A 72,089-nucleotide genomic window follows, 5' to 3' on the forward strand; every position below is an offset into this window, starting at 1 on the left:
AGTTAAGCATGACTTACATAGACAAAGTCTTTGAAAAAGAAGACTAAGCTGAAACATAATATGTGAATTTTATAACTGTTGCTTTCACACTATAGACTAAACTAGCGTTTGAAGATTATACATAAAGAGAAATGGGGACTGTTGCCTTCAGGAAAATCATTTGGAATGAAGCTAGCAGGGTTGGTTACTATAGGATATTAGAGAGATATGTGAAAATGTGTAATATGGAAAGAATGAGAAGAAACAAGAATTGCTGTAGAAACATGAATTGTGAAACAAAAAGAAGTAGAAATAAGGAAATCAGTTGATAGTTTCTTGATAATGGGTATCTAGATTGAAAGGTACTTCTCAATTAAGAAGTTGGACTGTCTGATAAAAAGATATACTCCTTCCCCCCATCCCTGAGCTAATGTCTTGGGTGCCTACCCCTTCCACTTTCTTCTAGTTTTTTCCTGGATTGATGCAAGATTGCCTGAAGTTGGAGACTGGGATATCCTGGTAGATGGGAAGGGAAGCAACTATTCTGAGGGGATTTGCTTGACTGGAATTAGAAAATGGATTACTCTGGTAGATGGAGAAGCAGCTGTCTTTAGGTACTTGCCACAACCAACTTGATTAGAATTGGAAAATGGATTACTCTGGGAGGTGGGGAGATATTTGTCCTTTGATGATTAGGCAGCCTGAATAGGATTCTATCCAAGCTCTAGATGCTAAAACTCTAATTCTCTCTGAAGACACTTCAGAAAGAAAAAAAAGAGAGAGAGAGAATCAGGTCATGAGCTTGCTGATATACCCTGACTTAATAGAAGTGTGAAAATGGATTTTAGCTTTTGGATTTTTTTGTTGCTGTTATTGATATTCATGGCTTTTTAATATTTCAACAAAGAATGATTCTTGGGCCATGGTAAAGGACCCCATATGCATTACCTTGGGATTCCTCTATCTCTTTTTCCCTTTCCCCTTCCCTTCTTCTTTCTTTACTCCCCCGGGGAAGGATACACCCCAGAGACAGAGTTGCTAATATGTGACCTTTGCCATACCACTAGAAAGAGCAGGCAGCAAACTGCCAGAATGGAGAAATTCAGAAGTCTTAGGGGTAAGGACGGGTCAAGTTTGTTGCATTCTCAATGGCGTATGCTGTAGTATATCTTTTGAGAACCACTGCATTATAATGATCAAACTCTAGCATTGTTGTTATATTTGGATACCCCTAGCTTTTGTCAGATTTACCTGGATGCTCACTCGTGACCTTCCTAGGTTTAGCTTGTTCCATTCCCATTGCCCAAACCCATGACTCAGTATCACCATCTTTTCCTTCCCCAACCAAGCAGACACATCTACATACTTTAAATATCTCTCAACCCATTGGCCTGGAAAGGCAGAGAGGATGAGAACAAAGGAAATGCAAAGGAACTATTCAGAGACACTGTGGAACTGTTAAAAGTGGATTTAAGCACTCAAAAGTAGTGGTTGTATAGCAAGGGTACACCATATTTTCTGGGCATTTTGTCTTTGGTCAATTTCCAATATATTCACATTACAGATTAGAGTTAATACAATAGCTTTTCAAACGTGACATTTTTTCACCACACGTCAATACTGAAAAACAATAAATATCCAAGTTCAAATCTACTGGAATCTATTTAGTGTGGTCAATATATATTAATTGAGCATAACTTAACAAGTAATTAGTTGGTAATTAATTACAAGGAATGAAAAAGAAATACAAGATGCCATATTTTTTCCCTGAGGTGAAAATGAGATGCCAAAATGGTTTTCCCAAAATATAGGTATAGCCATGTTGTCCCATAATTCAATAAATACGAATTATTCCCTATTACTCTTAGAATCAAATACAAAGTTCTGGAATGTAAAGTTATTCGCCAATTGATCTTAATATGTCTTTCAAAGTTTGCTTTTACCTTATTTCCTTTCACTTTATATGATTCAGCCAAAATGGCTTTTTTTTTTTGCCATTTTTCCATCCCCATTCTCCATCTCCATGTCTTTGTAAAGGAAATGAGGAAAGGAAGAACATAAGAGGAAAGGAAGAAGTAAGAAAAGAAGGAAGAGAGGAAGAAAGGAAGGGAAGAAAGGAAGGCAAGAAGCAAATAAACATCTAGCAAGTAAGCATTTACTATGTGCCAGACACTGTGCATATAAATTAAACTCTGGGAATAAAAATACAAGTAAAAAGAAAAAGAAAAAGTACTGTTTTTAGGGAGCTTACATTTTAATGGAGGAAATTATTATGAATTATTATTCATAATAATAAAAAATAAGTTTAAAAGCCTCTATGGTGAAATGAAGACAGCACAAGAAATAAGCTAAAAAGCATCTATGGTGAAATAAAGCTATTTGACACAGAGATGACATGTTTTTGAAATCCAGAAAGTCAGGAACAAGTTGAAAGGAGAACTGCAGCACTCTGTCCCCTACATCTGAAATATATTTCTTACCTCTTTTGTGGGGAATTCCTGGTTTTCTTCAGCTCAAGAATCATCTGCTACCTGAGGCCCATTTCCTGATAACCAAAGCTGCTAATCCTGCCCCTCCTTCACCGTGATTATTTTGTATTTATTGTGTATGTGTATGCCTTCCTTGAGGAGAGAAACTATCTTCCTTTTTCTCATTTGTATTCTTGGCACTAAGCACAGTACCTGGCCCATAGTAGGCGTTTAATAAATGTATATTGTATTGCATTAGACTGTGCTTTATGAGTATGCTATGCTGTATATTGTATTATACATTATATTATTTTGTGTGGTATTGGATATCACCACCCCTGATAGATTATAAGCTTCTTAGGAGAAGACTGCTTATTTTTTGTCTTTGTATTCTAGGTCAGAGCACAGTGCCTGATCTAAAAGTGGTTAATAAATGCTGATTGATTGATTGATAAAACAGCCGTTTAAAACCAAGGTCACATAGAGAACAAGGTGGGATTTCAGGCCAGGCCTTTTGCCCCACAAAACCATGTTTTCTCTGATTTTCTCTATTGCCTCCCAATGAGAAGCCTTAAAAGCAGGGAATAAGGAACAATGGGGAGAACAATTTAGCCTCTGAGGAGACTATAGTTTGTTTTTAAAATTTCATAAACTGAAATGACAGGGTCCTGAATTCTTTAGTAAACTGTGTCTACTATTGGAATTCAGAGTGTCTGCTTCTGCATTTTTAGTTTGCTTTTTTGTTTTTGTTTTTCATTTTTTTAACTTGCAGTGTAAGAAAAATATATCTAAAAACTTAAGAGTTAATTAGAAGCATTTTAATTCTACCTTTTATTACCATCAGACTACATTTTCCATCTGAGACATTTATTTTCACGGGAAGGCTTGGAGAGGGAGGGAAAAGATCAAAGCAAATTGAAAAATCTTTACCTGATGACATAAAGCAAAGTTTTCTGGGAAGGTTTTCAATCCCCACTAGCATCATTTCTATTCCTCGCTCCCCTTGCCAACATTTCTCTCCACACAGCTCACTGGGTGTGAAAAGTGTTCATGACGGCTGAGTTCTGCATGGTGAGATCCCCAGACCCTTTAACCCCACTGTGATTGGTCCCTCTGGGTTTAAACCAAAACCTACAGGTCTTTAGGTTCTATGTTTCTCTCCTATCTACTACCATTCTTTCTACAGGCTCAGGATACCTTATTTGTAACACCCATTATTTCTTCAGCATGGGTCGCCTGTCCTTTTGGAAAGCTCAGTTATTGGGGTTTCAGGCTACAAATCTCATCGGACTGAAACTTGGCAGACAGACTGTCAGCTTGGAGTGAAAACTGTCTTACTAAAATGGTTTTGGTTTTATTGATTGTATGGCCGGTTCTTCTCTTAGTGATCCCCCACTTCAATCCTATGGTTTCTGAAATTCTTTATCCTAAATTTGGAAACAAAAGGCCTAAAGTGGTTTCAGACTTCTCCTAACACAATTTATTTCAAGAGTCCCAGATTGCCCAAATCCATTTTGGAACCAATTTCTGTCTTTTTAAAACTAAGCTTCAACACACAACAATTTTGGTTAATTTTCCAGTAAGTCCTTCAGGCAAATTAAACCCCAAGTCAAGCATCAGAGGAGGCAAGTCAGTGATATAATATTTCCTACAAGTTGGCCATTTTTGTTTAATAATTGGCACCTATAGAGAGGTAAGATTTAAAACATTCTGAAATGTAACCCAGAGGAGAAAAAAAGACAAAAGGAATTCAGAGCTGGGAAGAAAGGAAAGAAGGAAGGAAGAAAGGAAGGAAGGAAGGAAGGAAGGAAGGAAGGAAGGAAGGAAGGAAGGAAGGAAGGAAGGAAGGAAGGAAGGAAGGAAGGAAGGAAGGAAGGAAGGAAGGAAGGAAGGAAGGAAAGAAGAGAGGGAAGGAAGGAAGGAAGGAAGGAAGGAAGGAAGGAAGGAAGGAAGGAAGGAAGGAAGAGAGGGAAGGAAGGAAGGAAGAGAGGGAAGGAAGGAAGGAAGGAGGGAAGGGAAGGAAGGAGGGAGGAAAAAATGTATTAGATGGGCCCAAGGATATATCCTAAGAATAATTCCTCTAGACAAAGTAAACTGAATAATGTGAACTTACTTAGTTCTAGGCTCATTGTTGTCCAACTGAACCACAATGATGATGAAATTCATAGCTATTATACATCTGAAATATAAACCTGGACTTAGCCTATAAAGGGTTTCCAAAGATGCTGGAAAGCTGAAATGAAATAAGACTGGAGATGATCTTTGAATAGAGATACAGTTTTTGTAAAGAGGTCTCTACAATCATAGGGTCTTTAGACAGTGAATAGGGCTAATATCAGAGTGGTGAGAAGTTCTCCAATTTAGTACAAGAGCAATTGTGTGTCAATGATATAGTGAAAGAGGCTCTTCTAGATCAGATGGATGACCGAATTTAGTTAGGTGGCTTAGTGGGCAAAGTGCTAGTTCTAGAGTCAAAAACACCCAAGTTCCAATGTGGTTCAGACATCTACCAGCTGAGTAACACTGATATCTGACCTCAACTTAAATGTCCTCATTGGTAAAATGGGAATAAAAATAGCACCTTCTTTCTAGGGTTGTTATGAAAGCAAATGAGATGATATTTGTAAATCATTTTGCAAACTATATAGATGCTGTTGATTTATCTTTTTTTCATTATCTTCATCAGCAGCAAAAACAACAGCATTATCTGTGAGAACTAGAAAGGACAAATAAGGAAATACAAAGTCATGAGGAGGAACATAGACCTCATCCTTCCTTAGCATCGTGAGTCCATATGGATCATAAAGATCCATAGAAAATACAAAGTAGTTGTAGACAGCTATAGATAATATGGCTATATAGCAACACCAAATTTCAAAGGAAAAAATGTAGTACTTAAGTTTTTTTTTAGACTTCCTTAGTACAGAAGGGAAAGAGATGGTTAAATAGCATTTTCTGCAGAAAAATTGGGGAGATGTAAGTTACCAAAATGTCAGTATGAGTTAGCAAGGTGATTGATGTGGGATAAAAAGCAAATGCAATTTTGAGTTGCATCATGAGAGATGTAGCTTCTAGGAACAGAACAACGATCATCTCTCTGAGGTGGGCAGGGCACACCTGAAGTTTTGTATAGAGTTCTGGAGTTCATATCTTAGGAAAGATATTGATAAGCAGAAGACCAAAGGAAGACAATCTGGAAGGTGGAGGACCTTGGGGGGGGGCAGCTGAAGGAGCCAGGGATGTGTAGCCTACGGGAGAGACTCTAGATAGCTGTTCCCAAGTAGTGAAGGGCTGCCATTTGATAGAGGATGTAGTTGGACTTGTTTTGTTTGGCTCCTGAGAACAAACTCAAGGGTAATAACTAAGTTTCAAAGAAGCAAGTTTCCTAACAAATCTCTGCTATCTTTCAGTGATTCAATCATGTCCAAGTCCTCATGATCTAGCAGGCCATGGCACTCTGATACTGTCCATATCATTTACTTGGAAAGGATTGCCATTTCTTTTTCTGGTGGATTAAGATGGTGGATTAACAATCAGAAGTTAAGTGATTTGCCCAGGGTTGTACATCTAGTAAGCATCTCATTCCTAACTCCAATCCTAACAATTTTTCATTGTTGTTGTTCAGTTATTTTCCTCTTCCTGACTCCACTGAGGGTTTTCTTGGCAAAAATACTAGAATGTTTACCTTTTCCAGCTCATTTTACAGATGGGGAAACAGAGACAAGCAGGATTAGATGGTCATTGAGTTATCTTCTAAATCCAGATTATAAGCCAAAGAGAAGTACCCAAATCTGAATCCATTATGTGTGGGCCCAGAGCTCTGATAACATGTTTGTAAAATATGACTTACATAAAATCCTTTATAGAGAAAATTTTAAAAAGACAAATGTGGCTAGAAAAGAAATATAAATAAATTCATGTTGATATTTTAGAATAGATTCTTTAAATTAAATATGACATAATAATAATGGTCATATTTCCTCAATCCTAGTTGAATAACCCCGAGTTTCATAAAACACTCTAAGTAGTATTACCAGGGTAATACATCTGAACATGTACAATAATATAGAGACTAAATTGATATATTTTTCAGGGTAAAGAAAAGAAAACGGGGTTTGGTAACTACTGTTGTTAATACCAGCAGAGAGCATACTAAGAGGAGCTTCTGGCTAACCATCATGACTTGCCCACTTTTCAGGACCTTAGTCAGGCAGGTAAGGGAAGCAATGACCTGTAATGTCAAAGGGCAGAGATATGCTTAGATACCTGATGTCACCTCACAAGGAGAGATAGAATTGTATTTGTGCATCTCTAGTGAAGGGCCTCAGTGCTCTGTCCTTGGCTCTGTACTGGTAAACATTTTAACCAATGGCTTTTATGAAGGCACAGATAGAATGCTTGCGAAATTTGCAGATAACATGAAGCTTGGAGGATTTGCTAATGTGTTGGACAAAAGAATCAGGATCCAAAAAGATTTTGACAGACTAGAATCATGGGCCAAACTAAATCAGATGAAGCTTGTTACCATAAATGTAAAGTTCTCTACCTGAGTTATTAAAAATCAGCTTTTCAAACATTATACAGAGAGGGTGTAGCTGGATAACAGTTAACCGTGAAAAAGATTTGGATTGCAAACTCAATATGAGTCAACTATGTGGTATGGAAGCCAATAAAGCTTCCTTCTCCTAGGTTGCATTAAAAAGAAGCAGAGAATGGAGAATGTCCTCAGTATTGCTCAGGCCAGGTTTAAAGAATGGCACAGAAAAATATGGTTTCAGGTCCCCCATTGTCAGAAAGACAAAAGGAAACTGGTCCATGTCCAGGGAAGGAGACTCATTATATGAATCACTCAATGTCCAGTGAGTCACAAAATAGGCAGTTATAGCTCACCTAAGGTTTTTGCCAATGTCACAGAGAATATTTGATACAAAGCCAGCACAGGAAAAGGATTGTCTCCGTGGCAAAGTTCTCTGAATGCTCCTATACACAGAGGAAATTGTACTAATGGTGTCAAACCTCAATAGATAGCAAAACCTACTCCATGAAATCCATAGTTATTCAAAAGAAATTGGTCTAACCATCCACCCTGGTAAACAAAAGTACATTTAAAAAAGGATACCACCCAACTGCCCACATTGAACCGGCAAGCTAGTAAGTTAATCCATCAGGATAAGCATTTTGGACAGATCCTACCAATTGACGATGAACTGGGCCCTGAACTGCATAGAGGGAGGAGATTGGGCTAGATTGCATTTAGGAAATTGTGTGTCATTTTCAATGATTTTCACCACCACCACCACTTTTTTTTAACACCAATATTCTCCTGGTAATGTTGCTTAGCTGTGATTCATGGAGAGACTATTATCTCAGAATGGAATTACCCAAAGAACAGTGGAAACAAGCACAGGGGGTATAAAGTAGCTATAGAATAACACCAAAGATGCTTTAGATGCTGACTATGTGCAAAGCTTTGTGCTTTTGTTCTGCACTTGTTCACTCTTGTCTGACTTTTCATGACCCATATGCTGTTTCTTGACAAAGATACAGGACTGTTCTGCCAGCTCCTTCTTTGTGAAGTAAGGCAGGGGGATGTCCAGGACCACAGAGGCCAGATCTGAACTCAGAGCTTCCTGACTCCAGGCTCACCTGGAGTCACCTTGCTGCCAAAAGCTAAACCCTGGTAATACATAAAGCAAAACAATGCCAGATCTGTAAGAGTTCACATTCTGACAGGGATAGAGATAGAATGACAGACAGACAGGGAAAGAGAGAGAGAGGGAAAGAGATAAAGAAAGAGAGAGGGAGAGAGAGAGAGAGAGAGAGAGAGAGAGAGAGAGAGAGAGAGAGAGAGAGAGAGAGAGAGAGAAGATAGAGAATGAATACATATGGGAGTTTTCAGCTACAGGTCAATTGGAAAAGCTCAGTGATCCTTTGGTTATAGAAGTAAAGGCCCTGCTTGAATGTCATTACATTGATAAAACCATATCTGCTTTTGATATTGAATTCTTTGGCAGTTCTGACAGCCTGGTAGGAAAAACTTCTTTTTTTGGTCTTCAATAGCTGTAGCTACTGAGGAAACTAGAGATGCAGCACCTGCATTAGTATTTGCCAATTCGCATCTCTACAAGAGTCCTGCTACAGAGGCTAAGCTGGAAATAGGACTGGTATTATTGGGAGCATTGACCTGTGCAGAGGATAGCATCAGGTCATTGGGATCTGGGCATCTATCAGGTTAGCTGGATGCTCTATGGAAGGTTTAGGAATGATATGGTCACAAATTCCATCACAAAATCCTACTCTGATATATCATGGTAAGTGATCTTGGGTTCACTTTCTGGACTATGCCAGGATTGCAAAACTCTGATCGTCCAAGATAGAAAAGCTCTGATTGTAGTGCTAACAACACTCTGCCTGTTTTCTGGGGGCTAGCCTAGGTAAATATGAAAAGATGGCTACAGGCAGATGAGTGATTGATGATATATTATTTGGCCATGTACATCTATGAAGTAAAGGAAAATACAAAATTCCCCATGGTCCTATGCCATATAATTTTCCTTCTGTAGTGTTGATAACAGTATATCAGGAAAGGAAGCATAGGATGCTAAGAGCCCAGTTTTAAACTGACTATAAACATTAATATTCTGGCCTAATGACCAACAAGTGGGCATATTACTAGGGAAACTGAATTGTTTTCACCTTGACATAATGAAGACTCAAGGCAATTACACCTTAATGGAAGGATGGATCACAAGTTCTTTTCAATAAAATCAATAAATGTATTGGCAAATTTGGCTTTACCATTTGTTCAAAGGCAACAAGAAACACTACTTTATGATTCATTAGTTAGCTTATATTGCAGTAGTCATGATAAATATTTATAGAATGACCATCATGAAAATAACTATAGTTTATATGCCAACATCTCTTATAGAGAATGAAGAGGCATAGAATTTCTACAATGAACTCAGTAATTCCTCCCCCACTACCAATTAAATCAATATATAATTTGGTTCTTGGTGACTTCAAAGAAAAGTTAAAGATAATCCCAAAAAATGTCAGAAGAGATGGCTCAGGAAACTTTCAATTATAATGTATGAAGGAGGTCAAAGATATGTAGATTACAAAGAAGCTTTATGACTATGCAACAATATGATGACAGAAGAAAGAAAGGAGGAGAAAGAAGAGGAGGAGGAGGGGAAGAGGAGGAGGAAGAGGAAGAGGGAAGGAGGAAGAGGAGGGAAGAAGAAAGAAAGAAAGAAAGAAAGAAAGAAAGAAAGAAAGAAAGAAAGAAAGAAAGAAAGAAAGAAAGAAAGAAAGAAAGAAAGAAAGAAAGAAAGAAAGAAAGAAAGAAAGAAAGAAAGAAAGAAAGAAAGAAAAGGAGGGGAGAAGGAAAAGAAAGAAAGAAAAACAGAAAGGGAGGGAAGGAAGGAAAAAAAGGAAGGAATGAAGGAAAGAAGGAAGGAACAAAGGAATAAAAGAAGTAAGGAAAGGAAAAAGAGGAGGAGGAGGGAGGAAAGGAAGGAGGGAAGAAGGGAGAAAGAAAGGAAGAAAGCAAGGAAGAGAAGGAGGAAAGGAAGAAAGGAAGAAGGAGAAGGAGAAAAAGAAGAAGAAGAAGGAAGGAGGAGAAGGAGAAGATGATGATAATGATGGACATCAATAAATTATCAAGCACTTATTTTAAAATGCCTACTATGCTCTAGGCACTTTTTTAGATATTGGAGGAACAAATGCAAAGAATGAAACAATCCCTACGCTCAAAAGTATAATATAGTGAGGATTTGGGGAGAAAAAAAAACAAACTGATTTTATTTTAATAGACAGGAAATGATTTATTACTGATATGAGTCATTATTGAGTAAGCTGGTGTAGCCAGAGCACTCATATTTTAAAGATCAACTTTAATACAAAATTATGAGAAAGAATAAAAATGAGCATATACAGCTAAAACAAATCCAACCTAATATGTTTTTTTAAAAGATATTGACACTGAAAATTCAGAAATAAATCAAGGAAAGGACATTGATCATCCATATCATTGCAAAAACCTATCCCTCTCAAAACCACCACAACAAATGCTGACTCTAAGCTACATATCAGAGTCCTACATCAATAGCATCTTTTATCTGTATCTCCATCTAGAATTAGGGAAGTGGAAAGGAAAGAGAGAGCAGGACCCCAGAGTCAGAGCTACCCTTCGAAGGGATCTCCCTTCCAAATTCTTTAACTATGTCTAGGACTGCAGGAAGTAGAATTGCTCAAGCCCCCCACTCTAAGAATAGAGGCAGGAAGTAAGGACTAGATGCAGCTAACTTCTTCTAGAATACTAAGAATTTCAAAATTTTGTCCAGGAAAAGGACAAAGGGGTGACAAGATCTAAGGCTTGGCCACTCCTTTTAAGATCTGAGCTCAGACACCTATGGGAGGGAACAATGTTTTAGGGTGTGTGATTCTTGCATCAGTATTCCCTTCTGAGATTTTGAGAAGATGGAGAGTTTTCAGAAGTTATTTTTCCAGGCACACCTAGACCTAGCTCTTTGTGACCCCATTTAGGGTTTCTTAGCAAAGTTATTAGAGTGGTGTGCTGTTTTCTCCTCCAGCTCATTTTATAGATGAGGACTTGAGGGAAATAGTATTATATGATTTTCCCAGGATCACACAGCTATTAAGTATTGATAATTGGATTTGAACTTCTGAAGATGAATTTTTCTGACTCCAGAACTGGAACTCTATTCACTGAACAACCTATCTGCCCTGAGAGATGGGCAATCACATCCAAAATTACTGGAGGGAGAAGGCCCTGATATAGACCCACATACAGAATGACAAAGTCAGTATGCCAAAAAGATCATGACAAGGTAGAGCCCTGGACTGAATTGCATAATATAAAATTCAATAGAAATCAATGTAAAGTCTGACATTTGGGCACAAAAAAAATTTTTTTCCCAAAGAGCAGAAGTAGAAGTGATTGATAGAAATTGGATAGAGACAAACAAGCTCAGAGTATTCAACATTTTTATGTTGGAAAAAGGCATGAACAATGTGCTTATAAAATGTGCAGATGATAAAAAACCTACGAAAAATCACTAACAGGTTGGATGACAGAATCAGATACCAAAATGTCATCAGGCTAGAATAATATGCTGAATATAAGAAAATAAAATTTAATAAGGATGAATTTAAAGTTCTACATTTGAGTTTTAAAAATCAACTTTACAAGAATAAAAAAGAAGATCCCTAAGAAAATAGGTTTTTTTTTTAAAAGATTAGAGATTTGGATAGGATGCAAACTCAATATGAACCAAAAATGTGATGTCAAAAACCGGATAAGATTTTAATTGGAGATTCTCATCTACTCCTTCTCGATTAACATAATTAACAAGATGTTTTAAACCCAGTGTCAACAAGCCTTTAAGCTACTTTGAGCTATTAGATAAAATAAAATACACAGGAAAGGTAATTAAGATGGGGATTGACTAGAAGAATTAAATACATTTCTGGGCCTATGTACATTAAAGGAGGGATTCCAGCAGTAAGTCATTCATATTTTGGGAGTGTTGGGGGAAGCTGGACCCTTGTTCCTATAGTCAGAAGGCAGAAAGATTTCAGAAAGGATTGGATATCTCTCCCTTGATCTTGACCAGGAGATATTCTTGTGAACTTTGAACAGAAAGAATATTTGCAGTTCCCATTAGTCTTGGTATCCGTGTACCTGGAACAGCAGTATCTGATGACAAAAACTACATCAAGAACTAACAGACTCACCAAGAACAAATTAGGATGGGCATCCTCAGGCTCTAGAAAGGCACTGATTTCTGGAACCCAGAAAAGGAGCTCTATTCTAAAGTAACTTTGTGAAGATGCCATGAATGGAGAAAAAGACTTCAAGTACTCAAAAGCTTATCAGGATTTACTCTTTAGCCATTTGTGCTTTCTAAAATTGAGCCAACTCTCCCCCAGAATCTTGCATGTGCAAGAGGTCTCCTCTTCCAGGGAAGATGTTGTAATAATTGTTCTTAAATATCCTTTTCTGAAAATGGCTAATCTTGTCTATCTAACCGATAAAATGGAAACCATAACAGATGAGTACTCTTCAAGCAAAAGTACTAGAAAAAAGTACTAGAAAATTTTTAATTCCTTCCTAATCCTAAGAGAATGAGGAATTACCTGCCCAGATCTTCCAGTGAAAACAGGGGTTGGGAGAAACAACACAGAAAGAGTACTACACTATTCCAGGCTGATTTAAGAAAGGCATAGTTTCTATAATAAGGAAGGTTGGTTAAAATCTTTGTTGCATTCTACTCTGCCTTGACCTTAATACAAAAGGAGTATACTGTGGAATTTTGGACATGATATTCTAGGGAAGACAGACAATCCAAAGTATATGTAGCAGAGAGTAATTAGAGTGATTAGAGGACTATAGACCATTCCATTAGCAGAGCAGTTGAAAGAATTGGGGATGGAGAAGAGAAAACTTGGGGAAGCAGGAATCATAAAATTGCCTATTTTTAAATATTTTGTAAGGTGTCATATAGAAAAGGAATTATATTCTGCTAAAGGGCAGAATTTAGGAATGATGGATGGACAGACAAATTTAAGGTTGACATAAGGAAAAATTTCCTAGCAATAAGAGCTGTCCAATTTAGAAGGACTCCTACTCTCCCCGAGTCTTCACATAATAAATATTATTGGTTAATGGTATCAATCAGTCAGCTAACATTTATTAAGAACATATTATGTCCAGGCACTGTGATAAACATTGTCCCTACCCTTAACGAGCTCATAATCCAAGGAGGAGAAACAATGTACTGACAACTATGTACAAACAAATATATACATATAAATTGTGTGTAGTCTCAAAAGGAAAGTACTGAGGAAAAATTATTCAGAAGACTTTAGCTAAAATTGAAGAAAGTCAGAGAAGCCAGGAGGCAAAGAAGAGCAGGGGGATCATTTGGGGCATGGGAGACAATCAGTGAAAATGCTCAGAATCTAAAGATGGAATCTCTTGTGTAAGGAACATCAAAGAGTTCTATGTCATTGGATCACAGAGTAAATAGAAGGATATAAAGTGTAAAAAGGTGAGCAAGGTAGGAGGGGGCCAAATTTTGAAAGTCAATTTTAAAATTTAAAGTGAAATAGAATCTTTCATTTTATCCTGGAGGTGAGAAGGAGGCACTAGAATTTACTGAATTGAGATTAGAATTTACTGGGTTGGAGTATAATCTAGTCAGATCTGCCCTTTAGGAAGATCAATATACCAGGTGAGTGGAGAAATAGATTGGGATGAGAGAGAAATTCCAGTTGAGGAGAGCAATTAGTAAGTTATTGCAACATCCAGTCATGAAGTTTGCAGTGCCAGAGGAGAAAAGGAGACATGTGAGAGAAATATTATTAAGGTGGTAACAACAGGACTTGACAACTGATCGGATAAGAGGATAAAAGAAGGTTGTCATAGATGACTTTTGAGATGACTTCCAACATTGAGGTGATCTGTGATTTCTAAAGTCCTATCCAGCTCTAACATAATTTGATTCTGTCCTGTATTTCTGCAGTACATCCCTATATCAACTGTCAACTTGGCAACCAATAAAGTTTCCCTAGTAGTTATTCTAGACTTTTTTTTTAATTACCTGTCTTGGAATTGGTTCCAGGACCCAGAGCCTCACAATCATCTGAATATTCTCAGTGGTGGTAACTATTTGTCCTTTGGAAGTGGTTTCATGGTTTCTGTGAGTTTGATCCCACTGTGGACATTAGGAAGCATTTGGTCTTTGACTGTCATCACACATTTGTAAGCACCTATACACATTATATTTCTGAGTATTTAAGACACATAATATAGGATATCTTTTTCCCCCTCATCCTAGAAGGTGAAAAGATGTACCTTCAAAAACTCCAGACAAAATTCCCTGTTTTTTTTCCATGAAAAGCTAAAAAAAAAGTTTTGCACATTATCCCCCTGTGCCATGGAAAATCAGATCCCACTCTGCAGCTAAAGCCCTTGTGATTACAGGCAATGGTAGGTTCCACGTAAATTCTCCCAGACAAATTAACAACAAAGATCTGACAGGTGGTAGCCTACTATTTACCTCATTTGGAAAAGTATGTGAAAATCCCAGAAGGCCTTCTGTTTTTTAATGTTCGGGTTATTTGTCTGTGATTTTAAATGGAAAATGATATATAGTGCAGAGTGCCTAGACTAACAGTTTCTCGAGGCAAAACACACCAAGTAAAAAATTCACTCACTAGCGATAGATAGATTTGCAAAAACTAATAAAATACATTTTTGGCCTCATGCAGGGGGATTCCAAAGAATTATTTACAACACTAGTATCTCTCAAAAATACAAAATGCTTAGCAATGTTAGTCCATGGGGAGCAAAAAAATCAGAATGTGGACTTTCAAAGGTTCTAATATTTCTAGTTGATATAAAATTACTACATCTTTGTATACATAATTATGCTGGAACCAATTGAGAACATAAGCTTTACTCTTAAAAGCCATATGACTTTACAACTAAGGAACCCTGAAGTCATTAAAATCCTTTGGCGCATGCTTACTGTGAAGTGACATCCATATGTTCAAGACATATGAGCAAATAGGTTGTCATCACCATTAGATTATTAAATATGCACACAAAGTTTAAATGAGACAGATAACAATCAAAGATACCTGCTAGATGCTGGATGTTGTACTAGGTGCTAAGGATATAAAGAATATAAACTAAAAAGATCTGACCTCAAAGCTTTAAATACATCCCTCTTCCATATATGTAAGTCAACAAAAATATGTGCAAATTAATATATTTTGTTATTAAGATCTAAGTTTTAAGATGGAAACACTATGAACATCCAGAAAAGTTACATGTAGAAGGTAGCATTTCAGCAAAGACTTGGAAAGGAGCTAAAGAGGAAGAGGAGAGGGTGGATAGAGTGTGTTCCAGGCTTGGGAGACAATCTGTGTAAAAGCAAAAATAGGAAATAGAACCATGAATGAGGAATAGCAGGGAGGCCAGTCTGGCTGGAACACTGATCATGTGCTGTGGTGTAAAAGCCTGAAAAGACAGCCTTGCACCATCTTGTAAAGAGTCCTCAATGCCATGTAAGGGAATTTGCATTCTGTCCCAGATGCAACAAAAAATTAAGTAGAGCACTTTTAGGTAAGTAACATGGCTGGATCTTAGTATTAGGGATGCCACTTTGGCAACTGTGTAGAGAACTGGAAGCTGAAAGCAGAGGAATAAAATCAGAAGCTATTGCAATAATCGAGGAGAAGGGAAGAGACCTTGTGAGTAGAGACAAAGGGGATGAACAAGAGAAAAGGGGTGGATTTAGAAATGATAAGATGATACAGAAGATTGAATATTTTTAATCTCTAATAGTAAAAATATATAAAGAAATCAGAGGTCAGTTTTTAAAACATAGCTGAACCTGTTAATTTTTTTTTCAGTTCTCTTCTTTGAGATCAAGATTCTTATTATAATTACATAATAGTCTCCTTTGTTGTTTATTGGTTCCCCCCAACCCATTCTTTCTATCTACATTGCTATAGTCATTGTGGATTTTATTTCTCTGATGTGCTTCCTGCAACTTTTTTTTTTACAGTACTCTATTCATTAGGGATATTTGCACAGGATTTTTAAAAAATAACTTTTTATTGATAGAACCCATGCCAAGGTAATTTTTTACAGCATTATCCCTTGCATTCACTTCTGTTCTGATTTTTCCCCTCCCTCCTTCCCCCACTCCCCCAGATGGCAAGCAGTCCTTTACATGTTGAATAGGTTACAGTATATCCTAGATACAATATATGTGTGCAGAACCGAACAGTTTTCTTGTTTTTGCACAGGATTTTATCCTGAGTCATCAGATGTAAGATCTCCCCCAATTGGAAGATGGCTACTCCATGATAGAAACTAAATTCTCTGGGAACATAATCAAGAGGCTGGTCATGTGGGAAGATAGCAGAAAACCCCTTACACTAATCTGAATAAAGAGACATGGAACTTTCTGGGAAAGCTCAAATATATTTTAGTGTTACTGACCTAAATTTGAACAGTTAGCCCAGTGACAATACAGGATCAGTCTGAGGTAAATCTGTCCTGTCTCTGACACTCTCAGAGCTAAGTAATCTTTCTGAGATTCAGTTTCCTCATCTGTAAAATGGGTATGATAATACTTGTATGATCTCACAGGATTGTAGGAAAGACTTTTTAAAAACCAAAAGATTTCTAATTCAGCCTCAGACACGCAACATTTCCTAGCTATGTGACCCTGGGTGAGTCACTTAAGCCTAATGGCCTCACACATAAAAATAAATTAATTAAAAATCAAAAACCAAAAAGCATTGTAGTGTAGTTCTTTCACTATTATCATTATAAAGCAAGCAAAGATTGTCTATATCAAATCTAGCTTTCCTTTGCCATGCATTATTTCCATCTTTGCACTATTCCTTCTAATATTATCCTCCTATACCCAACCCCAGATTCAGGTATCTTAAATCTTTTCATTTATTCCTCTCTAAAATCTTTTCTAAGAAAACTTTAAAATGTGGGCTACTGATAAAACTCAAAGGCACCTGGGTTACCTGTTGGTGGGAGGGAAGTGTGTGTTAGACAGATATTTTAAATTCTAAGATAAAGTCCCTGATAAGTAGATGTTTGGGGGCAAGGGATTCTTCCCAGTGAATTCTATTGCATGGATAGCTACCTAATCTGCTCATGTGTAAATGCTGGCCCTGACTTAACAAGCCACTGAATGATCAGTCAGGGAGAACAGGCTTCACTGAATGGGAAAGTAAGCTAAGGACCAATGTATTTAAAAAGTATATATATGTATGTGACAATCTTACTTCACATTTACAGGCAAAATGAGGTTTGAGAACAGAATCTGAGATTCAGAGCTTTAAGAATGAATGTTACCTGTATAAGATTTCCCCCACAACCTTTCAAATATGTCCTTGACTGCTAGTGAGAGGGAAACCTCAGGACAACATCATTCTAACCTTACATCTACCAACCATCCATACATGTATTAATAAAACAAACCACATCCCCTCCTCATACCCTGCTCCAACAAAAGTGTGTTCGGGCCTTGTTCAATGCACATGTGTCAAATCTATACAACCACACAACAGTGGAATCCTTTAGAGAGCCTATCATTTGCCATAATTGTAGATTGTGAGTGGACATTTGAAAGAGAAGCCTACAAGTCAGTTGTACTTTCTGGTAGTAATTATCTCCCACAAACATGACTCACTAAGGCAGCTTGAATGCAATAGTTTTGGTGTCCCAAAAGCAACAGTCTTATAAATAAATCTCGGAATCATGGATGAAGTGCCTGAAGTGTTCAATTCTATCTCTTTGATCTCAAAGGTAGCTTTTGGTTTAGAATTTTATTGAATAATAAAAAGTTCCCAGGAATGAGTACTGACACCAAACAAACTGGGCTGGGGCTTTGGTGAGACTTGGAAAACTTCTGGGGTCACTCTGCCCAGTCACACTTTGCTCCGCTCTCTGAAGGAATGAGAATATTATATTTTAAGCCAGAAGCATGAAGTTTCTGGGGCATGAGGATGCTGTTGTTTGTCCTAATGCAGCCCACTTGTTTTGTTTTTTTTAAAATAGTACTCATAGGGAAGACTTTTATGGAAATGGATCAGAATTAGGCTGTGGGGTGGGACCGCCCAGGAGTCTCAAGGGGTAACAGAACATATAACTAAATAAACGTGGGCTGTGTCAGTTAGGAATGCTGAGGAAAGAACAACCCACCCTAGAATGAGACATTTACTTTTTTTGGAATGCTCGCTTCAAGACATTGTGTACCTCAGCAGCCTCCCGCCTCCCAATCAGTGGAAATCAAGGTTCCTTGACTCAAAGCGATGCCTGCTTTAACAGTATTAGCAGAAATGTAAATACTGACATCATCCACCTACTATATTCATTCTTTTTTTTTAAGTCCTGAAGTTCTAGTTGTATTTCATAAAAAAATGGAAGAAAGAGAGAACAGTATGGAGTAGCGGCTCAAGGGCTGGCCAAAGACCCACGTCCTGTCACCTATGTCACCCATGCTGGCTGTGTGACAATGAGCAAGCCATTTAACCACTCAGTGGCCAAGGCAACTCTGGAGGATTACCAGGGTAAGAGGAGCTGCTGAAATGCTTCATTTCAAGGAGTTTCTGCATACTGGGAGTTCCACAAATGGATGAAATCATAGGTCTGAAGGGAAGAAAGAAATAATAGATATTAGTGTGTCTCCTGTCCACTCTCACCATGCACAAATACTTCAGAATCTGATATTACTTTTCCATGTGGTTCTCAGGACAAACTTTATGTCCAAAATTCTCTCATCTCTGTTTAAAATGGAAGTCACAAAAAGACTAGTTCTGTTTTCCTTCTGCTCATTTTTTTTTTTTATCAGCTACTAGTAACAAACAGGGAAGCCAGCTTTTGACTTAGCCTTGCAGAATGGTCAGGGTCCAAAGAGAATAAAACTAATGCTGCTCCTGCAAATTCATTTCCAGTTTTGTTTTTTGTTAGTTTTTTTTTCTGGATTAAGTATCTGTTTTGCTTCTGGTTATTTTCATATATTCAGCTGCTTCTGCATTCCCATCTATTGGAAAGATCAAGGGAAACACATAGGCTCCTCTGTAGCCAAGGGGAGATATGCCTGCCAAGAAAATGAACTTCTTCTGGAGGTCACTAAATGTGACTAAATACATACTAAATATAACAAATAAAAATGTTGATGAACACAAAGAAATAGCCAATGGCAACTGGCTATGGCAAATGGCATTCTGCAGTGCAATTCAATATAATAACCAAAGTGTATAAGTTAAATTTAGTCACGCTTTGTGACTAATAATCACTACTGGCAAAGCAAAATTTCACCAAATGCTGTATAGCTACTATATGCCTAATCAAGAACCAATCAAAGACTCAGAAAATCATTTCAACAAATGTCCTTCATAAATATTAGAACTGACATTAAAGAGCTTAGGATCATAGGGCCACAGTCATTCCATATGGCTCTTATTAACATTATTTACATAGGGAAAAATTAAGATCATAAGAAGCTAGCAGTAACCCAATTCCTTCCAAGTTTAAAAAAAAATACATATGGCTGATTACCCATTCTCAGGCCGACGACAGTGTCATAAGACAGGAGTAATTTACCTCTATAAGCCTTATTACAATTTAATCCTAGAGAGATCCCGGTGTTTCATAATTTAACAGCCTTATAGCATCACTGAAAGAATGGTGGCCATATATGTCAACAGTTTCCTTCCTTCTACCTCCCCACTAGTCCCTTCCCTCTAAACTTTTTTCTTATATATATATATATATAGTGTGTGTGTGTGTGTGTGTGTGTGTGTGTGTGTGTATGTGTCTGTGTCTCTGTATGGTATATACACAGTTATTTGCAAGCTGTCCCCTCCATTAGAATGTAAGCTACTTGAGGGCAGGTACAATTTTTAGTTGATTCATGATTGCACCAAATGATAGACTTTTGTCCAATTTAGTATTCCCCAAATGTTGAACATATAATTTCTAACTTAGGGTAACTGTAAAATATGCTACAATGAATGTTTTTTATCTTTTTTTTAACTATCATTAATTTCCTTAAGGATATAAATTTAGTCATAGAATCTTTGATTGATTCAAAGCTCTAAATTTTCTTCCAGAATGGTTGGTGACTTGTAATGAATTTTTATACTTATATATCACCATGGCTTCTCCAACATTTATCTGATTTTTATAATTTTTGTCACTTTGATGGCTTTAAGTAGACTCAAGATTATTTTAATTTGTAGATCTCTGGTTATGAGGGATTTTGATTATTTTTCATAAAGTTGTTGATAGTTTGCATTTCTTCTTTTGAAAGTTGTTCATAGATGGAGAGAACCATCTACATCCAGAAAGAGAACTGTGGGGACTGAATGTGGATCACAACATAATATTTTCACTTTTTTATTGTTTGCTTGCCTTTTGTTTTCTTTCTCATTTTCTTTCCTTTTTGATCTGATTTTTCTTATGCAGCATGATAACCATGGAAATATGTAAAGAAGAATTGTACATGTTTAACATTTATTGGATTACTTGCTATCTAAGGAAAGGGGTGGGGAGAAGGGAAGGAGAAAAAATTGCGGACACAAGGTTTTGCAAGGGTGAATGCTGAAAATTATCTATGCATTTATTTTGAAAATAAAAAGCTAAAAAAAGAAAAAAAGAAAGTTTCTTATAACTATGGCTCTTCAACCATAGTTGGTTTTAGTCAACTCAACTCAACATATTTGGCTTTAAATTTAAATTTGGTTTTAAATAAAATAAATTGATATTTTAATATGAACATTTCTTTCTCACATATTTCTTTAATGTTGAAGTTCTGGATTTCTGCCAGTATATATGGAGGAAATTAAACTTAGGCTATCTCTCAGGACATCCTGTTCATTCTATTAATCAGTTTATCCCCTGTTTCCAGTATTTCTAGGTGATTTTCTAATGTGATTTCTTGGTTCTTTTTTTAATTCTGTTTTATGGGAGAATAATTTTCAACCTGTCTCATCAAATTGTCTTCAAGTGTCATGGTAGAAAAAAAAGGGTATTAGATATGTTGTCTGTCTTTTGATTTTGATCTGATATTTTCTCTTTGAATCCTGAATCCTTATACATCTCAAATATTCTCTTTCTCAAAGAGTCCATTTCTTGATTAATATTTTCTATCTTATTTTTTAAGTTGCTGATTCTTATGTTGTTTGTGTATTTTTCTCTGAAAGATCTGATGTTCATTGTTATAGATCCTAGACTTCTTACAGTTCTTTTACTGAGTTTCCTATTTGGGATTTTCTTGTAATTTTTCTATACTCTCTTGGGATTATTTGTTGAAGTATCTATCTATCATTCTTTACTTCTGAAGAGTTGTCCTCATTTTTTAAAACATCATATTTGTCCCTTACATTGGGGCATCTTTGTTGATTATTCATTTCTTTAGTCTTTATATTAGTTTTTCTGTGAAATCTCTGTTGAGATTTCTTTAATTTCTTCTCTTTTTGGAAAACCTTGTGTTCCAAATTTTTTTCTCTTTCCCTTCTTCCACCCCCTTCCTTAAACATCAAGTAATCCAGTATATGTTAAACATGTGGCACACATTTCTCAAGACAAAATCCATTTTGTGAACAACTCTTAAGAATGCAAATAATTGGTCTTTGAAGTATCCATTAAGTTTAACAATTATTTATTTGGGTTATTTGTTTCCCTGAAGATTCCATTAGAATAGTATCTGTGTCTTATTTAGCTTTTAATTTTTTTTTTAATAAATCACAGGATCTCAGAATTGGAAGGGACCAATTCATACCTAGATAGTTATCCCTTCTGCTACAATCCGCACAATAGTTATTCAACTTCCACTTAAGGCTTTCAGAGATTAGGAGCTCTTATTTCCTAAGACACTCACTTCTTTGAAAAGAGAGCTCTAATGTAGGGTCATTTTTCTTCAAGTTGAATTCAAAGCTTGCCTGCTGTCTCTCCTCAACTTTACACTCTTCGATTCTGCTTCTGCTTCTGCCCTTTGGGCCCAAAAAGGATGAAGCTAGTTCTTCTCCTATATGAAACAAAGAGTCTTTACTCCAAACTGAGCATTCCCAGTTCCTACAAGTGATCCTACTGTCATAGTCTAGATACTGCTCATCACCTATCTGATACCTAAATGAAAGGTTCACAAAATTATGATCTATTATCAGCAAATGTTTGATTTCTTATACTTACTTTATATACCTATATACTCAAGGTCTCATAAAAATTCCTTGGATAAAAAAAGGTCACTAGTGGGAAAAGTTTAAGAAGGCCTGATCTATGTTTTCAATGTCTTTAAAATGTGAAGACCAGCAGATGCTACAAAAACAAGAGAAGGAATTTACAATCTAATGGGTGAAGATAGTACACAAAAGGAAATTGAAATGGAAGAGAAGAGAAGATCCCAGCAAAGAGCCATGATGGATAAGTCCAAAGGTGTCCATTTGGGTCATAAACAAAGAACTGACTCACCTGGGAACTTTCTTAAATTGAGGAGGTTTTTGTTCCTATCTCTACTGAGAAGGGCAAAGGGTGGGACTGATAAGGCGTGAGCACCAAGAATGACTCAATTTTGCAGGATGAAGCAAGATAGTAGGATTATCTTCTCCTTCATTATTTTTTTAAATAAGTTTTTATTGACAGAAGATATGCATAGGTAATTTTTTTTTGCAACATTATCCCTTGCACTCATTTCTGTTCCAACTTTTTCCCTTCCCTCCTTCCACCCCATCTCCTAGATGGCAGGCAGTCTTATACATGTTAAATATGTTATGGTATATCCTAGATACAATATATGTATGCAGAATCAAACAGTTCTCTTGTTGCACAAGAAGAATTGGATTCAGAAGGTAAAAATAACCTGGGAAGAAAAACAAAAATGCAAGTAGTCCACATTCATTTCCCAGTGTTCCTTCTCTGGGTGTAGCTGATTCTGTCCATCACTGATCAATTGAAACTGAGTTAGATCTTCTCTTTGTCGAAGAAATCCACTTCCATCAGAATACATCCTCATACAGTATTGCTGTTGAGGTATATAATGATCTCCTAGTTCTGTTCATTTCACTCAGCATCAGTTCATATAAGTCTTTCCAAACCTCTCTGTATTCATCCTGCTGGTCATTTCTTACAGAACAATAATATTCCATAATATTCATATATCACAATTTACCCAACCATTTTCCAATTGATGATTCTCATTTTCCAGTTTCTAGCCACTACAAACAGGGCTGCCACAAACATTTTGGCACATACCCTTTCCCTTCTTTAGTATCTCTTTGGGATGTAAGCCCAATAGTAACACTGCTGGATTAAAGGGTATGTACAGTTTGATAATTTTTTGGGCATAATTCCAGATTGCTCTCCAGAATAGTTGGGTTTGTTCACAACTCCACCAACAATGCATCAGTGTCCCGGTTTTCCCGCATCCCCTCCAACATTCATCATTAGTTTTTCCTGTCATCTTAGCCAATCTGACAGGTGTGTAGTGGTATCTCAGAGTTGTCTTAATTTAGTAGTTGAGTTTTAAAGAATGGGGTGGGAAATTTGTAGGGGGAAAAAAGAAGACTTTGTAGCTCTGGGAACACCATGTGCAAAGACCTATTTGTAGAGGCAGAAAATAATTCTATTTGATTTGCACGGAAGGAATACTAAAATATAAGACTGAAAATGGGTTAGAGGGCCAGCTAGATGATTCAGCTAGGTAGATAAAATACCAACTCTGAAGTCAAGACAACCTGAATTCAAATCAAGCCTCAAACATTTGACTCTTTTAGCTGTGTGACCCTAAGCAAGTCACTTAACCCCAACTGCCTTGCAAAAAAAAAAGAAAGAAAAGGAGGGAGGAAAAAGGGAAGAGACAGAAAAAGACAGAAAGAAAGAAAGAAGAAAGAAAGAAAGAAGAAAGAAAGAAGAAAGAAAGAAAGAAAGAAAGAAAAAGAAAGAAAGAAAGAAAAAGAAAGAAAGAAAGGAAGGAAGGAAGAAGGAAGGAAGGAAGGAAGGAAGGAAGGAAGGAAGGAAGGAAGGAAGGAAGGAAGAAAGGAAAGAGAGAGAAAGAAAGAAAGAAGGAAATAAGGAAGGAAGGAAAGAGAGAGAAAGAAAGAGAGAAAAAAGAAAGAAAGAAAGAAAGAAAGAAAGAAAGAAAGAAGAAAGAAGGAAAGAGAAAGAAAGAAAGAAAGGTAGGAAGGAAGGAAGGAGGAAGGAAGGAAGGAAGGAAAGAAAGAAAGAAAGAAAGAAAGAAAGAAAGAAAAAAAGAAAGAAAGAAAGAAAGAAAGAAAGAAAGAAGAAAGGAAGGAAAGAGAAAGAAAGAAAGAAAGAAAGAAAGAAAGAAAGAAAGAAAGAAAGAAGGAAAGAAAGAAAAAAAGAAGGAAGGAAGAAGGAAGGAAAGAGAAAGAAAGAAAGAAAGAAAGAAAGATAGGAAGGAAGGAAGGAGGAAGGAAGGAAGAAAAGAAGGAAAGAGAAAGAAAGAAAGAAAGAAAGAAAAGAAACAAAGAAAGAAAGAAAGAAAGAAAGAAAGAAAGAAAGAAAGAAAGAAAGAAAGAAAAAAAGAAAGAAAGAAAGAAAGAGGAAGGAAGGAAGGAAAGAAAGAAAGAAGGAAGGAAGGAAAGAAGGAAAGAGAGGGAGACAGAGGGAGAGAGGGAGGAAGGAAAGAAGGGAGGGAGGGAAGAAAAAAGAGAGGGAGGAAGGAAGGAAGGAAGGAAGGAAGAAAGGAAGGAAGGAAGGAAGGAAGGAAGGGATAATTCTAGATTAAGGATGAATAGGAGTCAACAGCAGGAAGACTAGTAAGGGGATCAAAATAATCCAGATGGCTATTAATGAGAGATCAAGTTAAAGTAGTGACTGTGGGAAAAGAGAAGATCTTAAGACCTTGTAGTTGGAAGAATTCTTAGAGGTCAGTGCTAGTTGAGGAAACTGAGTCCCATAGAGATGACATGACAGGTATTAAGTATCAGAGCTAGGATTCACACAGCCCTTTGGCTCTAAACCTAGTGCTCTTTTCTACTTTAACAAGTGATATATAAGAGATGCTGAGATAGAGGAATTGACAGAACTTTGGCAACTGACTGGGTAGGAGAAATAAAGGAGAGAGATTTTTCTTTTTTTTTTATTTTAAATTTTTATTTAATAATTACTTTATATTGACACTCGTTTCTGTTCCGATTTTTTTTTCCCTCCCTCCCTCCACCCCCTCCCCTAGATGGCGAGCAGTCCTTTATATGTTGGATATGTTGCAGTATATCCTAGATACAATATATGTTTGCAGAACCGAACAGTTCTCTTGTTGCATAGGGAGAATTGGATTCAGAAGGTATAAATAACCCGGGAAGAAAAACAAAAATGCAGATAGTTCACATTCGTTTCCCAGTATTCTTTCTTTGGGTGTAGCTGCTTTTGTCCGTCATTTATCAATTGAAACTCAGGTCTCTTTGTCAAAGAAATCCACTTCCATCAAAATATGTCCTCATACAATATCGTTGTCGAAGTGTATGATGATCTCCTGGTTCTGCTCATTTCACTTAGCATCAGTTCATGTAAGTCTCGCCAGTCCTCTCTGTATTCATCCTGCTGGTCATTTCTTACAGAACAATAATATTCCATAACATTCATATACCACAATTTACCCAGCCATTCTCCAATTGATGGGCATCCATTCATTTTCCAGTTTCTAGCCACTACAAACAGGGCTGCTACAAACATTTTGGCACATACAGGTCCCTTTCCCTTCTTTAGTATTTCTTTGGGATATAAGCCCAATAGAAACACTGCTGGATCAAAGGGTATGCACAATTTGATAATTTTTTGGGCATAATTCCAGATTGCTCTCCAGAATGGTTGGATTCGTTCACAACTCCACCAACAATGCATTAGTGTCCCAGTTTTCCCGCATCCCCTCCAACATTCATCATTATTTTTTCCTGTCATCTTAGCCAATCTGACAGGTGTGTAGTGGTAAGGAGAGAGATTTTTCATACAATCCTAAATTTTTGAATATAGGAGACAAGGTGAATGAATGATAATGCCGCAGATCAAGTTACATGACTGGATGCAGTACTTCACCAGGAAAGAGCTCAGGCTCTCAAGTCAAAAGATTTGGGTTCAAATTGTATCTCCATGACTTACTACCATGGACCTGGAGGTAGTCATTTAACATCTATAGTCCTTGTAATCCTCCTCTGGAAAGTTGAGGGATTCACCAAATGATATTCAAGGTTCCTTTCAGCTCCACATCTAGAAGCTGTTCTCCAGAATAGTGAAGTTACAAGGAGGAACAGGAGGAGGTAACAGTATAGGGTCATCAGTGTCATGTACCAATGGAGGGATCAGAAAGTTCAGCAGAATTCTTTTAGGAATGGGGGAGCATACTTTTTAAATTCATACATTTTCTTCTTTTTCTTTCTTTTCCTTTTTTTCTTGAAGTTTTTTATTTTCAAAACATATGCAAAGATAATTTTTCAACATCGGCCCTTGCAAGACTTTGTGCTCCAATTTCCCCCTTGCTCCCCCCCCCAGATGGCAAGTAATATAACACATGGTAAACATGGCAAAATATATGTAAATTGAATATAGGTATAAATATTTATACAATTATCTTGCTGCACAAGAAAAATCTGATCAAAAAGGAAGAAAAATGAGAAAGAAAATAAAATTCAAGCAAAGAACAAAAGTGAAAACGCTATGTTGTGATCCACACTAAGTCCCTACAGTTCACTCTCTGGGTGTAGATGGTTCTCTCCATCACAAAACCATTGGAACTGGCCTGAATCATTTCATTGTTTAAAAGAGCCACATCCATCAGAGTTGATCGTCATATAGTTTTGCTGTTTCTGGGTATAATGATCTCCTTGTTCTGCTTATTTCACTCAGCATCAGTTCATGTGGGGTTCTCCAGGCCTTTCTGAAATCATCCTTTCTTACAGAACAATAATATTCCATAACATTCATTTACCATAATTTATTCAGCCACTCTCCAATTGATGGGCATCCAATCAGTTTCCACTTTCTAACCACTACAAAAAGGATTGCCACATGTGAGTCCCTTTAAGATCTCTTTGGGATATAGGCCCAGTAGAAACACTGCTAGAAGGGGCAGCTAGGTAGTGCAGTGGATAAAGCACCAGCCCTCAAGTCAAGAGGACCTGAGTTCAAATTTGACCTCAGACACTTAATAGTTCCTAGATGTGTGACCTTGGGCAAGTCCCTTAACCCCAATTTCCTCAGCAAAAAACAAACTAAAATCACTGCTGAATCAAAAGATATGTATAGTTTGATAACTTTTTGAGGTAATTCCAAATTGCTCTTCAGAATGGCTGGATAATTCACAACTCCACCAACAACAAATCAGTGTCCAAGTTTTCCCACATCCCCTCCAACATTCGTCATTACCTTTTCCTGTTATCTTAGCCAATCTGAAATGTGTGTAGTGGTACCTCAGAGTTGTCTTAATTTGCATATCTTGGATCAGTAGTGATTTAGAGAATTTTTTTATATGACTAAAAATGGTTTCAATTTCTTCATCTGCAAATTGCCTGTTCATATCCTTTGACCATTTATCAATTGGAGAATGACTTGAAATTCATACATTTTAGATTAAGAGAGACATTGTGGAAAGGAGAGTGGTACTGAAATCAGGAAGAGGTAAATCGAACCCCAGCCTCTGACAGACTACCTGAGTGACCAGGGGCAAATGACTACAAATCTCAACACCTAGGCTGATGCTCGTGATCAGTTTCCACAGCAACAAGAATTTGTTACCCAAAGAAATCACAAGCAATATCTAACTTTCATTATGTTCTATCAACTAGGATCAACCTCAGAGAAAGTCATAAAAAAAGACGAAGTTCATCTTTAGTTCCTTCCCTACTCCCCTTTCTGCAATCTTCTCTTCAGTACTAGAATCCTCTCCTTATCCTCCTGCCCCACTACCATGTTATCCACCCAGCCATCTCCCCAATTTAAGCCAAACACTGCATAGTGTTGCATATTCTAAGCCTTTCTCCCCTTTTTCTTGTTTGAAAGCTTGTTCCCACACACACTTCCTTTTCCTTTCTTTGATTTCATTATATTACAGGCTTCATAGCAATATTGCTAAATTAAATAGTACACATAGTTTTTCTACCTTTGGGAGTATAGTTCTAAACTGCTTTCTGCTTTCCAAAGTTTAAGATCTCTGATGAGTGCAATGATCATTCACGAGTCTAGAACTCTATTAATGAAGAATGCCATCCATTTTCTACAGAGAGATGGAGAAGGGATTGACTAAACATTCAGAATGAAGCATACTCTTTGGACATGTTACAAAGGTGGGAGAGAGGAATTGGAATGCAGTAAAGTAAATACTTTTTTATTGAAGAAATAAACTTTAATTTAAAAAAGAAAACTTCCTTATCCTGTGACAGTACTTCAGGTTTTTGATAAATGACTAATTTATGAATTACTATTTCATAATATATAATAACTTGACAATATAGGTAATCAGCAAGAAAATGGAAACTGAATGGATGACTATCAGTTGGAGAATGGCTGAATAAAGTGTGGTATATGATGCTATGGAATACTATTGTTCTGTAAGAAACAACCAACAGGATGATTTCAGAAAGGCCTGGAGAGACTTACATGAATTGATGCTAAGTGAAATGAACAGAACCAGATCATTATACACGGCAACAAGCAAAATTATTCAATGATCAATTCTGATAGATGTGGCTCTTTTCAACAGGCCGGTTACAATGGTTTTGTGATGGAGAGAGCCATATGCACCCACAGAGAGAACTGTGGGAATTAAATGTGGATCACAACATAGCTTTTTCACTCTTTTTGTTGTTGTTTGCTTGCATTTTGTTTTCTTTCTCATTTTTTTTCCTTTTTGATCTGATTATTCTTGTGTAGAAAGATTATTGTATAAATATGTACACATATACTGGATTTAACATATTTTAACATGTTTTTGAAAAAAGAACATGTTCAGGTAATGGCTGAACATACTTTTTATATTTTGCAATGGTACTCCTAAAAACCCAAATGCCCTACTACAAAATATATAAATTAGTGCATTTTCAGGCACCATTGCTATAGGAATGAGATTTGAGAGCAAAGAGATCATTCAAGGATATTGCTAAAATCATCAATAAGATTGACCTTATTAGAAACTCTTTAAAAAATACCATGTATTCCATACAGTATGTATTTCTAAAAATAACTCAAGAAATGTTATTTTGTGAAATGTGACTTCTACAAACTACAAACAAGTAGATGTAAGTAAAAACATGATTGTCATGAATAAAGTATAAACTCTCAAAGATGGCGATTAGATAAAAATATCTTTCCTCCACCAAGAAAAATATTTTGACTACAAAATTTAAATGTGACAATGAAATAATATAATTGAATTATTATTAATTGTTGATTAACCATCTGAACTCTTGCCATGAAAATACTTTCCCCTTTATCAAGGAAAACCAAGCCTCTAAAAACATAACTATGACAATTAGTTGGAATTATGAATTTTTACAAGATAATTGATTTAAATAAAACTCAATGAAACATTTCTCACTGAAATAGAAGCTGATTTATAATGGAATCTGGTCAAAAGATTTGTGGATTTAACCAGTATACCTTTAAAGAATTTACCTGAAAGACAAGCTAGAATTAAACTTGCATTTTTAGTATTTTGCTAATGTTCTATATTCTCCATTGGACTAAAAGAACTAGGTCATAGGATTATAGGATTTAAAGCTGGAAGGGACCTTAGAGATTATGAAGTCCAACCCCCTTATTTTAAAGATGAAGAAAAATGAGGCCCAGAAAAATTAAGTGGCTTATCTAAGGTTACTACAAATGGAATGAAAAGTAGAGGCTCATGATCTAAAGAACAAGAAAGATAAGCTCTCAAGCACTCAGGCCTACCCTTAGACCCCACAAGGGACACAGTAACTGATCAAGGAAAGTGGAATTGGGATAAGACCTTCAGAACACAGGTACAAAACAAGACAGAAGGAAGAACATGGCACCGTCCTAGAAGCCAACCATGAAATGTAGGGCCTAAGGGAATCTCTATGTGGACACAGCACTGCAGTACTGAGATGGACAAGTAAGGTTCAAGAACTCACTGACCACAGAATAGAGTTCCTCTCATCTAAGTCCCTCCCTTGTTGCAGTTGTGGCTTACACCCACTCGGAGATGGAGAGGGGTTAGATCATTGTCCTTGGTTTATTGACCCATCATAAACTTAAGATTGTTACTGAGTTCCTCTACAGCTTTCTCTTCTCCAGAATAAATATATATTTCATATTTCATCATAGGAGGATAACATATATCCTTAATGTCTTTCTGTACAGATTCCTCAGAGACTAACCCTCATCCTATTGGTGCCATAGAGGATTCCCTAACAAGACCCAGGGTTAAACTTTCCTCTCAATTGAAAATTCTGGAAGCCCACTGTATATAGATATCTCAACTTGTATGCCTTTCTTATGTTCAGAAAAATGAAAAAATCACTTCAATCCATTTACATAGCTGGTATGTAAATTTAGAGTAGTTATCTGATCCCTAAAAAATGAAATTATTTAAAACTGTACTTCATTGTACTTAAAATAGTTGTTCTAACATGAATTTTAAGTAGAGTGCACTAAATGCATTCCAAAAATAATTTCCCCTTAAAAAACCTTAACACACTGTCCTTTATGGGAGAAATAAAATAAATAATCATCGAATGGCCGAAAAGTCAATAATAAGTTTAAAAAAGCCCTTTGAAGTATAATATGAGACAAAGGAGATTTTTTTAATCCTTTACTATCTACCTATTAGGGTTGCATTGTTTTCTAGATCATATTTTCCAGGGATGGATTTATCCAATTTTATGACTTTTGGTCATGAGGACTTGGAAAACAATTTAATAGTCATAAATCCTGGCCACCTCTTCCCCCACCCCAATCATTCCAATGGTCTCCCTCTACTTTCTTTTCATTCTACTTTAGGAAATATGCTAAAAGGTAACAGCTGGAAAGAATGGGAATAATGAAGATATGCTGGGAATAGAGAGCAAGGATCAGTCTAAAGAAGACATCCATCTTTTGCATCTTCCAAACTCTTGATGCTTGATTGGCTGAAAGGGACAGGCAGTCCTGGGAGAGATGGGGGAGAATCATACACACCACCTGTCTCTGACAAAATGGATTAAGAAAGATGATGGGTTATCTTTGGCTCCTACACTGTAGTCCGTAGATCTTCATGGAACCAGATGTGTTCCTGGATTTACTAGATTAATTCCAGGCCCAGGGAAAAAGACCATAGACTAAAGTTATAGAATTTTACAGCTGAAAAGGACCTTAATTCAATTTGACAAAAAGAAATGTTTGTTAAATATTCACCAACCCACACTTTCCAGATGATTAAATTAAGGCCAAAATTGATGAAAAGACTTTCCCAAAGTCACATGGCAAATTGACGACATAGCTAGGATTATAATCCAAGTTTGAAGCCTTTTAGGATAGTGCTCCCTCCATTATGCTATATTGTTCCATTGGTATCATGGGGAGGAAAAGGAGGAAAATCACATCTTTCAATTACTGCCTAGGAATGTTATCAAGTACACAGGCTGAACTCAGAATCAGGAAAACCAGCATTCAAATTCTGCCTCAGACATATATTAGCTGTGTGACCCTGAGCAAACCATTTAAAGTGTCTCAGTTTCCTTTTCTGGAAGAAAGAAATAATAATAGCTCCTACCTTACAGAACAGTAATGAGGATCAAATAAAAGTGTTTTGCAAATCTAAAAAGTGCTTTACTAATTACTATTATGAGTTATCATTATCATTTCTTTTCCATAGCTCTATTTGACCCAATTTTTAGGCAATTACCTCTTTTACTTCTCTCTTTTCTGCCAAGTATTTTATCCAGTTCAAATTTCCCATGAATATTCCAAATCCTGACAAGCATTTAAAAAAAAAACCTTAGAGTCTGAAAATATGGAGGATATAGAGATGATTGACTCATGTAAAATATATTTTTTATTATTAACATAAGCTTGTTAATTAAGTGAGAGTAGAGAAAGAACCTGGGAGTATTTCACAGGGACACTGCCTACAGGTAACAGAGTCAGCAGTCTTCACATTGCTGTTGAAGAGTATAAGAAAGGTAAAAACATAGCACTATTAAACTGACATCATTGCCCAGGGCTGAGCTGCATGAGGCTTACTGCTGGAGGGAGGCCGGTATGAAGGAATTATTGAAGATTCATTCATTCTAGTAACCATGATGTAGCATGTGGACACAGCCAGGACTCTCCTGTCACCTGGAGGGTGGGTTTTTCCTCATTAATTGCACATCAATAGTAACTTGTCAGATTCAAAGAATGATAACCAGCTCTAATGTTCTAGCCTCCATCCATTTAGGTTCTTTATAACATGTGGTCAGTAAAGGAAAATGTAGTAAAATAACCAGCTGACCTCTGGGAACTCAGACTCTGACACACACTGGCTGTATGATCAACTTAGCCTATTAATGTCCCAGGCAACTCTCTATGAGTCATAGGCAGCAGCTGGTATACATTGGTAGGAGTTTCCCTATCTGGTATTTCCCTATACCTAGGAAATCAGAGACACAACCAAAAAAAAAAATCTATCTCTTTCTCTCTTCTTCCCTTCTTCCTTCTCTCCCTCCTTCCCTCCTTCTTTCTCTCTCTCTTTCTCTTTCTTTCTCTCTCTTTCTCTCTCTCTCTAGCTCTCTCTCTCTTTCTCTTTCTTTCTCTCTCTCTCTCTCTCTTTCTCTTTCTTTCTCTCTCTCAAGTCCTTGTACAATAACTTTGCATCTTTCCCCAAAGATGTTTAAACATGGAGGTAATGCCAAAAAAAACTTAATTCAGGATAGAGGGGGTGGAGAGGTGAATTAAAAGAAATGGAGAATTGGGTAGAAACAGAAAACTTAAATCTCTTGATGTCAAATTCTATTGGTTTTTTAACATCACATTTCTTTCAAAGTTTTAAACATTAAAATGTTAGCTGAAGAGTCTTTCCTTAAAGAATTCATTATTCGATAAAAACTGCTGGGATAATTGGAAATTAGTATGGCAGAAATTAGGCATGGACCCACACTTAACACCATATACCAAGATAAGATCAAAATGGGTCTATGACCTAGGCATAAAGAACGAGATTATAAATAAATTAGAGGAACATAGAATAGTTTATCTCTCAGACTTGTGGAGGAGAAAGAAATTTGTGACCAAAGATGAACTAGAGACCATTACTGATCACAGAATAGAAAATTTCGATTACATCAAATTAAAAAGCCTTTGTACAAATAAAACTAATGCAAACAAGATTAGAAGGGAAACAACAAACTGGGAAAACATTTTCACAGTTAAAGGTTCTGATAAAGGCCTCATTTCCAAAATATATAGAGAACTGACTCAAATTTATAAGAAATCAAGCCATTCTCCAATTGATAAATGGTCAAAGGATATGAACAGACAATTCTCAGAGGATGAGATTGAAACTATTACCACTCATATGAAAGAGTGTTCCAAATCATTATTGATCAGAGAAATGCAAATTAAGACAACTCTGAGATACCACTACACACTGTCAGATTGGCTAAGATGACAGGAAAAAATAATGATGAATGTTGGAGGGGATGCGGGAAAACTGGGACACTAATGCATTGTTGGTGGAGTTGTGAACGAATCCAACCATTCTGGAGAGCAATCTGGAATTATGCCCAAAAAATTATCAAAATGTGCATATCCTTTGATCCAGCAGTGTTTCTATTGGGCTTATATCCCAAAGAAATACTAAAGAAGGGAAAGGGACCTGTATGTGCCAAAATGTTTGTAGCAGCCCTGTTTGTAGTGGCTAGAAACTGGAAAATGAATGGATGCCCATCAATTGGAGAATGGCTGGGTAAATTGTGGTATATGAATGTTATGGAATATTATTGTTCTGTAAGAAATGACCAGCAGGATGAATACAGAGAGGCTTGGAGAGACCTACATGAACTGATGCTAAGTGAAATGAGCAGAACCAGGAGATCATTATACACTTCGACATCGATATTGTATGAGGACATATTTTGATGGAAGTGGATTTCTTTGACAAAGAGACCTGAGTTTCAATTGATAAATGACGGACAAAAGCAGCTACACCCAAAGAAAGAACACTGGGAAACGAATGTGAACTATCTGCATTTTTGTTTTTCTTCCCGGATTATTTATACCTTCTGAATCCAATTCTCCCTGTGCAACAAGAGAACTGTTCGGTTCTGCAAACATATATTGTATCTAGGATATACTGCAACATATCCAAAATATAAAGGACTGCTTGCCATCTAGGGGAGGGGGTGGAGGGAGGGAGGGGAAAAAAAATCGGAACAGAAATGAGTGTAAATATAATGTAATTATTAAATAAAAAAATTAAAAAAAAAAAGAGTCTTTCCTTTTCATTACAGAGCTTTTAAGATATTAAAAAACATGTCTTTCTTCCCCAACAGTTTTTGTCCTTTGTATCTTTTTTTTTTTACCATTTGTCCTATACTTTTAGATGGTTTTGAATGGTGAGGTTAATAGTTCTTTTCTACTTTTAGCTAATTTATGTTATTATTTCTGGTTCAGAAGCTGCCAAGTGCAATGGAATTGTCCAAAAGTAAATCCAAGTTTGTCAAGAAAGAACATTTTCCCAGTTCCAAAATTAGAGGTGAAAGCTATTGTACCCAATGCTGCTAAGCTTTCCACATTGCCTGATGGCAGAGTATGGAGTTGGCCTGTCAAGCTGAAATCTGCAAATCCAGAAGTTTAGATTTGATTCAAGGAATCCTGGAAGGCATTCAAAACTCACAGTGCTTAACCATAATGTGGAAATATTTCAAGAGAACTTCAAGGGATTGAACTTTGTGTGACTGACTGGGGAAATGTACTTACTGCTTGTAAGACCACAAAGGTAACTTTCCCCAGGGGAAAATTTCATAAATAACATGGATGAGCAATGTCTACATTTTTTTGTGTGGGCACCATGCCCTGTTTGCTTTCAGCACATACTGTGTGTACCAATTCGTTTTTCTTTTCCTAGCTCTAGGAACCTTTAAAGTTTCTATGCATTGCCAAACAAAAAATGACATCTTAAATTAAATAAATTTTAGTCTATTATATTGTGCTATTATAGTATTATAGAAGAATAAAACTGGAAGAGGCCTTGATAAATCAACTGATTCAAGCCCCGGATGCCAAGCACACAGATGTCAAAAATATTGAGGACAGACAGCTTTCTATATTCCTCTTGAAGATGTTTTAATATCTAATGTCAACTACTGCCCCTTGAATAAGGGAAAAAAGAAAGCAAGCATAAAATAAAAATAAAAACTACCAGCAACTAAAATAAATTAAATTTTTAAAAATTAAAAAATATCTGGGAAAATGAGTAGTGAAAAGTCAGAACAATCTGTTTTCTAGATTTTCATTTGCTTTCTTTTTTCATTACATAAAAGGTAAAAGTAAAGATGGCTTATTATAAATAAGCTTGATATGGCTTATTATAAATAAGCTTGATACTTTTCAGTTTCTGAACAGTTCATGAGGGCACAATTAGAAATGAAATTGCTTGCTGTATTTGAATAATCAGAATTAAGTAACCTCTTTGTAAATCTTTTTTTTTTTTTTGCTTTTTAAACCTATATATCATTGAAGGTATTAATACTAAACAAATCCCCAATAACAATGAGGAATGTATCTTTCAAGACTTTAGTAGCAGAAAGATGAAGCTCCAAATTGTGGTTTATATTCAAAATCATATGTTCGAAAAGATGGAAAATTAAAGACTTACACTTTGAGTAGGCAACTTTATTAGAGCAGCTGCCAAGGAGAAGCTACATGTGGAACCTAAAATGAGCTATTCCAGTGTACTTAAGAAGGATTACAAATTGGTTTTTTTTTTAATTTCCTGAATTCAAGAAAAAGGTCAGCTAATGTCTGAAAAGCATAGGAAGGGATATCAGGGAGAAGCAAAAAGGGAAATCTAGTCAGGGAATTGAAGGGAAGTAGAGAAGTATTTTTAAACAGAGTGAAAGTATTATAAGAGCTTATCAGTAAGGAAAAATAAAAGTGACAGGATTGCAGGTAGGAATTGAAAGGTTCATTTCTTGAGTTAGTAATATGCAAGTTTTAACTGAAGCATCTTACATTGTGTGATAAGTAGGCACAAAACCTGTTGTTCCATGAGGCAAATATAGGTATTGCTAACTTATCTGAAAAATTATGGTGTGAATTATTTTTACATAAAGGTCTCATTTCTAAGCTACATCAGTAAATGATTTAAATTTACAAGAATAAGAGTCATTCCCCAATTTATCAATGGTTCAAAGGATATGAATAGAAAGTTCTCAAGGAAAGAAATCCAAACAACTAATAGTAATATTTTTTAAAAAGTTCAAAACAAAAAAAAAAGTTCAAAACCTTAGAGAGAATTCTTTAAGAAAAATTCTCTAAGAAATTCTCAGCAACGCTGAGCATCCATCTCACACCTATTGAATTGTCAAAGTGACAAAAAATGAAAAATGACAAATAGTGGAGAAGCTGCAGTAAAACAGGTACAATATTACATTGTTGGTAAGGTAGGTAGTGAAGTAGTCCAGCTGATTTAAATTAATCAATTTAAAACCTATACCCTGCAAAGTCACTAAACTGTGCAAACCCTGAGACCCTAAGAGAGATTGTAAATTAATTCAGAAATAGTCTAAGTTTTCAAATGGGTCTTAGCTTTTTTAAAAGATATTCTCAGCTACTCTGAGTGACAGAGACAAATGAAAATGCCAGATAAGAAGTTCATTTAGCAGGTTCAACCTATAAAGTCACAAAATTCTTATCAGAAATTCTAACAAATTTCTCCTGATCACTCACTATGTGAAACATTAATAAACATAAAAATGGACACAAAATTTCTAAAAATGAATGTGAATGCAGAAATATAAGGTATATAGAAAATTCACAGCTCATTTTTGTAGAGAACTTTTAATTTTTTTTATAAAACACCTATCTGACAGCTCCATGATAGGTAGTAAAAATAGCATCACTATCATTTTTACATATAGCAATAATATTTTAATATAGTATTTTAAAGTTTACAGCTTGTTTTACATATATTATCTCATTTGATCTTCACAATAATCCTGTGAAGATGTTTTATTATCCTCATTTTACATAAATTTAAATGCTATATAACTACTAGTTATTATTCCAGATTAAGAATTTTAATTTGGGGGGACATTAAGTGACTTATTAAAACTGGACTACTAACCCACATCCCCAGATTTCCTAACATTCTTTTCATCATACACATTGCTCTTCACAGATCAGATCTAAAATCAGACTTGTGCTATTTGAAGCTATTTTAATTACAAATTTTATGTTACAGATTTCGTGATATGCTTTTATCTGATATAACCACTCTTCTTGGAGATTGACTATCATATATCCCAGTTGCTATCTATTTTCTAAATGACTATATTTGATCTACTAATATAAATCAGTATACTGAAATAATTGTGCTGCTTTTATCATTAATTTCTCCTGTTCTTTTGCCATATTCATATTGCTGTTTAAGTATTTACTTTTCTAAGCCTGTCTCTTCTTCATTAATCTTGTTTTAGCATTTTTGAATGGTAAAATAACCTGTATGCTAGCATTGTCCCAGATGCTAAGAATACAAAGATAAAAAGGTATTCCTACCCTCAAGGAAATTATATTCTACTATATAACAAATATTTGAATTTGCAAAGTGCTTTACATACATTTTCTCCATGATCCAAGATCTCCTTCCAAGATCATTTGAGGTAAGTATTTTATAGATATTATTATACTTTTTTTTAACTAATAAAGGAACTGAGAGCAATGGAGACTAAGCATTTGCCTAAAGTATGTAGCTAGTAAGTATGATAGGGGAAACTGAATGTCTTTAATACCATGAATTCTTTGAAAGAAAGAAACTATTTTTAATACATGCTACCCTGAGATTTCATTAGATCTATCATCTCACCTCTATCAGTGTAGATCCCAATTCATTCAGCCTTCTTCAATCACTTTTAATATTATGTAGATCCTAATGCAACAATTTGGTTATCTATATATTATCTAATACTTGTGACATAACCAGCCCACCTGGTTTTCCATTTCTACATGTGTGAGATTTTTACATCACATCTTAAACTTTTCTTAGGCATAAATCTAGTTATTTCACTCTTTAGCTAATTCCTTCTATTGCTACCAAATGAAATTTACTTTGTCCACTATTTGTCCACTACTGTTTCTATAATCCGGCACCATTCAAGAGTTCCAGGGTTAGTTCACAATTGATCTCCCTCTACATTTGTTTCAGTCACATTAGTCTACTTTTCTGGGCACTGGATGTACTACATACTCTCCTACCTTTGTAGCATGGCTCTCACTATTCCATTTGCCTAGGATTGCCTTTTTCCCGACTTTACCTATTAAACTTCTATTTGGTTATCACAGGAAACCCATATTGTGCCTACTTCATTTTAAGCCTTCTTGGTTAATAATGACTTCCCTCCCCAGGCCTTCTATAACACTTTTGCTTTGTTATATGTCGAAGTTATTTGTATTTGTGTGTTATCTTAGACTATAAAGTAAGGAAGGACAGAGATTGTCTTAACTAAACATTTTAACCTTTACTTTAAACATAGTAGATGCTTAACAAATGTGTTGAAATATTGTATGAACTTAACATATGCATAGGAAATATACTGTTTGAGAGTGTTTTTTTTCATCCAAGATTGCCTCCCCCTTTCCTCCCCACCCCCCACCCCCGTTTTTGGTAATCAACAAATATAGTTGATGCTTACATTCTCTACACTCTAAGTCAATCTGTATTTTTATAGATTCTGTTATGGAATATCTTCTACAAGAGGCTACTCATTACCTCCTCTGGTTTTTATGAAAGATACTTTTAGTTTGCACATAGATCATTTTTATAAGAAAATTTAATAAGCATACTTCCAATAAGACATATGAATGTATTTATCTTTAGATCTTTTAAGACAACAAGAAATGTGTCAAGTTAAAAAACAATAAAAAAGGGGAATGGGAAGGGAAAGAAACTTTAAATAAAAATCAGAAGATAACATGTTATCCTAAATTAGGAAAGAAGAGGGAGAGAGACTTAATATAATGAATAGGTAGAATGGGATAAAAGAAAAAAAAAAGTAGAACTCTTCAAGGAGAGAAATAGTATTACCAAAACAATGAAACTCCCAGAAATGAGAATGTCATAATAAGAACCCCCTTAGTGGATAAGAAATTTAATTTAAAAATTAAAGAAAAAATTTGAGGAAGGAAATTAGAATTCATAAAGTAGAATTCTGAAAGATAAGCCGCTCAATGGCTTAGAAAAAGAGGGACTTTTTTCACCCAAGTCAACAAACATTAAGCATCTACCATGTGCAATACACTGGGCTAAGTGCAGGGATTAAAATATATATATAGAGTGGAATTATACAGAGATACACAATAGAAAACTATTACATATATTTAGGTTATCTTTATTATATATGTACATATATATCATACACTGAGAAATTTTAAGCTATTTTCTGAATCAAATAATGTTTTAATCAATTTTATCACAATTATTCTTTGTCAATTTTTGTTGTCATTCTCTTATGCTTGATCTCATGAGATGTCATTTTCACTACTGTCCATTCTATCTGAAAGTTACTACTTGTTAAAGGTTCAAATAAAAGACTCAGATAATATACTTACTTATATAATTAAAATTCAGCTGCACAACAGTTCCATCAAAAGATTCTTAATTTTTTCCCTCAGGAAGAATATAATACCATGAATTCAATGGATACTGAAAAAAAGAAAATAATAAGAGATTGAACACAAAATTGTAGAGAAGCAGCATTTTTTTTACTACTTTTTTTTAAGTTCTAGAAAAATTGGGAAAATACTAGAAGTCTCTGCAAATTAAAGTTGTGGACTTTGAAAATGGAGATAAGCTAGATAATCTGAGAATTGTAGGTATTCAAGGGAGGGAAATGAGATGTAAACAATGCAAATATTACATTTTAGGAAATCATATAAGAAATCTTTCCATAAATATTAGAAAAAGAAAACAATATGCAGTTTGAGAGAATCTATAAGGCACTGTCAGAAATGAATTCCACATTCAAATCATCAAGAAATCTAATCATCAAGCACTTTAACACTAAATAAAGAATTTTTCAAAAAGACATAAGGAAGCAACTTATACTTCAAGGAATATCATTTAAAATTGTAAAGGACTATTAATCAAGATTAAACTATTAAAATCCCAGATATGAGAAGCCAAAAGCAAAATAAACCAGCATATATGTTAAAAAGATATTTCACAAGCCTGGATATACTTCTACATAAACTGAGAAAGAAAAGTAAAGAAAAAAAAACAGTTAAAATGCAATGAAGGAATTTGGATCTGGACTGGGGAAGAAATGAGGATGGATACATGTCTGCACAAGAGCAAGGTTGTAGAAGCTGAAATCATATTATTTTAAGCAAACAAGTTAAAGCCACTTAGTGCTAATTTTTTTAAAAAGTAGTTTAACATGGCTGGATGATAGACAATAACAAATGATAATAAGAGTTTTCAAAAGCAGAGATTCAAACTTTGAAAAGCCAATCTGAAATTGTCAAAGTTATTCAAAATCATAAATATCTACGAAATTAAAGGAACTCAGAGGAAAACTTCCCACCCTTCACAGGATCATAGGAATATAGGATTTAGACCAGGAAGAAATCATAGGCATCATCTAGCCCCCTCTGTTCTAATTTACATATGAAAGAATGTGTCTGGCATATATAGAAACTGAGAGTCCAATGAAGTCCAAGAGTTCTCCAGTAAATGGAAAAGTTGGCTGAGGATTCTTAGCCCACCCATACCACAGGCTTGTGAATCATGTTCGGGAATGTCAATTTTAAAACTTTATGAAAAAAAATACATTGGAGAAGCAAACAATTAAAGGCAGAAAGACCAATTAGAAGGTGGTTGTTCAAGCAAGAAATGATGAATATATGAGCTACACTGAGGGCTTTGTGAGTGAAGAAAAGGGGACATAGGGAAGAGATGTTGTGGAGACAGAAGGAATGCCAATTGGTATGGGGTGGTGGGCACGGGGAGGAGAGAGGGAAAGAAAGGGAGGAGTTGAAGATGACTGAATTTGTGCCCCTAGTGACTTTGAGGATGAAAGTAGTCATTATATAAATAGAAAGGTTTAGAAAAGGAGTGCTTTGGAGGAAAGTTAGTAATTATTAAATTATTAAAATGAGGTTTCCCAGTAGCAACAAGAAAATCTGCTATAAAATAAAGTCAGTAAATGGTTTCTGAATGAGTGGATGAAAATGCAACATGGAAAGTCAAACGGCATGTGAGACAAGAGAAGACTAGAAATCCTGACAGACCTGTAGCTTTGGCCAAAAGATGCCAATAAATATGGGAACCAAGTCAGAGACCAGTTTTGCTTGGCCTAGACACATGACACTTAGATCTCATATGCAAACCTGAAATTAAGAAAAATAAGAAAAATGCAAATATGGTTTGGAAAAACCCAAATCAAATTTAAGACCAAGGACTAGCAATTTACCAAATAATTTACAGGCATTTAGTAGGGTGGCAGTCAGATTCACAGAAACTTAGAACTAGTTCTGGAGACTCAGTTATAGGGAGGACTAGGAGTCAAGACATGGCAAGAGCTAGGTATACAGTAGTACTGAGAAGTAAGAGGCAGAGACTCGGTTTTTGGGCAGATGTGTGATGTAGCATTCTATTACTAATGCTGGACACCCCTAATCCACTAACTCTCCAATCCATTAAATGGAAAAAAAAAGTTTCAAACTTCAGCCACCCATTTGCATTTTTTAAAAGTGTAGAGCAAAAATCCCTTTGAGTGAGGGGGTGAGGGAGGATGATTTATCTCCATTCTGCCTACCCCACCATTCACACTGTCTTACAGCAAAAGCACAAGGACATAGGATACAGCTCTACACATAGTCTGAACATGGTATTTGAGGACTGCTTCTAGGACTCCAACTTCCTATGTACAAAGTTAAGAGGAAAGCCAACCCTAGATCAGGATTGAGCTCTCAAGGAAAGATTGCTCATCCCTCCTCATGCCCTTTTTATAGCGTACAGCAACTGGGGAGAGTTCTCCCCCTATCAACCTCTTTCCATCAACAATGGTATTTTATAGCAAAAATACATGGATGTAAGAGACAGGTGATTGCAGGTGATTGCATACTGCTTGAGAATGGAATCCAAGCATGTTGTTTCTTGAACTCCAACCTCCTGTGTTGAGAAAAAGAAAGCAAAGGGAGCAAAGAAAAAGAACTTGGTTCCTAGAGTGGAGAATCCTACTAATGAGCATCAGATATCAGAGATGAGACACTGAAGGAACAGAACTGGGAAAACATCTCCAGATCTCTTGGCATTGCATGGGTACCACTATAACATGTGGGACACATAGCAATTCGGTCTCCTGCTTTCTTGCTATGCTATTGGTCCACATTCTTATTTAGTCTTAGATTTCTCTGATATTCTTTGCACTGATTTTGTTATATATTTCTTAATTAGAAATATATTCTAAATCTCATTATTACTCCCATTATAATACTCATGTCCATTATTTATTTCTCCATCATCACTTGAGTAGCCTAAAACTATAATTCTTTAGAAGCTGTAGTATTCTCTAATTCTAAACTCTATAGCATCAGCACATGAATTTTGATATTAAAAGATAAGCCTTTGCTTCAGGGAGAAAATTAATGTTAAAAAGACTTAATCTACATAAAATACTTGTTGGTTTCTTTAACAGTCTTCTTATTTGATATCCCTTAGCAACTGGCTTCTTTTAGAACCTAGTTCAGTTTCAAGGTTTAAAGTAACAGCATCCCTGAAAACGGAATTGTAATTAATTGGGTTTACTATATTTCCCACGTTGTGAATTATTCCTAGCATTCTTCAATTCCCTCATCCCTCTGAAATGGACAAAAAGTTGCTATGAAATGATCCAATATTTTAAATTATTTGTTTACTTCCCTTTAGGAAAGGTTTTCTAGGATTAACACTAGTTTATATCCTTAAAGTAGGGAGTTTACAGCTTTTTTGATTTCCTTCTGAATTAAATCTATTCCAAAAAAGAATAATCTCTGACCATTGGAGGTCATCAGTTTTTCAGAAGACAGTTCTTAATAGAGTTCAGAACAAGATAAATACCATCTGAAAAGATGTTGCTTTACAAAGGAAACCTAAAATGAAAAGTCTCTCTTTGATGAAGATCAATTTTGCAGATAATAAAATCTAAACCAAGATCTTTGTAAAATTTTTGCTTGTAGGATCATTACTTATAAAAATCATGTAATTTTCTATATTTCTTAACTAACAAATTTAGTAGGATGACATTGCCTTCCAGGGAACAGGAACTTCTCAACGAAATTGAATAATCAATATTGGGATTATAAACCAAAATCCAATGTTGTTCATCAGCAGATTAGCTTTATCAATTGCTTTATAAAAATATCTTCCCCCTGGGGAAAACTTTACTGATCTAATCTTTACTACTTCATGAGCAAAGAAAGGTTGATTTTATTGTTCTCCTTTGCTATTAACAGAGAAGAGGTGAAATTTGTTTTCTGTTTAGTACAGTTCAAAACAGAAATGAAAACATACTAAGTTCAAATAACCTACATATTTTGAAAAATTGTGACCTCTAAATAACATCTAATCTTGCATTTCCATAGCAGTCATAGCAAAGTACTTCCATTTTTGAATACTATGAGGATTTTTTTTCCCCTGTGGCAACAGATGACCATTTAGTTGTTGTTATTGTTGTTCAATTATATTCAACTCTGTGACCCCATTTGAAGTTTTCTTGGCAAAAATATTGGAGTAGTTTGACATTTCCTTCTCCAACTCATTTTACAAATGAGGAAACTGAAGCAAACTGAGGGTTAAGTGACTTATCCGAATTCACATAGTTAATAAGTGTCTAAGACTAGATTTGAACTGAAGAAGAGAAGTCTTCCTGACTTCAAGACCAACACTCTATCTACTGTACCACCTAGCTGCCCCAATGACCATTTGTCAATTTTGGACTCATCTTGGTTCATCCTCCTTACTTCATTTCTCATATCCAGTCAATCACCAAACTTATCAATGCTTTTTCCTTAATTTTTTTTTTCATTTCTGCTCACTTTGGACCTAAGGCTCCTCATCTGATAAAATAAGGAGTTGACATGAATGACTTTTAAGGTCTCTGCTAGTTCTAAATCTATGATCCTGTGATCTGATGAAAAGTCAACTCCTTGAAGATAAAGACTTTTCATTTTTGCTATATCCTCAACATTTAGCACAATGGCTAACACACAACAGGCACTTATCAAATTCTTATTGATTGATTGTCCTTTACTAACTTTTTGTTACTTCAGTTCTTTATCACCTTATAACTATACAGCTATACAGCTATATGGCTTGGCCTCTATGACTTTAAGCTCTCCTTCCTCGATTCATCAAATAAATTGCAACTGGATTCATCTTTTTAGAACACTATCATCTCCCATTCAAATCTCAAATGGAATCTTTTTTCCTACTACATGAAATCTACATATCTCTGCCTGGCTTTCAAACGCCTTCATGATATAGTCCTATCCCATCTATCCTTCTAACCTTATGTCTGAGGCTTTCCAGGAAACCAGAAACATGTTGCTACTCTTAAGCTTTCCCTCATGTTGTGCCTGTTACTACTAGAATGTATTCTTTGGTTTCCCCCACCTCTCCACATCCTATACAACCTTCAAGATCTGGTTAAAGCTGAAGCCTTTTCTGATGACTCCAGTTTTCATTGACCATCCTTTCCTCTAGGTCTCTTTTAGCTCTTATAGCCTGTATCACACAACTACTCCGTAGAGCCTTCCATGAGTCCAGAAAAATAGAAGGAAACATCCTTCTTTGTTTGGAACAATTCCTTAGTCCTGAGACTTAAGAATTTGAATTAATACTTTGGTTCATCATTAGTGCTATGATTCAGCTCCACAAAAGCTTAAAAGGCTTATTTGCTTATTTGAAAAAACATGTTAAACAACTGATTTACAAATGATCAGTCTATATGTTTGTTGAGACTGCCTTTTGATATTTTAAGAGAATGTTCACAGTATTTCTGAATTAGAAGGGACTCCAGAGACCTATTAGAGCAACTAGAACCAGAATAAATGTACATCCAACAACAGAGTAATTAGCCCACCTTCTTTTTGAGAACCCAAAGTCACCCCTTTCCTCCCAAAACAGCCTATATCATTTTTGATAAAATGCTTCTCTTTACACTGAACTTAAGTTTACTTTTTGACAACTTCCACCTGATACTGTTAGTTTTTGCTTCTGAGAACAAGCAGAACAAGATATCAAGAATGGTCTTTCAATTACATGAAACTGCTATCATGTTTCCACTAGGTTTTCTTTTTTTCTAGGATAAATGACTTCAGATCTTTCAACTTCATGGTGTATGGGATAAACATAAGGCTTTTCACCCTATTGCTTATTTCCTCTCTGGAAGCTTTTCAGTTAATCAATACCTTTGCTAAAATGTGTGCCCACATTTGAATCCATTACTCCATAGACAGACTAGTGGGGACAGAGTACAGCAGAAACAATACAGTTACATTAATATTCTTGGCTACCACATCATTATTCTGACTCATGCTGAGTTCACACTCCATGAAAATCTCAGATCTTTTTAGACAAATGCCTAAGCATAAATCCCCCATTTTTCATTTATAGAGTTGATTTTTAAAACTCAATTGTATGAATTTTCACCTGTCTTTACTGAATTTCCTTTTATTAGCTTTTGTTCAATGTTCTAGTTGGTTGAGAACTTTTTGAATGTTGAATCTGTCATCCAAAGTGCTAGTTATCTCCTCTAGTTTTGTGTCCACTGAAAATTTGATAAGCATCCCATCTATGCTTTCAAACAACTCATTAATAAAGATTGTTGTGCAGTCCAGGGTCAAGGATAGACTCCTGGGACACTCCACTGGAGCACTCTTTTCATTAACTTCTTTTCTTTGGATTTGCTCATTTAGCTTATTCTGAGTCCCTTGAACTATAATACTGTCTTGCTCACATTTCATAATTTTTTCTCCATTTGCAAAAACAGCATGAAAGACTTTATCAAAAATTTGCTAAAAATCAGTCTTGGGATACCAAGGAATTCATAAAGGAGGGGAAAGGACCCACATATGCAAAAATGTTTGTAGCAGCTCCATTTGTGGGGCAAAGAATTATAAAATAAGTAGATATCTATCAATTGGGAATGGCTGAAAAAGTTATGCATATGAAAGCAATGGAATATTATTGTTGTATAAAAATGATGAACAAGCTGATTTTAGAAAGGTCTGTAAAGATTTACACAAACTGATGCTGAGTGAAACAAGCAGAATCAGGAATACATTATACACAGTAACAGCAAAATTACGCAATGATCGACTATGAAAGACTTTGTTCTTCTCAGTGATTCAATGATCTAAAGCAATCCCAATAAACTTTATGATAGAAAATGCTGTCTGCATCTAGAAAGAGTAATCTGGAGACTGAATGCAAATCAACACATGCTATGTTCACTTCCCCCCCCCCCCTTTTTTTCTCTCTCGGGATTTTTCTCTTTTGTTCTGCTTTTTTCTTTTCCAACACAATTCACAAAGAAATGTGTATTTAAAAGTTAAAATATATGTATAACCAAAGAAGATTAAACAATTTTTTTTAAAAAGGGAGGATGGACAGTAATCTTTGAGGCTTCTATGAAAAAGATTGTTGTTGTTTTTTAACAACTCAGAAAAAATTGTTAATCATTTAAAAAACCCAAACCTTAAAAAATATTGCTAAAATTAAAATAAAAGCTTAATGCATTTACTTGATCCAGAAGTTCATCAAACCCATCAAAAAAATGAAGAAAAGAGAAGGAGAGAGAGAGAGAGAGAGAGAGAGAGAGAGAGAGAGAGAGAGAAAGAGAGAGAGAAAGGCAGGAAGGAAGACAGGAGGGAAGGAAGGCAGAAGGGAAGGTAGAAGGGAAGGAAGAAAGGAAGGAAGGAACGAACGAACGAATGAACGAAGGAACGAAGGAAGGAAGGAAAGAAAATCAGGTCAAGTTTGTAAATAAATATTTCCTAAAAAACCCAAGATGACTATCTAGTCCATTCTTTGCAATTATAATTTTATCTGGTAATGTACAGGCTACTAGGGATAGTGGACCTACAGCATTTTCATACTGATTTAACTATGGCTAACAGGGTAATACTAAACATGATGATGGTGAGGCTTTAAGCTTGAAAGAATGAGAGCCACTGAATCAACAATCCATATTCATTTAGCTGGATTTCCCACCCTGACATTTTCATGCCAACAATAATAATTTTCTCAACCAAGGAAAGAATTGATTCTAATGCATGGATGAGCTAAATAAAGATAAGCCAGGCTGCAAATTCACTAGCTATAAAGACAAGTCCTGAGACAATCTGTCTTGTTCCTTTCCATATGAGATTACCTTGAGATCATAGTAATAAAGGTAATACGTACTATTTTGTGATGTATTAATATTCTGTCATTAAAATAAGAAATATCAGAAAGAGGAATACCTTAAATTAATCAAAATATTTCCATTAAATAAAATGAATGAATCAGGAGTGAGAGGTTTTTAGAATAAATATGACCCAATTTTATCCAAATAAATTTTTTTACTTAAATTGTAATATTATTTTAAATAGCTAAATTAACTATATCATACTATTACATTTTGCCCTCAGATATACTGGTTATAAGATTATTAAGGACCTTTCACTCAACTATTAATGTTCTTTAATTACTATCATTAAGAGGATAATGGAAATATTTTCTAAAGTTGAATGCCTTGAGGATGATCATAGTATTTGGTGCAGAAATTTTAGTAACAAAAAGCCAATTCATGTTCATATTTCACATGATATCTTTCTTATATAACATTTCTATCTGCCGTATAGGAGATTTGTCATTTCTTATTTAGTATATTATGCACTAATTCTCAGTGAACTATACAAAGTGCCCTTTCTTATTATGATGCTATAACTAACTGGTGACAATTCAAAAACTAGATCACTTTTCTGACATAAAGAAGATATTGGATTTGATTAAGCACCTTTCAGAAGATCATGTTTGTTCACATGCTTTCTAAACTTCAGCATTCTGTCCATTATAAGAGTCAATAGTATAAATTACTAGGGTTTTACTGTATTTATTGGTTGGCATGTACCTTTCATAACAATTGAAGCACTTAGCAACAAAAATAAATCAAATGAAAGATAAGATACACCAATGACATCTAATAAGTAAATGCATTAGGACTATAATAATAAATAGTAGAATGAGACAGCCAATAAAACAAAGATCCACAAAACAAATAATTAAGAAAACGATTATGTTTGCAAAGAATGAAGTTTCAGGAATTTGATATTGAGCTAGTTTGATGATAATTATACAAAAAGAGGCCAAAGGTACAAAAGTATTCTATTAGAAGGTTAAAAAATAATAAAAAATGTTAAGGAGAAATATAAAATGGTAACAAATTTATATAGCATTATGAAATTTACAAAGCATTTCCCCTCATACCACTCTTATGTGGTGGGTGGCAGAAGCATTGTTACCTAGAATCTGTAAATGAAGAAATTAAGACAATGAGAAGGTAAATAATTTCCTTTAGAACATACAAGGAGGTAGCAAAATCAGTCCTCCAGCTCAGAGCTGCTAAATCCATGTAAGTTCTGCATGAAAAAAAAGTTGAACCTTGTAGGAGGCAATATGTCAATATATTTGTGTACATAGTAACCACAAGATTATGTGATGATCAACTATGATAGATCTAGCTCTTCTTCACAATGTGATAATCCAAGATAATTCCAATAGACTTGGGATCCATCTGCATCCAGAGAGAACTATGGAGACTGGATGTAGAAGGAAGCATAGTATTTTCACCTTTCATTTTTTACTTGCTTGCTTTTTCTTTCTCATAGTTTTATCTCTTTTGTTCTGATTTTTTTTTGCACAACATGACAAATATGAAAATATATTTAGAAGAATTTTACATATTTACTCTATATCAGATTGCTTGCTGTCTTGGGAAGGGTAGAAGTGGGGGAAGGAAGTAGAAAAAAATTGGAACACAAAATTTTATAGAAATGAATGTTGAAAATTATATATGTATTTGGAAATATAAAATACTATTGAGAACTTTTTTAATTTTACTATTTGTGTGTAAAGATCTATAGAAAAACGAGGTGTTACCAACAAAGTTAAAAATAAATTGTAATATTTATATGTCTATATAAGTATTAAGGTAGCAGGACAAAACGTAATTCTGTGTGTGCTTTCAGAAGTTCTCTGGATAGTTAAGAGAGCAAATTATATAAATGAGATATCTGCAATGACTTGGATATAACTGTTCTAAAGTCTGTTTTACACTTATTCTATATTTTCTAGAGTACAGAATGAAGATCCATCAATTAGCAGCATTTATTAAGTGCTTACTATATGGCAAGCACTGTTAGGTGCTGGAGGAATCAAAGAACAAGAGATAGAAGGAACCAGATTTTGAATCAATGCAAGAAAGGATTTTTCAAACAATAGAGCCAACTAAGAATAAATGGATTATTTTGTGAAATACTATTATTAAGGACATTGTTAATCAATAATAAATAATACATATTTATTAATTTCCTACTATATGCTATGTACTCTAATGAGTACTGAAGATAACAAAGATGAAAGAAGGTTCCCTGCCCTCAAGGAGTGCATAGTCTAATGGAAGAAACAACATGGAAACAACTATTAAAAAAAAATTATACCTGAGATGGAGTAAGAAATAATCAATAGGAGGAAAGCACTAGAAGAAAGAGAGATTAGAAAAATCCTATATCCTTCCTATAGAAGGAGTGTTTTGGGCCAGAACTTGAAACAATGTACTAAGTGGAATTGAGGAGACACTGGTTAAATCTAGTTTAGCATTGATTTAATTGTACAACAAATAATGGTTTCCTAGTGATATAATGATTTATACTCAGTGTAGAGTATATAACCAAGTAGCTCTCAGGGCCCAAAAAAACAAGCTCACTAGAAGCTCTCGGAGGCTGAGACAGATTCATTCCATCATCCACCTTTGTGGTGGCTGAAGGCTGAAACACAAACTTTTGGATTCAGAGACATTCTGAGAGAAGGCAAAGGACTGGAAGCAGGAGCTTAAGCTCTCAGAACCAAGGGGAGAAATTCAATTTGATCTTTGACCTTCCTGGAGGCTGGCCTGGACTCCTGCACTTCCCCCACTAAGTCCAAGGCCAGACTGAAAGGCTCTCCAGAAAGCTGCCCAGCCCCAGGAAAGAGATAATAAAGGATCTGGACTGTAAGAAAGCCAACCCGGCCTCAGGAGACAAGACTTGGAAAGAGACAATAAAGGATTTGGACTTTAATCCCTGGCTACTCCTGTGGTGTTTACTGAACTGAAATGAAGGCTGCCTCCAGAGACCCCAAGAAAACCTCAACAGAGAACATTACATTTTAGAGAGAACATTACAAAGGAGGGACTTAAATGGGACTTGAAGGAAGCCAGGAGGAGGAAATGAGAAAGGAGAACACTCCAGGCATAGAGATAGCCAGAGGCTAAATGACCATCTATCAAAGAAACTGAAAAAAAGGATTCTTTTATGGGTTGGGACATTGAACTCCAAAGTTACTTCCAACTTAATGATTCTAATTCAAGTACTCTTATATTAATGATGTTCAGATGTAGGGTTTTTCTAATTATGTATATATACATATATATAATTTCAAAGTCTATTTAAAGACGTATAGTTTATATGTCCTGAACAATTGTTTCCTTCAATTATTGAGCCAAAGGACACTATTAATTCAAAACAAGAGAAATTATATTGTAAGAAAAATAGCAATAGAGTGTTTAATGTAAACATGGGACATATTGTTCTACAGATACACACACATCCTATCAGGGAACAGCGAATATATGTTGGAAATACTCATAAGGAACATGTGACCAGATCTTACATATGGAGAGATAGTTGCCCCTGATGCTTAGGGCTCCTAGAATCTTGAGATGCCAAAATGTTCGCTCAAAGGGCCTATTCCTACTGGTCTTTGGTCAACCCCCAAAGTATTACTTACAAGCACTATTGCTTTGTCAACTCCCAAAGTCTTAACATAAGAGCATCTTTCCTTTCTAGAAGAGTCTTTACTTCCAGAAGTCAAACTCTCTTGTAATTTGGAACAGCCAGCTATTCAAGTAGAACCCAGAGACATTTAGTCTGTCTTAAAACCTCATCCTCCTGCTCACTGGGGGCAAGGTCTCAGTCCCAAGTCTCTATTTGAGTTAGAAATTGTTTAACTACTTCAATTTCTGATTTCTAACTTGCACTCCTTTTTAATCACTTTAGTGACTGCCCTTTTGATAAATCATCAAGATATATATATATATGATGCTTAATCTAAGTCATGAGTAATATATGTGATTTTCTAGGAATTAATTTTAAAATTCAATGTTACAGATTTGCTGGGCTTATTCTGTCCTTGACCTCTTAATGTATTTTCTGCATCAATTAGCTTGAAGTCAATGAATCTTTTTTTTTTATTATAGTTTTTATTGACAGAACACATACATGGGTAAATTTTTCAACATTGACACTTGCAATCACTTCTGTTCTAACTTTTCCCTTTCTTCCCTCCACCCCCTCTCATAGATGGCAGGCAGTCTCATACATGTTAAACATGTTGAAGTCTATCATAAATATAATATATGTGTACATATTTATACAGTTTCCTTGTTGCACAAGAAAAATTGGATTTAGAAAGATAAAAATAACGTGGGAAGAAAAACAAAAATGCAAGCAGTCCACACTCATTTCCCAGTGTTCTTTCTCTGGGTGTAGCTGATTCTGTCCATCATTGATCAATTGGAACTGAATTAGATCTTCTCTTTGTCGAAGATATCCACTTCCATCAGAATACATCTTCATATAGTATTGTTGGTGAAGTGTATAATGATCTATGGGTTCTAAGTTCACTTCACTTAGCATCAGTTTGTGTAAGTCTTTCCAAGTCTCTCTGAAATCATCCTGCTAGTCATTTCTTATAGAATAATAATATTCTATAACATTCATATAACATAATTTACTCAACCATTCTCCAATTGATGGGCATTCACTTAGTTTCCAGTTTCTTGCCACTACAAAAAGGTCTGCCACAAACATTTTTGCACATGTGGGTCCCTTTCCCTCCTCTAAGATCTCTTTGGGATATAAGCCCAGTAGTAACATTGCTGGATCAAAGAGTATGCACTGTTTGATAATTTTTTGAGTATAGTTCCAAATTGCTCTCCAGAATGGCTGGAGCCATTCACAACTCCACCAGCAATGCATCAGTGTCCCAGTTTTCCCGCATCATCTCCAACATTTGTCATTATCTTTTCCTGTTCTTAAACAATCTGACAGGTATGTAGTTGTATCTCAGAGTTGTCTTAATTTGCATTTCTCTGATCAATAATAATTTGGAGCACCTTTTCACATGAGTGGAAATTGCTTCAATTTCTTCATCTGAAAATTGTCTGTTCACATCCTTTGACCATTTATCAACAGGAGAATGGCTTGATTTCTTATAAATTAGAGTCAATTCTCTATATATTTTGGAAATGAGACCTTTATCAGAACCTTATTGCTTCCCTTCTATTCTTGTCTGCATTAGTTTTGTTTGTATAAAAGCTTTTTAACTTGATATAATCGAAACTTTCTATTTCATGATCAATAATGATCTCTAGTTCTTCTTTGGTCACAAATTCTGAAGTCAATGAATCTTTATCAAATGCCTATCATGTGCAAAGACTGGGCTAAGTACTACAGATGTACAGACTAGAACAATAGTCCTTGCTTTCAAAGAATTTACATTTGGGGACAGTTAAAACAAAATACACAAGAGAGAAAACATTAAAAACAAAGTATTTTTGGTAGGAGTGATATCAAAAAGTATTTCATAAAACAAGTCTTGAAGGAATCTAGGAACCCTAAAGAGGCTGAGCAAATAGGGGATACACTCTGCATGAGGGAAACCCTTCGGAAAGACAAGACAGAAAGTTGAATTCAGAGACTAGCTAGTGGGCCAGGTTGGCTGGAACAGAGAGTTTGTGAAAAGGGTGAAATCTGAAATATCTGAAAAGATAATTGGGAACCAGATTGTGGAAGGTTTTGAATTCCAGAATGAGGAGTTTGTACTTTAGTCTCTATTGCTTCCTCTAGTCTTCTATGCTGTTTGGTGAATCCTAACTTGGATGGACATAACAGTGCTTTTTTGTGTGAAGAGGATCAATAAAGACTAGCACCTACTTCACAGAATTGTTGCAAATATGAAATGAGGTAACATGGAAAGCATTTTGCAAACTTTAAATAGCATTTGCAAATGCCATTAGTGTTTTCTGACCTGCCCTAGAGCCAATTCACACAAAACTGTTTCTCCAAAATACAGTGGGTGAAACTTTATATTTAGAACATAGTCATTTAGGTAATGAAACTCAAGGTCCACAGAGCTGCTATACTGGCCTGTAGAACCTGGATAGTCTACCAGCGCCATGTCAGGAAAATGAATTGTTTCCATTTGAATTGTGTTAGGAAGATTCTGAAGATCCCATAGTGGATAGGAGAGCAGATACTGAGGTCCTTTTTCGAACTAAACTGCCAAGCATTCCAACTCTACTGCAGAGAACACAACATCACTGGACTGGCCACATTGTTCAAATGCTACATGAACATTTGCCAAAAACATTATTTTATGGAGAACTCACACAGACCAAGTGTTCACAAGGTGGGCAGAAAAAGTGATACAAGAACATTCTGAAGGCTTCTCTTAAGAACTTTCAAAATGATTGTCTGACTTGGGAGGCGCTGGCACAGGACTACCTAGCATGGCATGCCCTCATCCAAGAAGGTGCTGTGCTCTGTGAGCAAAGCAGAATTGAAGTGGCCCAAAGGCAAGGCTAGGCAAGATGTGCAAAACCCCCCAAATGTTCATGTGGATAATTTGTGTCCGACCTGTGGCCGAGCATTCTGAGCTCATGATGGTCTGATCACTACAGTCTGATACACTGTAATTTGACACTAACAAAGCAATGTCATTTTGGCTCTCTTCAAGAATGAAAGACAGCTGAAAAACTCAGGTAAACTTAATTAGAAGAATTACTTGGTTTCTTTCTTCCTCTTACTCAGAAACAAGTCATATAGTTTTCACTAGACCAATTTCTCAATGGACAAATCTTTGTACAAGTAAATACTCATGTTTTAGATCAGTTTCTTTTTGTTCCTCCAAAGCACATACTCACATGGCTCCTTCTGACTTCTCACAGACTTGCTAGCATCTTTGTTTAGCTTTTATCCAACAAAATATCATACTCAAGAGCCCTACATTGATTGAGATTTTAAAAAAATCAATTGTGCAAATATAAGGAAGGGGAGACCTGGCTTGGCATTCTTCCATGTGAAAAGGAGTAAGGATTTGAAAATTCAGTTTTCTTTGGTTGAAGTACAACTGCTAGAAAAATTAATGCAACAAGTAGACTGTCTAGGTCAGAATTTCATGTACTTTATGATATTGTGTTCTATTCTGGACATCACATTTTAGGAGGTGCCAGTGGTGCTAATGGCAGAGATGGTGACATCAGAAGCAGAAGCAAGGATTTAGGGGAAATTCTGTTTGGTATCTCTTACTTTGAGGTCATCCCAACTGGAGATGCAAGTTCAAAAGTAAGAAGCAAACAGAGACACAGAGACACAGAGAGACACAAGGAGAGACAGACATATAGACAGATACAGGGAGAGACAGATATGCAGAGAGAGACAGAGACACAGAGAGACACAGGGAGAGACAGACACAGAGACAGAGACACAGAGAGACACAGAGAGAGATTGAGACAGAGAGAGAGAGAGAGACAGAGAAGGTAAAGCTGAGGACAGAACCTTTGGAGACACAAATTTTATGAAATAAGGAAGAGGAAGAAGAATCAGCAAAGACAGAAAAAAATGCTTCAGCCACATAAGGAGTAAAGCATTGTGTCTCTAAAGCCAAGGTAGTAGAGGATACCCAGAAGGGTTGGGGGTAGGAAGTAGGAAAGTAGTTTCAACAGTTTCAAAAGTTTCAGAGAGAGCTGATGAGAATTGAGAAACAGAATAAAATTATGTCAGTGACCTTGAAGAGAATAGTTTCAGTAGAATAGTGAAAATAAATGCCTGATTGAAATTAGTGATGAGATGGAAGCAGCTCAAGCATCATCTTCTACATGAATATCCCCCAACTTAATGCCCTCCCAAACTAGTGTGTGTGTATGTATGTATATATATATATATACACAAATGTATATGTATATATACATATTTGCATTTACTCACTTTATTTTATATACTTAGATATGTATTTGCAAGTAGGGATTGTTTAATTCTTTGTACCTCTCTCCAGCACCCAATATATTGCTGGGATAACTATTTATTAAAAATAAATACTTATTGATTAAATTATTTATTGGATGCAGACTATTTAAAAAGTTCTCAAGAAATTTGGCAATTCACCTCAGGGGGAGGGGGGAGAGGAAGGAGGGGAAAAATTGGAACAAAAGGTTTTGTAATTTTCAATGCAGAAAAATTAACCATACATATATCTTGTAAATAAAAAGCTATAATTAAAAAAAGATGGAAAAAAAGAAATTTGGCAATTAGGGGAAAGCAAGCTAGGACAGTAACTGAAGAGAATAGCTAAATCAACGAAAGGACGGTCTGTTTTTGTTTTTGTTTTTTCCCAGGATTGTGTGAACATATTTATTTTTTATTAAAGTTTTTTTTATTTTCAAAACATTTGCACTGATAAATTTTCAACATTAACCCTTGAAAAACTTTGTGTTCCAATGTTCCCTTCCCTCATTCTCTCCCCAGATGGCTAGTAATCCAATATATGTTAAACATGGTAAATCGAATATATGCATATATATTTATACAATTATCTTGCTGAAGAAGAAAAATAAAATCAAAAAGGAAAAAAGAGAAAGAAAATAAAATGCAAGCAAACAATGACAAAAAGAGTGAAAATGCTATGTTGTGATCCACACTCAGTCCCCCCAGACTTCCCTCTGGGTGTAGATGGCTCTCTTCATCACAAGATCATTGGAAGTGGCCTGAATCATTGTGTGAATATATTTAAAGGCAGATGGGAAAGGATCACTTAAGAAAAGACTGAAATGCATTCAAGAGAGGGATTGATTGCTGGGTAAAAAACATTATTTGAGGTGTGAGGAACTGGGTTCATAGACTCAAGTAGAGGGCAAAGATTAAGACATCACATTCCTGAGAAAGCAAAATGAAGGAGAGAATAAAGAGAGTTAAAAATCATCTGGTATTAGAGGATGGTTTCAATATTCTCAGAGAAGAGGTTACCAGCTCCCTTAAGGAAAGAGAACTTGAAATTGTCACATTGTTACCTATATGACAATGGAACCAATGAGAAATGGATAGAATTTTTAATAGAGTGAAGACCCATTTGGGGTTCTATAGACCATTTATTTATTTATTTGTTTGTTTGTTTGTTTATTTATTTATTTTTAATAAAATGATGATTAATTTATTTTTTTCTTTTTTTAAAAAATAGCATTTTATTTTTTCCAATTATTTGTAAAGACAAATTCTGACATTCATTGAAAAAATTTGAATTCCTAATTTTTCTCCTTTCCCTCAAAATGATAAGCCATTTGATATATATATATATATATATATATAGTTAGCATAGCTTTCAATAAAGCAAATACTTTGAACCAACTAATCTCTAAGATCTCTTGCATCCCTAACATTCTGTGACTCTATGAATTCAATTTAATCTTCTCCCATATGCTTTTTCTTTTCTCAATCCTATATTTTCTTTTAGGAGCTGCTAAGTGGCACAGTGGATAAAATGCCTACCATGGAGTCAAGGGAAGACCAGAATAGACCATAAATTTATAGTAAGAGAAATTAGAATTTCTCTGTGGATTTAGGCAGCAAAGAAATTATGTTATACTGAAGACTTAAAATAAAGATCCAAAAATGTTTTGAGTAAGAGTATAATTTTTAAAGTGAATACATATCCTTCCTATAGAAACACAACATGCATTTTGATGAATAAGTTCTGATGTTTCTTTTAATGTAATTACTTTATATAGTCTTATCTTACATATACTTTTGAGCATGGGCATTAACAGTCATGGTCATTTTCTACAGAAGTATGGTCTTCAGCTATCAAGATATCCTGCCAAACACAGGCTGTTTTCCTTATTCTAGGCTCCTAGAGATTTTATCATGACACTTTGTATGAATTATAGCCTACCAGGTTTGAATAGTTTTGGGTAAACAAGATGTCATATAGAGGTATCAGATACATTTATAAATAGGTGGTACAAAGCCAAAACTTAACTAGCTCCTTTTCTAATGTTCAATGAATGCTAATAGCAATTTTAGGTTATAATGTGGTAAATATAAATACTATTTTTATATAGTTTTTTAAATAAATGCATGTCTGATAGTCTGTGATTAATATATTATGCTTGTATGATAGCTTTCCTACTCGGATTTCTGCATAGTGCACATTAAGTCTGCTTTAAGTTTGTCAATCTATAATTTTATACTATTTTTATGTGTTTTTGTCATTACTTCAAAGATATAGCTATAAGCATATAGTAACAGAATATTAGCTGCTCTTTAAATATTTCTTAGGAAATTGAGATTACCCTAGATAGGTCTCCTGGTACATTGTTAAGTATGGTTTCATGAAATAAATTAAATAGAACTGGAACAATTAGAGCAACCTGGCTTCACTCCATTAGTAATTGAAAATGAATCAAATAAGATGCCATCAACATTAATTGAAACATAATTAAAGTTGGTAGTAAAGTTATTTTAGACACTCCAATTTAAATGCCAGTCTGTGGAATATGAATGATTATTAAATTTTGTAGTTAGGTTGATAAAATATAAGAGTTGTGATGCCATTTCCTGCAGTCCTCTTAGTATTTGACATAAACTATTAAAATATAATGCAAACTATAGCTTCTTATCATTTGAATTATCTCAGCGATAACTATAGCAAGATATTGATGTTAATTGGAAAATAGTTTTAAGATCCTTGGGAAAGAAGAACTTTATTTTGATGGAATGTATTAAGATACAATGGGTCAGAGCCCAAGTTTTCACTTTTCTTTTTGTAAATGACAAAAAGGGCTTATGTAATTTGAATAACCGTACTATCCTAAGTCTACAGAATTTATGTTTCTCACGTGAAATATTTCATGATAATATTTCAATACGATTAAGTTTTTAGGTCTGATATAGTTTCAATTAAAGGAGACAAAACTTTTATGGCCTATTGGGGCCTAGAGTCAGGAAGCACTGAGTTTAAATCCAGTCTTAAACTTACCAGCTGTGTGATTCTGAGCAAGTTATTTTACTTTTGTTTGCCTCAGTTTCCTCATTTGCAAAGTGAGGATAATAATAACACCTGTTTACCAGAGTTGTGACATAATAATTGTTAAGCACTTAGCAAATGCCTGGTACATAAGTAAACATTATATAAATGTTAAATTTTATCATTATTATTTTTACTATTATTTGGAGATATGATTGCTTTGAGGCTGTTATAATTTATAAATTATATAGTATAACCTTGCCCTGAAAAAAAAAGCTAAATGGGAACCACTGACAGGTCTTAAGTTTTTAAAAGTGACTAAGAAAAGAAGGCAGATCACTTAAGTACAATAGATGTAAAAAGAAATTTGAGAAATAAGACTTTGTTAAACAATATAATAAAAATGTCAAATGGTTAATCCAAGCATCTGGGGAATCCCCTTACCTGGAGACCTTTAAAAACATACTGAATTACCTAGGATAATTTAAAAGAGTTCTTCTCTATCTCAATCAAACATCCCGTATGAGTACATAAAGGGAATCTAGATGAGTGTGGAAGATTTCAGTCATACTATTCAGAGTTCTATCCCATCTTTCCATATGCATATATTATTAGCCTTGGTTAGAAATTCTATAGTATATCATAGCAAAAAGACTCATCCTCTAGAGAAAACTTTCTAGCAACAAGAGAAAAATCCTTAGGTTTCAAGGGTAGTCATGTTTCTTTGACACTGATTTATACAACAATGTATGACAGGCTGTTCTTTCTCTAGCTTAGCTAATGACCAAGTTAGAAAGATAGACCTGAGGCAAAGCCTGTAGCACTTAGTACTCCAGACAATCATTAACATAAATTATAAGCAAAGACTGTCCCAGAGAAGAGTATTTCTATTTATGTAATAATATGAATATTAAAAATAGAATATTTTTAGGTCTTAGCTTATAAACTAGGAATTTTTTCTAGTTACTTGTAGCATATCTTAGTTTTGAAATTTAAAAAAATCCTTATCAATTCATTACAACACTAAAAGATATACTTTCACTTTTTAATTCTTTAAATTTTTAGTTCAACTGAATGGAGTTGTTGAACACCTACAATGTGTAAGTTATTATCACATACAAGTGATAAGTGGTATAGACTGAAAGATAAATAAAATTAGATGCTTACCCTTAAGAGACTCAATAAGCTTGGCAGGAGATTCTTGCCTCTTTGAAAATTCTTTCAGTTTCATTTATCCTCCCAGGGTTGCCCAGAAAGATGAAATAAGATAGATTAACATTATATAGAACATGTTCCCTGCCTTCATAAAACCTCTATTTAGTACAGACATAAATAACTGTAAAATAATGTAATATATAAGTGCATAGGACAAGTACTATAAAAAGCCATAGGATGATGTCAGAGAATATGTCATGGAAGAGGTGGTATTTAGCTTGGCTTTCAAGAATGGGTGACAGAAAGGAGAAAAGAAGGGCATTCTAGAGAACAGCTTGAGTAAAGGGATATTGGTACTAAGGAGTTTGAATTTTACTTAATCATAAGTGGGGAATGATTAAAGGATTTTTATTTAGGAAGATTAATTTGGTGATGGAATGGAGGAGAAAGGAAGAGCTCTATTACTCTATATCTATAATAGTATGTTGACAGTGCCAGTGGAGAGGAAAGAATGGATATACAAGATATTGTAAAGGAAGAATCAACAGTATATATATATATATATATATATATATATATATATATATATATCAATTGGATATAGATAGGAAAAAGCTTAATAGGAGATTGGGAGAAACAATTTTAAGCCGGGGGGGGATAGGCAACCCTATTTTGGACATGTTGAGCTTGAGGAGACAAGGGGTCATCTAGAGGTTAATATGCACCTATACGCCAATGGAGATGCAGCTCTGAAGATTGGAAAAAATGTGGAGTTGGAGATTTCAAGGGAGTGAAAGATAGTTTAAGCTATGGACTCAGTAAGATTGCAATAGAAAGAGGGGTAGTATAGAAATTTGGGAATCAGGAAGAAGAGACTAGTATTTTAGTATGTAGATCCAACTGACAGAATCAAAGATTTGGAAGAAATCTAACAAAATCATCTAGTACAACTCATATTTGAAAAGAAATCCCCTCAACAAAATCCCTGATAAGTAGGCATTCAGTCTCCATGTGAAGATAGCTAATGAGGTCTTTCCATGGTCATCTGTTTCATCTGTGAACAGATTAAATTCTTATGACTTTCTTTCCTTAAAACTACCTTTTTTTACATTAAAGAAATCTTCCTTTTAAAACATAGTCATTTTCTGCCTGACCTTTCCAACACAGAACCCTTTCAACAAATAAGTACAGTTAAAAACAAACACATTAGCCATATATGACAATGTAGATCTCCTTCTACCATTTCTCTACTTAGAGAAAGAAGATAAATTTCATATTAGACCTTTGGAGTCAAGTTTGAAAACTGTATTGATCTGAATTTCTACTATCTTTTAGTGTTTTCCTTTATGTTCTCATAGAGTGTGTATGGATTGAATTATATGTATTAATATAGACATATAATATATAGAATATTTATATTTGTTAATATAAATATAGCAAAACATCTATGAAGACATCTTTTTATTCTACTTATTCTGTTCTGTAGCAGTCTTCCCACATTTTTTTCTGAATTTGTCATATGTGTCATTTCTTATGTCATAATAATATTCACATACCAATTTATTCAGCTATGTTCTACTATATGGCCTTCCATTTTACTACTACAAAAAAATGTTAACTATGGAATCATTGTTTTTGGCTTCTTCAAGTTATATCCATTCCATCTTCTACATGGCAGTTCTTCAAATTCTTGAAGATAGTTTTCACGTACCTTTTCCAGCTCGTTCAAGTTTTCTCTTTTTCTAGGTTTTTTTTTTTTCTTTTTTTCTAGAAACCTCTAGTTCCTTCAACCAATCTTCATATGGCAGGTCTTCCAGCTGTCTCAACATTCTTATTGCCCTCTTCTGGTCATTTTCCAGGCCTGTTTTTCCTGAAGAGTAATAACTAAACACTCTTCTGGATTATTTGCCTTACCTATCTCATAATATTCTTTTGAGGTCAAAATAAAAGATGTGTAAGCACTCAGAAAAATAAGAAGTACTATGCAAATATAAGGCAATTTTTATTAGACACTTTCTAGTTTGTACAACCATATAAACTTTTAGAGCTGAAAGCTAAAAGTTGAGAAATTCAGCTCAAACTTTTGTCAGTGTTCCTAATTGGAATATTATTTCAATTCTACACTAGCATGGTAACGACAGTTTACTGGAAATTGTAGAAATGATTGGTACACATGAGTAAGAAGTTATGGTCACAGGTCTATCCTATCAATTTCTCAACTCCTTGTGTAAGATCTCTATCCTTGAACATACAAATCACTGCTTATTGCACTATCATTAGTGAAATGGAAAGATGTAAATATGTTATGACTGAAACTGTACATATGTTCAATTACTTTATTTGAAAACTGTATTAGCAAAACAAAGTAAGGTAAGTTAAAGGAACAGGTGCTAGGGTTCTATTTAATGAAAGCCAACACAGCTTTTGTTTTTATAGCAATGCACAAAAACTCTAAAATGTTCTATATAAAAAACAACTTACTATATGCCATGCCATATTATTAATGAAATGGTAAATATTGAGTAGCTATGACTAATCATTTATTGAAATACCTATTCTATGAGTAGTTAATATGCTTACCTCTTCTTAAACAATCTTAAATAACACAAGTGCATTTTTCTAGAAAATTGTTATAACACGAATATACTATGGTTTTTTTTTGGCCACTAGTTATTTAACTCAAAAATGTTGAGGTCATGTAAGTTGTTTTATCCTGCTTCTAGGCTACATTCATAATGTTAAATAGCACATTTTGATCAATGTATTTGATTTCATGTTTTATCATATCTTGATGTACTGCTCTGTATAATTTGAATTTTGTGAGGGGGAAAAATAAGTTTTTTTTTCTTTAGTAATCTCTTTAAGTTCACCTTTATGGCTTTTGGTATCATATAATATCTGTTCATTAGCCCAAAGACAAGCCCAGCTTAGCAAACACTTATGTGATCCTTCCAGTTTCATGATTCCCTTTGTGAGAAGGTTCTTGGTTTGATAAACTTTAAATATACTTTTTTTTCCTTCCACATGTCTTTGAAGGCCTTAAAGTTCTCTATATTTACACATTTTCTTTCTTAACTCCACAATCTCTCTCCCACCTCCTCATTCCCAATTGAAAGAAAATTTTTGTAACAAATTGAAGTCAAGCAAAACAAATACCCACATTGTCCATGTCCATAAACATGTCTCAGCCTGCAAGTTATGTCCAGCACCATTTTGTCTGGAGGATATGAACATGATTCATCATTACTTCACTGGAATCATAATGAGTTACTAAGTTTTCCAAAGTTATCTTTAAAATGCTGTCGTAATAATATAAATGATTCTTCACCTCATCTGCATCAATTCATTATGTCATCCCTGGTTTGTTTTTTTTGTCTATTTTCATATGGGTGTTGATAACTTGGATTCTTCCTTTGAGAAGTGTCTTTTCATATATTTTGATCATTTATCAATTGGAAAATGACTCTTATTCTTATAAATTTGAATCAAGTACTTATTTATTTTGGAAATGAGATTTTAACCAGAGAAACTTAATACAAAGATTTTTCCAAGTTCATTATTTTCTAATTTTTCCTGCATTGGTTTTGTGTGAAAAATTTTAAACTTTGAGTAATCAAAATTAATAAGGTTAAATTCTTTCATCCTCTATTCCTCATTTGGTCATTTACTCATCAAAATGATTTAGTACTAGAATAGATTAGTTATACAACATACAGAAGCAAATGGACCATAGTAGCCTATCATGAGGAAATCCCAAAACCTCAACTCCTGGAATAAGAATTCATTTTTTGACAAAAGATGGAAAAACTGGAATGTAGTTTGGCAAAAATTAGGCCTGAATCAATACCACATGTTATATATACCAAGATAAATTCCAAATGGAGGTAGTCATTTAGAAAAAAAAAGTGTCAACTCATTAACAAATTAGAAAAATTATTTTTCAGATTTGTGGATAAATGGTCATAGGATCTTGACTTATTCTGTTTCTAATTCCCTATACGTGTTTCTGTAAGAATTAATTCTTTAGGGTGTTTTTCCCTTTTTTAAGTTCCCTCACTTCCTAAAATAGTTGTCACATTGTCATATATTTTGGGAAACCTGGCTTTGTTCTGTTTTTTCCCACTTTTTTTCAAAAATATAATTCTTAGTCTTTTATGAGAGATTTTATTTTAGGTATAATTTGTAGTTTAGTTTAGTTTTCTTATTTGAAGGACAGCTTAGTACTTGTAGAAGAAAGGAGAGATAGTAGATTGCAATTACTATCTAACTCTTGATCATGCTTTTGTTGTTGTATGGTTGTTTCAGTCATGTGTGACTCTTTATGACCCCATTTGGGGTCAAATATAATGGCATGGTTTCCCACTTCCTTTTCCAGTTCATTTTACTGATAAACTGAGGCGAATAAGGTTAAGTGACTTGGGTCACATAGTTTGTAAGCATCTGATGTCAGATTTAACTCAGATCTGACTCTAGGCCCTAGCTGCCCCAAGATGCCCATGCTTTACTTTGAAGTAATTTTTTTTCTCACCATACTAATCTGGGGACAATTACTCAATCGAGTATTTACTTCTCATCTTGGCTGGCATCTTTCCTAATATGAGGAGATATGTTGCCTTAAGGTACCACATATCTCTAGGATAAACACCTTGTATACATTCTACTCGCTCTACATGTGATCTTAGAGAGTTGTTGAGTGGCACTGAGATGTTCTATCTTAAGGGTGCCCACATTGTCAGAAGCAAAACTTGAACCCACATACCAAAAGCAAGTTCTTTATTCTGCTGTCCCCCCAGCAGCATGGCATTTTATGCTCCACCTGTGCTGCTCATCCCAGAGAAGAAAAAAAAAATCTAGCTCCAGATGACAATTCCAGCCTCATTTCACTCTATTTTCCTTCAAACACCATAACTTCCTAACAAATTGGAAATTGTTCATCCATGGCATACTGTAACTTGTTACTGCTATGCATCTGTGAAAATCATTTCCCTACACCTGGAATGCTCTACTAAATATCCATCTAGTGAGGGTCTTTTCATTCAAGGTCTATTCCATTAAGTCTTCCCTGATTCTCTGAAGTTGAAAGTGATTACTCCTTTTTTATATTTCTTATGGAATTTTGTCTAGTTATTTTTACTTGCTTTTGGCATATCACTGTTTGGTTATTTTAAGTGTGCATACAAGAAACCTTTTTTTCTTCATTAGAATTTGGCTTAAATGCAGTATATTACACATTGTAAGTGCTTAAAATTTATTACATTTAAATATAGTGGTATAATTTAAGTCAATTGTGTTCCCCAATATTTTAAATTTAAGCAGAACTAATATGTACATAGCTTCTTTGCTTCTGTTGGTTTTACCTAAAATCAAAACACAGGCTGCAATCTTTTTTAGTATAATAAAGTCTCTTCCAAAATAAAAAAGTCTTCTCTGCTTTATAGGAATGGTATGGGAATAACAATTCCCTAGTCAGGAAAAAATGTCTGAACTGTAAGATGAACTATATTGGCCACTAACTCATTTTACCCTCACCTCTATTACTATCTTTCCCCAAGATCAAGCAATTTCTCTGTGCAATGAACTGTATCAGATCTCAAGTGGCCTGGAAATTAAGTGATCCAAAGCATCTTCTGAATTCTGATTTGCTATTTGGTAACATGAAGTTCTTTACTGTTAAGCTATCAATATGATACATGTGTTACAAGACATAGTAACTCATATAAAAGAAAAATGCAAGACATGAATGAAATTTTTTTAAAAATTGAATTTGGGGGAAACTCAATTATGATTTCAGAGAGGCCTGGAGAGACTTACATGAACTGATGTTAAGTGAAATGAGCAGAACCAGATCATCATTGGAACACAGCAACAAGATTATATGATGATCAATTCTGATGGACTTGGCTCCTTTCAACAATGAGATGATTCAGGCCAATTCCAATGATCTTAGGATGAATAGAGCCATCTGTACCCAGAGAGAGCTCTGTGGGGACTGAGTGTAGATCACAACATAGTATTTGCACTTTTTTGTTGTTTGCTTGCATTTTGTTTTTTCTCATTTTTTCCTTTTTGATCTGATTTTTCTTGTACAGTATGATAATTGTGTAAATGTAGAAAAGAATTGCAAATGTTTAACATATACTGGATTACTTGATGAATACGGGACAGGGTGGGGGACAGAAGGTTTTTCAAAGGTAAATGTTGACAATTATTTATTCATGTTTTGAAAATAAAAAGCTTTTTAAAAAAAAAAAGTAGCAGCTTTGGTATAGACTACTGGGCCTAGAATCAGGAAGACCTAAATTCAAATGAGGTCTCAGACACTGTTTGCCTCAGTTTACTCATCTGTTTTTTGCCTCAGTTTACTCATCTGTTTTTAAAATAAGCTGGAGAAATGGAAAACCAGTATCTTTGCCAAAAAAAACCCTAGTCTGAAAAGACTCGGACAAGACTGACCAACAATAAATAGATATGAGTATATAAATTTTAATACAATTATACATGTGTATGAGTATATAGTGCCTTAAAAATATCTCATTTTCTCTTCACAATCCTTGTAAGTAGGTGCCATCATTATTTTAATAGCTTTTTTCAAAATATATGCAAAGATAGCTTTCAACATTCACAAAACCTTGCATTTTGAATCTTTCTCCCTACCCTTTTCCCCCTAGATAGCAAGTAATCTAATATAGATTAAATATATGCAAATTTTTAAAACATATTTCCACATTTTTCATGCTACACAAGAAAAATCAGATCAAAAAGGAAAAAATGAGAAAGAAAAAAAAAGCAAACAAAAAATGGTGAAAATACTAAGTTGTGATCCACATCAGTTCACATGGTCCTTTTTTTGGATGCAGATGGCTCTCTCCATCACAAGTCTATTGAAATTGGCCTGAATCATCTCATTGTTGAAAAGATCCAAGTTCATCAGTGTTGAGCATCACATAATCTTGTTGCTGTGTACAATGTTCTCTTGGAGTTTCTTAATTTGCATTTCTTTAATCAGTAGTGATGTAGAGCATTTTTTCATATGACTAGAAATACATGTCCATTTTAAGATGAGAAAATTGAAGCAGATACTTTAAATGACTTGCCCAAGAGTCAAAGAACTTGCAAATATTCGAAACTGAATTTGAACTCAGGTCTGTTCAATTCCAGATTGAGGATTCTTTCCACTGTGCCACTAGATTTATTAAATATGTTATATTTTCAAATGCTATGTATGGAATGATATGCATTGAAGTATATGGACAAATGGAATGGATATAATTTTATGAAATGAATAAATGGAATATGTATTTGGAACATTAGGAATCCTCTTTACTATTGCTAAAACATATAAATGAATACAAGTTAATAGAATCCTAGATAAAATAGGGATTATCTAATCTATAGTTTAGACTATTTAATATATAATTTAGGGTAAAAATTAAATTATTTAATAGCATATAACAAGCACTTTACCAATTATCCTTTCATTTGATCCTCAACACTGGGAGGTAGGTGCTGCTATTATTCCCTTTAACAGATTGCAGAAACTGAGACAGAGATTAACGTATATGCCCAGCGTTGCATAATTAGTAAATGTAAGAGGTGGATATGAACTCAGGTCTTTCTGACTCCAAGTTCCAGTGCTCTATCTTCTATGCCACCTCATTGAAATATTTCATCAACATTTGATTTTGTTTCAGGCCATCAACAAATATGTCTTTTTGTGCCAGACATTGTACAAAAAATCACTGTACACAAGTATTAAGAAATAACCCCTACTCACAAGGTTCTTACTTTCCAATAGCATAATTATATTGTTTTACATGCAAGTTTAAAAGAACATAATTTAAAGGAAATCATTAGATAATTTCTTCTATATGTTTGGAATATAAATCTTACTGAGTTACTAAACTGAACAATTACTTGGAGTTAGTTTCTAAGATTATTTCATGAATTATACTGGTCATTTCCTCTGATCTTTGGCTATTTTATTTGGTCATAGCCAATTCTATTGCAAAGTAAACTAGGGAAAGAAAAGGAGATGGACTTCCTTTCAAAATTTAAACAGCAATTTAGCTTTCAGTTGCTTAAATTGTTAGAAGGGGAAAGTAGAATATATAATCTAAAAAGCTGATGAAGCCTTTCTTAAAAAAAAAAAAAAGTACTTAACCATCACCAAGATAAACTGCCTTCATTCTATTCTTATCTATGCATTTAAAAAAAAATGCTTCAATACCTTTTTTGACAAATTCATTGCTATCTGCCTTTTGTTCCTCAATTCTTTTCCCCAATTTGAAAGAAATAAAACTCTTTAATCAGATATGCAAAGTGAAACAAAACCCTACCCTTACCTTCATATTGGCCATGTACAAAAAAATGTTACATTCTGCACTTTGGGTTCCTCGACTGTCAGAAGTTGAGTATGTGCTTCTTCACTAGTATTTTAAAATCACTGCATTGATCTAAAGTCTTTCAAGCCACTTAAATTTACAATATTGTTTTGTTTAAATTGTTCTCTTATCAGTTTATATAATCTTCCTAGGTTTTTGTCTTTCATTGTTTTGTACAGCATAGCAGTATTTCATTACATTAATATATCTTATTTGTTCACCCACTTTCCAATTTACAGGTATGCTCTTAAGTTTCCAGTTGGGTCAAAAAGTATCATTTAGTTGCTTTGGGAGCATAATTCTAAATAGTTTTAGCTCAATATCTGGCACATAGTAGGTGCCTAAAGTTTACTGAATTGAAAAGCCAGAGTAATTCAAAGTTCTCTCAAAGATACACTGTGTCTATTTTCCCACAGCCCTTCCAACATGTCATTTTCCCTTTGGGGGAAAGAGGGAATTTATGTGTTATTCCCCATCAAATTTGTGGAGATTCTTTCTTCCCATTCTCTAATTTATGTGACTTTTTATATCTAGGTCACTCATTCATTTGGAATTTTTCTCAGCATATGGTATGAGATGTTGATCTGAGCCTAGTCTTTTCTGGACTGCTTTCCAGATATTCCAGGAGTTTTTGTTAAATAGTTGAGTCTTCATTGTTCATCCATTTCAGTTACATCTGACTCTTCATGACCCATTTGGGGTTTCTCTGGCAAAGGCACTGGAGAGGTTTATCATTTCCTTCCTCAACACCTTTTACAGAAAAGGAAGGTGAGTTAAGCAGAGTTCAGTGGCTAGTGCAAGGTCATAAATCAAGTATCTGAGGCCACATTTGAACTCAGGTCCCACTCTATCCACTGTGCCATTTAGCAAAATAGTGACTCCTGTGCCTCTAAACTAAGTTTTTTTTTTTTACTTTATCAAATATTATGCTATGAGGTTACTTTGCTTCTGTACATCATGCACCTAAACTGCCAGTGGCCTTGTTAGATCAGCCTATTTAGAAAAAAAAAAGGATCATACAATTTTGATGAACTTTGCTTTTTATAGTTTGAGACCTGGTACTGCTATGTTATTTTCCTTTTTATTACTTAGCTTAAGATTCTTAAAAGTTTTTTTCCACCAGATGAATGTCAATATATATGTCAATAATATAAACTTTTGTAAGTTTGATTTGTATGGCATTGAGTAAGGCAGAATTAATTTAATATTGCAGTCATTATTGGCATGGTCCACTTATGAGCAATTACATCTTTTCTGTTGTTCAGGGCTGTTTTTCTGTAAGATATGTCTTGTAGTAGTATTGATAATAGTTCCTGTATAGGCCTTAGTAGGAAAACTCTTAAAATATTTTATATATTCTATAGCATTTTAAATGGAATTCCCTATCTCTTTCTGCTCAGTTTTGTTGAGAAGGTACAGAAAGGTAATGATTTGTGTGGGTTTATTTTATATCTAGTTACTTTGCTTAAATTACTTTTAATTATTTTTTGGTTGACTCTATAATTAAATCATTATCTGTTAAAAGTATTATGATTCCTTTTTGCCTATGTGTATTAATTCTCTCGATTTCTACTTGTCTATTTGCCATTGATAGTATTTCTTACCACTATGTTAGTGATAATATCTTTTGTTTTATCTCTTGATCTTATTGGAAAATATCTAGTTTATCTCCATTAAAAAGTTGATTTTTTTATAAATAAAATCATATTTGACCAGGATTTACAATTTGTACAGATTTGCATAACACTTTACATTTTTATAGCATATTGTTATGTTCCCTTTTGATGCTAATAACTTCCCAAAGAATGAGACCTATTATTTTCCTTGTTTTATAGATCAGAAAATACTGGGGATTTAATTTATAACAATGTCTACTGACTCAGTAAGGATTTGAACCCAGGTCTTCTGACTTCTACTGAATACACTTTTCCACTCTACCATAATTGTCTCTCCAACATTATAGTTGAAAAAATTACCAGTCCTAGAGTGAAAAAATCAAATGAGTTAAAAATCTCCAATAACAAACTTAGTAATTATGTGACCCTGGACACAAAAAAAAAAATTGACTCTCAATCACATATATAAAATGGAGAAAATATTTGTACAATCTATTTGAATAACAAAAGCACTCTGTAAACATTAAGGTGCTAGAGCAATGTGAGCTGTTTTCTTCCTAATAATAGTTTAATATAAAAATTAGTTTCTATAACTCAAGGACCTACTAATAGAGATATCTCAGAAGTGTTATTCTGAATGACAGAAAGAAATTATGCTAAAAGCCTTCTTTGTAGTGTCCAGAAACTGGAAACTGAGTGGATGCCCATCAATTGGAGAATGGCTGAATAAATTGTGGTATATGAAGGTTATGGAATATTATTGTTCTGTAAGAAATGACCAGCAGGATGATTTCAGAAAGGCCTGGAGAGAATTACATGAACTGATGCTGAGTGAAATGAGCAGGACCAGGAGATCATTATATACTTCAACAACAATACTAAATGATGATCAATTCTGATGGACATGGCCCTCTTCAACAATGAAGATGAACCAAATCAGTTCCAATAGAGCAGTAATGAACTGAATCAGCTATACCCAGGGAGAGAACTCTGGGAGATGACTATGAACCACTGCATAGAATTCCCAATACCTCTATTTTTGTTTGCCTGCATTTTTTATTTCCTTCACAGGCTAATTGTACACTATTTCAAAGTCCGACTTTTAATACAGCAAATTAATTGTTTGGACATGTATACATACATTGCATTTAACTTATACTTTAACATATTTAACATGTATTGGTCAACCTGCCATCTGGGGGAAGGGGTGGGAGGAAGGAGGGGAAAAAGTTGGAACAAAAGGATTTGCAACTGTCAATGTTGAAAATTTATCTATGCATACATCTTGTAAATAAAAAGCTATAATAAAAAAAGAAGTTATGCTAAAATAAACTGCAATAGGTAATCTGAAAAGTAGCTGGCATTTTGAAATTTTGGGTTATATTTAATTCCAAATTACAAAGTAACAAAAATTTTGATTACATATGGATTATACTATTCCATAATACTCTCCTCTCTTAGAAGAGTTGGGCCTTAGTTAGATACATTTGATTTGTCACTTTTAAGTCCTTGAATTCCTTTTATTTTATAATTCTACTTTGTTAAAAAATAAACAATAAAAACTTTACTGACCAACTATGAATTCAGAGGCTTTAAGGCATCTCTATCTAGGGGTCCTCAAACAACGGCCCATGGGCCAGATGCAGCAGCTGAGGATGTTTATCCCCCTCATTCAGGGATATGAAGTTTCTTTATTTAAAGGCCCACAAAACAAAGTTTTTGTTTTTACTATAGTCTGGCCCTCCAACAGTCTGAGGGACAGTGAACTGGCCCCCATTTAAAAAGTTTGAGGATCCCTGATTCTAGTCCCTTCTATTTTGAATTAACAATCCAATTCCTCTTGTATGATCATAACCATACTGAGAGTTTCTTATTTTATGACTTTAACCATGGAATACAAAATTTATTATAAAGCCAATAATTCAGATAGGTAAGCAACCAAAATGTATAACTTGCAAATAAAAATTCTAAACACCAATAACTTTCTTTGCTATTTGAGATTTCATTAGTAAAAAGGGCAGTGTTAAAACTACTTAATTAGAACCCATGATAAAATATTAAACAAGCTCTTCCATTTCAAGAAACAAATTTGTGATTATAGTTTGTTATAACAAATTCCAAAACATTATAGCTAAAAATTAAGTAGGCATAAGCACACAAAACCGGAATACTTCAGTCTAAGATAAAAATCAAGAAAATTTATAGAACAAAATCAAAAACATCATAGATTATGAACATTGGTTTATTCATGAAATTCCAGAACAGTAGAGCTAAGGGATACTCTGAAAATAGATAATTTTTGGATAAATATCCACTTTTTCTATGTGTGTATATGAGTTTATCTCTAAAAGTAGTGTAAGTTGAAAATATAAATGGCTTTGACCAGAATTTAGATTAATTCAGGGACCATAAGTC

This window comes from Antechinus flavipes, chromosome 5 (genome assembly GCF_016432865.1).
Source record: "Antechinus flavipes isolate AdamAnt ecotype Samford, QLD, Australia chromosome 5, AdamAnt_v2, whole genome shotgun sequence".
Taxonomy (NCBI): domain Eukaryota; kingdom Metazoa; phylum Chordata; class Mammalia; order Dasyuromorphia; family Dasyuridae; genus Antechinus; species Antechinus flavipes.